The sequence below is a fragment of the Astatotilapia calliptera genome, chromosome 22 (assembly GCF_964374335.1).
Source record: "Astatotilapia calliptera chromosome 22, fAstCal68.1, whole genome shotgun sequence".
In the NCBI taxonomy this organism is placed as follows: Eukaryota; Metazoa; Chordata; class Actinopteri; order Cichliformes; family Cichlidae; genus Astatotilapia; species Astatotilapia calliptera.
Genome location: NC_137442.1, coordinates 1,000,090 through 1,059,427, shown reverse-complemented (window position 1 = coordinate 1,059,427; position 59,338 = coordinate 1,000,090). Strand labels below are relative to the sequence as shown.

The 59,338-nt window shown below is 47.3% G+C and overlaps 1 protein-coding gene and 1 long non-coding RNA gene across 2 annotated transcripts; one reads left to right on the top strand and one right to left on the bottom strand.

Annotated features, from left to right (window-relative positions):
* Positions 1-9,065: 9,065 nt before the first annotated feature.
* LOC145423712 (uncharacterized) lies at positions 9,066-45,986 on the bottom strand. The gene is made up of 13 exons (XM_080296469.1): positions 45,953-45,986; positions 34,950-35,483; positions 32,700-33,239; positions 29,109-29,462; positions 27,844-28,355; positions 25,740-26,385; positions 22,234-25,622; positions 21,051-21,483; positions 20,248-20,486; positions 19,746-19,910; positions 16,183-16,280; positions 11,653-12,731; positions 9,066-9,082 (listed from the first exon to the last, which is right to left on the bottom strand). Exons 1-13 carry the CDS (start codon positions 45,984-45,986, stop codon positions 9,066-9,068), a joined length of 8,040 nt encoding a protein of 2,679 aa, XP_080152595.1.
* A 135-nt stretch (positions 45,987-46,121) lies between these two features.
* Positions 46,122-53,291, top strand: LOC145423619 (uncharacterized). Its single transcript, XR_013904675.1, has 2 exons — positions 46,122-46,974; positions 53,005-53,291. It is a non-coding gene; the product is annotated as an uncharacterized LOC145423619 (long non-coding RNA).
* The last annotated feature ends 6,047 nt before the right edge of the window (positions 53,292-59,338 follow it).

Here is a 59,338-nt window from a genome sequence, read left to right as displayed (position 1 = left end):
ATAAAGATGCCCCAGAGACAATCCAGCACATAACAGCAGGGTGCAAGATGCTAGCAGGCAAGGCATACATGGAACGCCATAACCAAGTGGCCGGCATAGTGTACAGGAACATCTGTGCCGAGTATAACCTGGAAGTCCCGAGGTCAAAATGGGAGATGCCCCCAAGGGTGGTGGAGAATGACCGAGCTAAGATCCTGTGGGACTTCCAGATACAGACGGACAAAATGGTGGTGGCTAACCAACCGGACATAGTGGTGGTAGACAAACAGAAGAAGACGGCCGTAGTGATCGATGTAGCGGTTCCGAATGACAGCAATATCAGGAAGAAGGAACACGAGAAGCTGGAGAAATACCAAGGGCTCAGAGAAGAGCTCGAGAGGATGTGGAGGGTGAAGGTAACGGTGGTCCCCGTGGTAATCGGAGCACTAGGTGCGGTGACTCCCAAGCTAGGCGAGTGGCTCCAGCAGATCCCGGGAACAACATCGGAGATCTCTGTCCAGAAGAGCGCAGTCTTGGGAACAGCTAAGATACTGCGCAGGACCCTCAAGCTCCCAGGCCTCTGGTAGAGGACCCGAGTTTGAAGGATAAACCGCCCGCAGGGGCGTGCTGGGTGTTTTTTATATATATATATATATATATGCGCTCAGGAACTTTTACTCCTGCACCATAGAGAGCATCCTGGCGGGAAACATCTCAACCTGGTTCGGGAACAGCACCATGCAGGACAGACGAGCTCTACAGAGGGTTGTGCGGTCAGCTGAGCGCACCATCCGCTCCGAGCTCCCTGACCTGCACTCAATCTACAGCAGGCGGTGCCGGACCAAGGCCAGGAAGATCGTGAAGGACCTCAGCCATCCCAACAACAGACTGTTCTCTCTGCTGAGGTCAGGAAAGCGATTCCGCTCCCTGAAGACCAACACAGAGAGACTGAGGAGGAGCTTCTTCCCGCAGGCGATACGGTCTCTCAATCACACCACCACACAGTACTGACCCACACATGTGGTTCTTACACACACAGTGGACATTCTGGACATTTGTTTACACCAGTAGCTGCTGCACAACTACACTGCGTGGTCATCTAATCGGATCACTTTATCACAAGTCACTTAAATAAATCACTTTAAGCATATTTGCACTGCACAAGACACTTACACATGTGGATTACACAACCCTGCACATTATGTTTCTTCATACCATTTATTACTCGTACAGCTGCTCTTATTGTTTCTTATATTTCTTCATATATTTCTATATTGTGTATTGTGTATTTTGTTGTACAGGTATTTTATTTTTAACTTTAATTTTTATATGCGATTAATCAGAATGCACAGAAATTTCAGTTCACTGTGACTTTCAACAGTAACAGTTTCACAGCAAAAAAAAAAAACAACAACTAGGGCCCTTAAAATAAAAACAGATATAAAATGCATTGTCCTTAATAATTGAAATTGTCCCTTTGAAAGTATTTGTTAGGTTGCAACCTTATAGTTCAGTTGGTTCCTCAGAGTTTATAGAGGGTCAGTCAAGTCAAAGCACAGATCGGATGAGGGAATGATCTGTAAGGATCTGTCAGTCAGCAAAAAGGTCCAGTGAAGTTTCACACTTAGTGTTTTTATAGTCTTTTTGTCTGTTCACTGTTGCCAGTCGGGGTGACTGGTGGAATCCTACCAGAAACCAGATAAACCATTGGCCGTCTGACTTGTTGTGTAGATCTGGATCCTGGAAATCACACTGGGAGGCTCGCCATCAATTGGAATCACTGGTCTTTTCTCGTGGAGCTCAAAGCTCACTAAAAGACCTGACCTGTATTTAGAAACAGGTTTATAGTCTCTGATCTATCACTTATTTCAGCATTCAAATTAATCATAAACTCAACAACAATAACTGCAATTTGCAATTACTTACACCCTGAAAAATTGTGGTACTCTTCAGTGACTCATGTTACAACTTCTGTCTAACCAACATAGTTGCAATAGACACACACGTAACACAATTATTAGAGAAATGAAATAAAAATGTTAAAGCTTAAGTTTCTTCAGAACATACGTTACACTAAATTCAGCACAAAAGCTGTCAAATTGCATTTGTTGGCATTGCTCAACACAAGATCGCTGATAAATACAATTTTTATCCTTTATCCTTTTTCCTTACCCTGCACCTGTTCTGTTCCTGACAGAAACCTGGATTCGCTCTGGTGAGCTCTCTTCCTTCTCTGAATTCCTTCCTCTCGACTGTTTCAGCTCACCGCGACTTTCAGGGAAGGGTGGAGGCCTAGCCACAGTTTTTAAAAATATATTTAAACTTCGGCGACAGGCTCTCCTTCTGTCATGGTTGGCTGTGTGGCAGGTGGGCAAGCAGGAGTGGTGGATCCAAAATGCAGGACTCAGACACAGAAATTCAACTTAAAGCGCAGCTTTAATGCTGGAAAACCTCTTACTAACTAAACTCACCAAAAGACAAACAAAAACACTGGTGGACTAAAACACTGAAGCACAAAACACTGAACTGGAACTGGAAACAAAACACTGGCAACACGGAGGCAAAACACACACAGCTTGTTGAGGGTACGACGCAACACTGACTCAGAGAAACACAGGGACTAAATACACTGGGAAGTAACGAGGAGAATGAGACACAGAAGGAGAGCACAGCTGGGGGAAATTAGAACTGACGAGACAAGCAAAGCAGGACACATTCACATAAGACACGGACCTTCAAAGTAAAACAGGAAGGATCACACAGAGACGCGAACTTGACACAGTGGAGACAGCAACTAAGAAACACAGAGACATAAACCATAAGGCAGAGGACTCTAAGAACCGAGAGACACAGAGGGGAAATCAAACATGCAGACACAGACTTACACAGAACAGAGGGGACACAGAGAAACATGAAGGGCAAGGGATCGAAACTAGAAACTCACACCAAGTACAATAATACAAAAATCACAAAGAACTAAAACGCTGGGTCAGGAGACCCAGGACCCTGACACCTTCAGTGTTCATGGCAGGATTTTAACTTCAACTGTAACTCAGATGGACTCAATTTGATATACCTAAAAGGGTTTAATTTACCAACCAAGAATCAATAGAGACCATAGAGAGTGACGACAATGACCTTCAGAGTGACCAAGCAGGCAACCACGAAGCACTGAAGTCCTACAGAATCACCCTCACAATAAACAACACATTCATAATAGATGTTTTCATTATGAAAATCACCATAACAAACAACTTTGATTTCTTGGAGCTATAAAGAGATACTCGAACAATCAAAACAAAAGAGTGAATGAAGACAGTCACCACCCTAAAGTATAGAATATTTCTCTGCATTGGGTGTGTTGCTGCTTAAATACATCATCAGACTGTAATAGACTGTGCTGTCAGTCAGCTTGTTGGTATTTACCAGGAGAATAAAAAAGAATCGACATGCTTTTGTTAAACATGTTCCTGGTTCTGATCACTGATGTCAGCAGCTGCTGCACGCAATGAATCAAACAAACAAATTTCCCACGCGTGGGACTAACAAAGGTTATCTTATCTGTTATCTTATCTTAAACATCTCTGCGCAATATTTAGCAAAGACTTCCTACAAAACATTTCATGTAAAAGTAACTTATGTTGACTGAACCTTACTGAACCTCAGTCAGCCAATACGGCAGTTATGTGACCCACACTGTAGTGTTGGGGATGAATGCGTGAAATTAACCAGGATTTGTAGTTTCAGATAGAGATATCAAAAAATATCTTAGGACTGGCTGATTCTATGATTTAAAAAAGAAAGCTTTCCAGTAAAGTGCCATATTTGTCACATGGCAAAAGACAATTAGTCTTTGTTTGTACATAAAAAAAACAATTAATGAAAATAAAAAAGGGATAATTTCATGTTCGTAGTCTTACAATCCCCCAGCAGCGTAAGTCTTGAGCAGTATTGTAGGAATGGGGTCTAAAAGACACGTTGATGGTTTGGAGGAAGTAGTTATTGAAGTTAACTCAGAAAGATCAGTTGGAGAAAAAGACTCTAAATGAATATCAATGTAACTGAAAGTAGCTGTAGATAATGTTACATCTGTGGGATTACAGCCCGTTCGCACTCCCGAGGCATAATATACTGATTTGTCACGTCCCGCGGCGTTCCTAAGGAAAGCGAAAAGTGACCGTTTGCATTCTTATGCTACACGCCGGGTTATGCATGAAATCCAGTAGAATGACGCTCCCACGGTAACACTTGTTCCAGCCATGTATTCCAGCCCTAACCATAACCTTATCCCTAACCTCAACCAGCACTTTAATAATGTTAAATAGTGTTTCCAAAGCGATTTAAGTAAAACAAATATACACGTGTAGATTCATTCCAAACGGTTCTCATGTTTCCTCATTTTTCTGATCTCATCATATAGGGACATGTCGGGTGCCTCGAAGTGTAATATACAGACGATTTGCCAGCTAGCGTAAAATGTTACGCTTTGGGAGTGAGAACGTGTTGGAGATGACTATGAGTAGATTAAGAAGTAAAATTATTAACAAGATGATCGACCTCTGTTAGAGTAGCGTTCAGGTAGCTGCTCTGCTCTGTGTTGGTACAGGGCATTGAAGATGATAACAGTGGGTGGATTATATTCTTAAACTTAGTTACAGCGCTTTCAGAAAGACATCTGTGATCAAGTCTACTCTCCACTGCTGTGTAATCAATTATTATAAATGTAAATGTTATCAGGAAATGATCAGACAGGAGAGGGTTTTCAGGAAACACTGTTATACTGCCTGTATTTATCAGTAATGTACCAGAGGCCTTCAAGATGGCAGAAGGTAAAGAGCCATCTCCAACCTTCCTTTCAAATCAAGGAAATGGAAACGGAAATCAAATCCTTGAAGGAGAAGTTGTCAAACAGCTGACAGATCATCTGCAGAGGAATGGCTTATTGGAAGAGTTTCCGTCAGGTTTCAGAGCTCATCATGTCAAAGAGAGTCAGGATTAAATGAGACAGATATCATTTATGCAGGCTCTCAAATGAGTTATGATCTGATATGGATGAGGACTCAGGTTTCGTTTTAAAGCTGGGAAAACCAAAATGTCCTTTGACTGTGGTCAGAGTGAAAGGATTACTCTCCTGCTGCATATTGAAGGTTTGTGTGAGAACAGTGAGCTGTCTGGAGCACAGAATGTGAAGACCAGCACAACAATGATACAGAGCAATGCCTGTGTGTTTGTACTGCACATCAGAGCCAACGACAGGCTGTCATGTGACTGAGGAGCGGTAAGACACTGCATACAAGACACTGAGTTGAACATGTTTCTCTGTATCCACATTAAAATGCATCTATTTACTCAGAAAAGAGTGTCTTTTTAAAAATCTGGCTGATTTCTGCATGGTTACATAATCCTTCCTTATGAAACCATCCTATCTGATGACTTCATAATGAAATCAACCCAGGCTGGTTCCAGAGAGCAAAGCTGACTGTTGAATAAAGGCAAACATTTGATGCATTTCCACTCACATTGTAGGGACTGACAGTTAACAAAGGAGAGCACAATAGAGGAAATGACACACCTGCTAGTTTGGGAGTTTCTCTCTATAAGTATGTATGTATAATACATCACATTTACAATACAGTATATCTGCCAAGTCATACTCTGAGTTCCTCTGCATGAAAACAAAAAAGAAAGGAAAACAGAATCTAAGGCGTGGATTACCTCCCGGCAGTAATTCCACAACTGCGCGAGATACTGAGACCGTGAGTCCGCAGGATCCATTTGATGGTTGCGTCGTTCTGTCATGGTTGGCTGTGTGGCAGGTGGGCAAGCAGGAGTGGTGGATCCAAAATGCAGGACTCAGACACAGAAATTCAACTTAAAGCGCAGCTTTAATGCTGGAAAACCTCTTACTAACTAAACTCACCAAAAGACAAACAAAAACACTGGTGGACTAAAACACTGAAGCACAAAACACTGAACTGGAACTGGAAACAAAACACTGGCAACACGGAGGCAAAACACACACAGCTTGTTGTTGAGGGTACAACGCAACACTGACTCAGAGAAACACAGGGACTAAATACACTGGGAAGTAACGAGGAGAATGAGACACAGAAGGAGAGCACAGCTGGGGGAAATTAGAACTGACGAGACAAGCAAAGCAGGACACATTCACATAAGACACGGACCTTCAAAGTAAAACAGGAAGGATCACACAGAGACGCGAACTTGACACAGTGGAGACAGCAACTAGAAAACCATAAGGCAGAGGACTCTAAGAACCGAGAGACACAGAGGGGAAATCAAACATGCAGACACAGACTTACACAGAACAGAGGGGACACAGAGAAACATGAAGGGCAAGGGATCGAAACTAGAAACTCACACCAAGTACAATAATACAAAAATCACAAAGAACTAAAACGCTGGGTCAGGAGACCCAGGACCCTGACACCTTCAGTGTTCATGGCAGGATTTTAACTTCAACTGTAACTCAGATGGACTCAATTTGATATACCTAAAAGGGTTTAATTTACCAACCAAGAATCAATAGAGACCATAGAGAGTGACGACAATGACCTTCAGAGTGACCAAGCAGGCAACCACGAAGCACTGAAGTCCTACAGAATCACCCTCACAATAAACAACACATTCATAATAGATGTTTTCATTATGAAAATCACCATAACAAACAACTTTGATTTCTTGGAGCTATAAAGAGATACTCGAACAATCAAAACAAAAGAGTGAATGAAGACAGTCACCACCCTAAAGTATAGAATATTTCTCTGCATTGGGTGTGTTGCTGCTTAAATACATCATCAGACTGTAATAGACTGTGCTGTCAGTCAGCTTGTTGGTATTTACCAGGAGAATAAAAAAGAATCGACATGCTTTTGTTAAACATGTTCCTGGTTCTGATCACTGATGTCAGCAGCTGCTGCACGCAATGAATCAAACAAACAAATTTCCCACGCGTGGGACTAACAAAGGTTATCTTATCTGTTATCTTATCTTAAACATCTCTGCGCAATATTTAGCAAAGACTTCCTACAAAACATTTCATGTAAAAGTAACTTATGTTGACTGAACCTTACTGAACCTCAGTCAGCCAATACGGCAGTTATGTGACCCACACTGTAGTGTTGGGGATGAATGCGTGAAATTAACCAGGATTTGTAGTTTCAGATAGAGATATCAAAAAATATCTTAGGACTGGCTGATTCTATGATTTAAAAAAGAAAGCTTTCCAGTAAAGTGCCATATTTGTCACATGGCAAAAGACAATTAGTCTTTGTTTGTACATAAAAAAAACAATTAATGAAAATAAAAAAGGGATAATTTCATGTTCGTAGTCTTACAATCCCCCAGCAGCGTAAGTCTTGAGCAGTATTGTAGGAATGGGGTCTAAAAGACACGTTGATGGTTTGGAGGAAGTAGTTATTGAAGTTAACTCAGAAAGATCAGTTGGAGAAAAAGACTCTAAATGAATATCAATGTAACTGAAAGTAGCTGTAGATAATGTTACATCTGTGGGATTACAGCCCGTTCGCACTCCCGAGGCATAATATACTGATTTGTCACGTCCCGCGGCGTTCCTAAGGAAAGCGAAAAGTGACCGTTTGCATTCTTATGCTACACGCCGGGTTATGCATGAAATCCAGTAGAATGACGCTCCCACGGTAACACTTGTTCCAGCCATGTATTCCAGCCCTAACCATAACCTTATCCCTAACCTCAACCAGCACTTTAATAATGTTAAATAGTGTTTCCAAAGCGATTTAAGTAAAACAAATATACACGTGTAGATTCATTCCAAACGGTTCTCATGTTTCCTCATTTTTCTGATCTCATCATATAGGGACATGTCGGGTGCCTCGAAGTGTAATATACAGACGATTTGCCAGCTAGCGTAAAATGTTACGCTTTGGGAGTGAGAACGTGTTGGAGATGACTATGAGTAGATTAAGAAGTAAAATTATTAACAAGATGATCGACCTCTGTTAGAGTAGCGTTCAGGTAGCTGCTCTGCTCTGTGTTGGTACAGGGCATTGAAGATGATAACAGTGGGTGGATTATATTCTTAAACTTAGTTACAGCGCTTTCAGAAAGACATCTGTGATCAAGTCTACTCTCCACTGCTGTGTAATCAATTATTATAAATGTAAATGTTATCAGGAAATGATCAGACAGGAGAGGGTTTTCAGGAAACACTGTTATACTGCCTGTATTTATCAGTAATGTACCAGAGGCCTTCAAGATGGCAGAAGGTAAAGAGCCATCTCCAACCTTCCTTTCAAATCAAGGAAATGGAAACGGAAATCAAATCCTTGAAGGAGAAGTTGTCAAACAGCTGACAGATCATCTGCAGAGGAATGGCTTATTGGAAGAGTTTCCGTCAGGTTTCAGAGCTCATCATGTCAAAGAGAGTCAGGATTAAATGAGACAGATATCATTTATGCAGGCTCTCAAATGAGTTATGATCTGATATGGATGAGGACTCAGGTTTCGTTTTAAAGCTGGGAAAACCAAAATGTCCTTTGACTGTGGTCAGAGTGAAAGGATTACTCTCCTGCTGCATATTGAAGGTTTGTGTGAGAACAGTGAGCTGTCTGGAGCACAGAATGTGAAGACCAGCACAACAATGATACAGAGCAATGCCTGTATGTTTGTACTGCACATCAGAGCCAACGACAGGCTGTCATGTGACTGAGGAGCGGTAAGACACTGCATACAAGACACTGAGTTGAACATGTTTCTCTGTATCCACATTAAAATGCATCTATTTACTCAGAAAAGAGTGTCTTTTTAAAAATCTGGCTGATTTCTGCATGGTTACATAATCCTTCCTTATGAAACCATCCTATCTGATGACTTCATAATGAAATCAACCCAGGCTGGTTCCAGAGAGCAAAGCTGACTGTTGAATAAAGGCAAACATTTGATGCATTTCCACTCACATTGTAGGGACTGACAGTTAACAAAGGAGAGCACAATAGAGGAAATGACACACCTGCTAGTTTGGGAGTTTCTCTCTATAAGTATGTATGTATAATACATCACATTTACAATACAGTATATCTGCCAAGTCATACTCTGAGTTCCTCTGCATGAAAACAAAAAAGAAAGGAAAACAGAATCTAAGAATGGCTGGAATCCTTTCATTCACATTAAATAATGTGAAAATAAGTACGATGCATCCCAGTTTACTGAGGTGTGAGAAATACATCCACACACTTATTGGAAAAAAAAAACAGCAGAGAAAAGTGAGTTGGGCCGTTATATGTGAGGAGCAGCACAGCTATGCTAACCTTCATGTTGAGACGTTACATAACTCCCGGTGCAGACGGCTCCCTGTTATAGTGTTTCCTCACTTGGCTCATGCGAGCCCAGCCCAATTTTTACTCTTTAAGTGTGCGCGTGTGTGTGTGTGTGTGTGTGTGTGTGTGTGTGGGGGGGGGGGGGGGGGGGGGGGGGTGGGCTGCTTTTAACTATGTAAAGCACTTTGTGCTACATTTTTTTTTGTATGAAAAGTGCTTTATAAATAAAGATTGATTGATTGATTGATTGATTGATAACTGTGTGACAGCTGAACAAAAAAATCATTGAAGTGAATCCAAAGAAAGAAAAACGGATTTATCAGCCACAAAGGGGGTGACTTTATATTTCAAGTTTACTGGCCTGCATTAAGAGCTATATGTGTACCTGAGTTTAAGAACATGCAGCTTCTGGTCTGAATGAAACCACTGCACCTGTATTTGGAAAAACCAATCTGGGTTGTGCCTCTTATCTGGACCCCTCCCTGTCAGGCTATGTCATCTGTCATCCACCTCTAGTTGGTTGGGGAGACACACCCAGACTGGCAGTATATGTATGCACTCTAACCTGGAACATACTGGCTCAGTTCCCTGAAGCTACTCCACCATCTGCCTACCTTTCTAGCTCCATTCAGAGTAAGGGTCTGCCACATTAATGCCACTCCTAACCAAATAACATCAAACATTTATAAGGGAACTTTTGTTCATATCTTCTCAAGAAGACATCGCAGATGAAGGTCAAATGTACCTGAATGAACTTGTCTATCGATCTCTCAGTCAGGATCACACACTTACTGTCACAATCCTGGGTCTTATGACCCAGCGGTCTCAGTTTCTTGTGTTTTGTCATTTTGTATTATGATTTGAGTCCACCTTGTTAGTTTAGTCCTGGTCCCGAGGTTGTCATGTTTGGCTTTTGGTTGTTAGATATCCCCATGTCTTTGCTCCTTATCTTCCTCTGTGTACCTGTGTTCATATATCTCTGAGTATTTTCAGTTCTGTGTCCTCCCTGTCTTTTTATGCGTAATTGTCCTCATCTGTGCTCCCTGTGTATTCCCATGTCCCTTATTACCTTCTGTGTATTTATGTGATAATCTCCCTCTGTTTCATGTCGCGTCATCCTTCAGTTTTGTGCGTATTTCCCTGTGATTTCCCTGTGCCTCCTGGTGAGTTAGTTTTAGTTCTCCCCAGTGTAATTTTGTATCGCCCTTTGCCTTTCTGTTAATAAAGCTGTGTTTTGAGTTTATCTACACGTGTTGTGAGTCTTGCATTTGGGTCCTCACCTCCCTGCACACACCCAGTCCCTGAAACTAACATAACTCAGTTCATTTAAACATTTCACATTTTCACGTCCTTCAGTTTTTAATCGCTGCACTTACAGGATGTGAGCTGGACAACATTAATAATCTTAATGAGGTACATGTGACATTGGCGACACAGCTACTGAGATGAAGCTCATTTTGCAGCAGAGGTGGTTGTAGTTACAGTAGCTGTAGTTGGAGCAGCTGCGGTTGGAGCAGCTGTGTCTGAGAGCTGCATGAAGCTGTAGTGAAGAGAAACTGTTTGATCAACTGAGCTTTTGGTACCACATATACACTGCAGTCTAAAGTCTTAGACATATGAAGTTACATCATAATTTAATAGAACTTGTTACTTGTAAGCTGTCCATCACAGTGAAAGCAAGTGTGATGTTTTATAAGCCAGCGACATGAGATAACATCAGCATTCATATAAATATGTGCAGGTGAAGTAATGGTAGATATTGTCCTGGTTAAAGGTGTGTGCAGACACAGCTTGAATGCAAGTGTCTCTCTGCTTTTGTCCTCCTGAAACAGCCAACAACACTGACTGTTGCAGTGCTGTTTCACACATGCTCTGTGACATTTTTCTGCTGCTACATTTTACGCTGTGACTGTGAACAGGTTTGTAGAAAAAGTATTATTAAGAGAAACCATTCTCATCATAAAACAGTCAGGGGACACTCATTAATCAATCCAAAGAGATTTTATTTATGATAGTATTGAAAAGTGCAATGATAAGATCAGTGTTGAGATTGTAGACATCACAATATTGTTAATATTAGTCCCCTGATCACATGCTTGGATGATACACATACAAACAACATCTCAGGGAGGAAAACATCAAACATGTCTGTTCTGAACCCCCCCCCCCCTAAAACTACAATAAATAAGAATTCAAATATGCTTTACAACCTGGTTACTTAATAATTTCAAAACTTCACATGTACTTTGGTTTATTACTTCATTTTCAGGATGTGAACTTAAAAATGTTACAAATATGAGCTGAGTACATGTGACATCAGAACCAGAACTAATGTAAGGAAGCTGATGTTGTTCACCATGGCAGAGGAAGTGGTTCTTGCAGTAGTTCTGGTTGTTGTTGGGGTTGTTGTTGGTGTGGTTGCTGAGGTTGTTGTAGTGGTTGTACTTGTTGTTGGGGCAGTTGAGGTTGTTGTTGGGGTCGTTGCTGATGTCGTTGTAGTGGTTGTAGTTGTTGGGGTAGTTGTGCTTGTTGTTGGGGTAGTTGCTGAGGTTTTTGTAGTGGTTGTACTTGTGGTTGGGATACTTGAGGTTGTTGTAGGGGTAGTTGTTGATGTTGTTGTAGTTGCTGTGGTTGTGGTTGTTGTTGGGGTAGTTGCTGATGTCGTTGTAGTGGTTGTAGTTGTTGTTGGGGTAGTTGTGCTTGTTCTTTGGGTAGTTGCTGATGTTTTTGTAGTGGTTGTACTTGTTGTTGGGGTAGTTGAGGTTGTTGTTCGGGTCGTTGCTGATGTCGTTGTAGTGGTTGTAGTTGTTGGGGTAGTTGTGCTTGTTGTTGGGGTAGTTGCTGAGGTTTTTGTAGTGGTTGTACTTGTTGTTGGGATACTTGAGGTTGTTGTAGGGGTAGTTATAGATGTTGTTGTACTGGCTGTGGTTGTTGTTGGGGTAGTTGAGGTTGCTGTTGGAGCAGCTGTGGTTGTTGTTGGGGCAGCTGTTGTAGTTGTGGTTGAGGTTGTTGTCACCACAGCTGTAGTTGTTGTAGTTGGGGCTGCAATTGTAGATGTTGTTGGGGCAGCTGTTGTGGTCCTTGTAGGGGCAGCAGTCGTGGTTGTTGGGGCTGCTGTTGTGGTTGTTGTTGGGGCACCTGTTGTGGTTGTAGTTGGTGCGGCTGTTGTGCTTGTTAAAGCAGCTGTGCTCGTGGCTGCAGTTGTGGTTGTTAATGGGGATGCTGTAGTTGTCGTTGTTGGGGCAGTTGTTGTGGTTGTTGTTGGGGCTGCAGTTGTAGTTGTTGGCACAGCTGTTGTGGTTGTAGTTTGGAAAGTTGTCGTGGTTGTTGTTGGTGTAGCTGTAGTAGTTGTTTTTGGGACTGAAGTTGTTGTGGTTGTTGTTTGGGCACCTGTAGTTGTTGATGTGGGGGTGGTTGTTGTGGTTGTTGTTGGTGCTGCAGATATGGTTGTTGTTGGAGCAGGTGTAGTTGTTGTTGTTGGGCTAGCTGTTGTGGTTGTGGTTGTTTGAGAAGCTGTGGTTGTCACTGTAGTTGTAATTGTTGTTGGTGAAACAGTTGTGGTTGTTGTGGTTGTTGTTGGTGAAGCTGTACTAGTTGTTGTTGGTACAGCAGTTGTTGTGGTTGTTGTTGGGGCAGCAGTAGTTGTTGTTGTTGGGGCAGCTGTTGTGGTTGTTGTTGGGCCTGGTGTTGTAGTTGTTGGTGCAGCAGTTGTGGTTGTTGTTTGGGCAGCTGTAGTTGTTGGCGCAGCAGTTGTCGTTGTTGAGGTTGTTGTTGGTGCAGCTGTAGTAGTTGTTGTTGGGACTGCAGTTGTTGTGGTTGTTGATGGGGCAGCTGTAGTTGTTGTTGTTGTGGTTGGTGGCGCAGCTGTAGTTGTTGTTGTTGGGGCAGCTGTAGTTGTTGTTGTTGGTGCACCTGTAGTAGTTGTTGTTGTGAATGTAGTTGTTGTGCTTGTTGTTGGGGCAGCAGTTGTAGTTGTTGGCACATCAGTTATGGATGTTGTTTGGGCTACTGTAGCAGCAGTTGTTGGGGCAGCTGTTGTGGTTGGGGCAGCTGTAGTTGTTGTTGGGGTGGCTGTTGTGGTTGTTGTTGGGCCTGGCGTTGTAGTTGTTGGCGCAGCAGTTGTGGTTGTTGTTGGGGCAGCTGTAGATGTTGTTGTTGGAGCTGCAGTTGTTGTTGTTGGCGCTGCAGTTGTGGTTGTTGTCGGTGCAGCTGTAATTGTTGTTGTTGTGACTGCAATTGTTGTTGTTGGGGCAGCGGTTGTGGTTGTTGTTGGGGCAGCTGTAGTTGTTGTTGTGTGGGCGCTTGTTGTGGTTTTTGTTGGAGCTGCAGTTGTGGTTGTTGGGGCGGCTGTTGTGGTTGTTGTTGGGGCAGCTGTAGTTGTTGTTGTTGGGGTGACTGTTGTGGTTGTTGTTGGGGCAGCTGTAGTTGTTGTTGTTGGGGCGGCAGTTGTGGTTGTTGTTGGGGCAGCAGTAGTTGTTGTTGTTGGGGCTGCAGTAGTTGTTGTTGGGGCAGCTGTAGTCGTTGTTGGGGCGGCTGTTGTTGTTGTAGGGGCAGTTGTAGCAGTTGTTGGGGCACCTGTAGTTGTTGTTGTTGTTGGGGCTGCAGTTGTTGTTGTTGGGGCAGCTGTAGCAGTTGTGGTTGTTGTTGGGGCAGCTGTAGTTGTTGTTGTTGGGGCGGTAGTTGTGGTTGTTGGGGCAGAAGTAGTTGTTGTTGTTGGAGCTGCAGTTGTGGTTGTTGGAGCAGTTGTTGTGGTTGTTGTTGGTGCAGCAGTAGTTGTTGTTGTTGTTGGGGCGGCTGTTGTGGTTGTTGTTGGGGCAGCTGTAGTTGTTGTTGTCTGGGCTGTTGTTGTGGTTGTTGTTGTGGCGGCTGTAGTCGTTGTTGTTGGGGCGGCAGTTGTGGTTGTTGTTGGCGCAGCAGCTGTAGTCGTTGTTGCGGCAGCTGTAGTTTTTGTTGTTGGGGCAGCTGTAGTTGTTGTTGTTGGAGCAGCTGTAGTTGTTGTTGTTGGAACTGCAGTTGTGGTTGTTGGAGCAGCAGTTGTGGTTGTTGTTGGGGCAGATGTAGTTGTTGTTGTTGGTGGAGCAGTTGTGGTTGTTGGGGCAGCTGTAGCAGTTGTTGTTGGGGCTGCAGTAGTTGTTGTTGTTGGCGCAGCAGTTGTGGTTGTTGTTGGGGCAGCTGTAGTTGTTGTTGTTGGGGCAGCAGTTGTGGTTGTTGTTGGGGCAGCTGTAGTCGTTGTTGTTGGGGCAGCAGTAGCTGTAGTTGTTGTTGTTGGTGATGCAGTTGTGGTTGTTGTCGGTGCAGCTGTAGTAGTTGTTGTTGGGGCAGCTGTAGTTGTTGTTGGCGCAGCAGTTGTGGTTGTTGTTGGCGCAGCAGTTGTGGTTGTTGTTGGGGCAGCAGTTGTGGTTTTTGTTGGGGCAGCTGTACTTGTTGTTGTTGGGGCAGCTGTACTTGTTGTTGTTGGGGCGGCAGTTGTGGTTGTTGTTGGGGCGGCAGTTGTTGTTGTTGTTGGGGCAGCAGTAGCTGTTGTTGTTGGGGCGGCAGTTGTGGTTGTTGTTGGGGCAGCATTAGTTGTTGTTGTTGGAGCTGCAGTTGTTGTTGTTGGCGCAGCAGTTGTGGTTGTTGTTGGGGCAGCTGCAGTTGTTGTTGATGGGGCGGCTGTTGTGGTTGTTGTTGGGGCAGCTGCAGTTGTTGTTGTTGGCGCAGCAGTTGTGGTTGTTGTTGGGGCAGCTGTACTTGTTGTTGTTGGGGCAGCAGTAGCTGTTGTTGTTGGGGCGGCTGTTGTGGTTGTGGTTGGGGCAGCATTAGTTGTTGTTGTTGGAGCTGCAGTTGTTGTTGTTGTTGGGGCAGCAGTAGCTGTTGTTGTTGGGGCAGCTGCAGTTGTTGTTGTTGGGGCGGCTGTTGTGGTTGTTGTTGTTGGAGCTGCAGTTGTTGTTGTTGGCGCAGCAGTTGTGGTTGTTGTTGGGGCAGCTGCAGTTGTTGTTGTTGGGGCGGCTGTTGTGGTTGTTGTTGGGGCAGCTGCAGTTGTTGTTGTTGGCGCAGCAGTTGTGGTTGTTGTTGGGGCAGCTGTACTTGTTGTTGTTTGGGCAGCAGTAGCTGTTGTTGTTGGGGCGGCTGTTGTGGTTGTTGTTGGGGCAGCATTAGTTGTTGTTGTTGGAGCTGCAGTTGTTGTTGTTGGCGCAGCAGTTGTGGTTGTTGTTGGGGCAGCTGCAGTTGTTGTTGTTGGGGCGGCTGTTGTGGTTGTTGTTGGGGCAGCTGTAGTTGTTGTTGTTGGAGAAGCAGTTATGGTTGTTGTTGGGTCAGCTGCAGTTGTTGTGGTTGGGGCGGCTGTAATTGTTGTTGTTGGGGCGGCTGTTGTGGTTGTTGGGGCAGCTGTAGTCGTTGTTGTTGGGGCAGCAGTAGCTGTTGTTGTTGGGGCGGCTGTTGTGGTTGTTGTTGGGGCTGCAGTACTTGTTGTTGTTGGGGCAGCAGTAGCTGTTGTTGTTGGGGCGGCTGTTGTGGTTGTTGTTGGGGCTGTAGTTGTTGTTGTTGGGGCGGCTGTTGTGGTTGTTGGGGCAGCTGTACTTGTTGTTGTTGGGGCAGCAGTAGCTGTTGTTGTTGGGGCGGCTGTTGTGGTTGTTGGGGCAGCTGTACTTGTTGTTGTTGGGGCAGCAGTAGCTGTTGTTGTTGGGGCGGCTGTTGTGGTTGTTGTTGGGGCAGCTGTAGTTGTTGTTGTTGGAACTGCAGTTGTGGTTGTTGGAGCAGAAGTTGTGGTTGTTGTTGGGGCAGATGTAGTTGTTGTTGTTGGGGGAGCAGTTGTGGTTGTTGTTGGGGCTGCAGTTGTTGTTGTTGGAGCTGCAGTTGTGGTTGTTGGAGCAGCAGTTGTGGTTGTTGTTGGGGCTGCAGTTGTTGCTGTTGGGGCGGCTGTAGTTGTTGTTGGGGCGGCTGTTGTGGTTGTTGTTGGGGCTGCAGTTGTTGTTGTTGTTGTCGGTGCAGCTGTAGTAGTTGTTGTTGGGGCAGCTGTTGTGGTTGTTGGGGCAGCTGTACTTGTTGTTGTTGGGGCAGCAGTAGCTGTTGTTGTTGGGGCGGCTGTTGTGGTTGTTGTTGGGGCAGCATTAGTTGTTGTTGTTGGGGCTGCAGTTGTTGTTGTTGGCGCAGCAGTTGTGGTTGTTGTCGGTGCAGCTGTAGTAGTTGTTGGGACTGCAGTTGTTGTGGTTGTTGTTGGGGCAGCTGTTGTTGTTGTTGGGGCAGCAGTAGCTGTTGTTGTTGGGGCGGCTGTTGTTGTTGTTGTTGGGGCAGCTGTAGTTGTTGTTGTTGGAACTGCAGTTGTGGTTGTTGGAGCAGCAGTTGTGGTTGTTGTTGGGGCAGATGTAGTTGTTGTTGTTGGGGGAGCAGTTGTGGTTGTTGTTGGGGCTGCAGTTGTTGTTGTTGGAGCTGCAGTTGTGGTTGTTGGAGCAGCAGTTGTGGTTGTTGTTGGGGCAGCTGTAGTTGTTGTTGGGGCGGCTGTTGTGGTTGTTGTTGGGGCTGCAGTTGTTGTTGTTGTTGTCGGTGCAGCTGTAGTAGTTGTTGTTGGGGCAGCTGTTGTGGTTGTTGGGGCAGCTGTACTTGTTGTTGTTGGGGCAGCAGTAGCTGTTGTTGTTGGGGCGGCTGTTGTGGTTGTTGTTGGGGCAGCATTAGTTGTTGTTGTTGGAGCTGCAGTTGTTGTTGTTGGCGCAGCAGTTGTGGTTGTTGTCGGTGCAGCTGTAGTAGTTGTTGTTGGGACTGCAGTTGTTGTGGTTGTTGTTGGGGCAGCTGTTGTTGTTGTTGGGGCAGCAGTAGCTGTTGTTGTTGGGGCGGCTGTTGTTGTTGTTGTTGGGGCAGCTGTAGTTGTTGTTGTTGGAACTGCAGTTGTGGTTGTTGGAGCAGCAGTTGTGGTTGTTGTTGGGGCAGATGTAGTTGTTGTTGTTGGGGGAGCAGTTGTGGTTGTTGTTGGGGCTGCAGTTGTTGTTGTTGGAGCTGCAGTTGTGGTTGTTGGAGCAGCAGTTGTGGTTGTTGTTGGGGCTGCAGTTGTTGTTGTTGGGGCAGCTGTAGTTGTTGTTGGGGCGGCTGTTGTGGTTGTTGTTGGGGCTGCAGTTGTTGTTGTTGTTGTCGGTGCAGCTGTAGCAGTTGTTGTTGGGGCAGCTGTTGTGGTTGTTGGGGCAGCTGTACTTGTTGTTGTTGGGGCAGCAGTAGCTGTTGTTGTTGGGGCGGCTGTTGTGGTTGTTGTTGGGGCAGCATTAGTTGTTGTTGTTGGAGCTGCAGTTGTTGTTGTTGGCGCAGCAGTTGTGGTTGTTGTCGGTGCAGCTGTAGTAGTTGTTGTTGGGACTGCAGTTGTTGTGGTTGTTGTTGGGGCAGCTGTTGTTGTTGTTGGGGCAGCAGTAGCTGTTGTTGTTGGGGCGGCTGTTGTGGTTGTTGTCGGTGCAGCTGTAGTAGTTGTTGTTGGGGCAGCTGTTGTGGTTGTTGGGGCAGCTGTACTTGTTGTTGTTGGGGCAGCAGTAGCTGTGGTTGTTGGGGCGGCTGTTGTGGTTGTTGTTGTGGCAGCATTAGTGGTTGTTGTTGGAACTGCAGTTGTGGTTGTTGGAGCAGCAGTTATGGTTGTTGTTGGGGCAGATGTAGTTGTTGTTGTTGGGGGAGCAGTTGTGGTTGTTGTTGGGGCTGCAGTTGTGGTTGTTGTTGGGGCTGCAGTTGTTGTTGTTGTTGTCGGTGCAGCTGTAGTGGTTGTTGTTGGGGCAGCTGTTGTGGTTGTTGGGGCAGCTGTACTTGTTGTTGTTGGGGCAGCAGTAGCTGTGGTTGTTGGGGCGGCTGTTGTGGTTGTTGTTGGGGCAGCATTAGTTGTTGTTGTTGGGACTGCAGTTGTTGTGGTTGTTGTTGGGGCAGCTGTTGTTGTTGTTGGGGCAGCAGTTGTGGTTGTTGTTGGGGCAGCAGTAGCTGTTGTTGTTGGGGCAGCTGTAGTTGTTGTTGTTGGAACTGCAGTTGTGGTTGTTGGAGCAGCAGTTGTGGTTGTTGTTGGGGCAGATGTAGTTGTTGTTGTTGGGGGAGCAGTTGTGGTTGTTGTTGGGGCTGCAGTTGTTGTTGTTGGGGCAGCTGTAGTTGTTGTTGGGGCAGCTGTAGTTGTTGTTGGGACTGCAGTTGTTGTGGTTGTTGTTGGGGCTGCAGTTGTTGTTGGCGCTGCAGTTGTGGTTGTTGGAGCAGCAGTTGTGGTTGTTGTTGGGGCAGATGCAGTTGTGGTTGTTGGGGCAGCAGTTGTGGTTGTTGTTGGGGCAGATGTAGTTGTTGTTGTTGGAGCAGCAGTTGTGGTTGTTGTTGGGGCTGCAGTTGTTGTTGTTGTTGTCGGTGCAGCTGTAGCTGTTGTTGTTGGGGCGGCTGTTGTGGTTGTTGTTGGGGCAGCATTAGTTGTTGTTGTTGGGGCAGCTGTTGTTGTTGTTGGGGCAGCAGTAGCTGTTGTTGTTGGGGCGGCTGTTGTGGTTGTTGTTGGGGCAGCTGTAGTTGTTGTTGTTGGAACTGCAGTTGTGGTTGTTGGAGCAGCAGTTGTGGTTGTTGTTGGGGCAGATGTAGTTGTTGTTGTTGGGGGAGCAGTTGTGGTTGTTGTTGGGGCTGCAGTTGTTGTTGTTGGGGCAGCTGTAGTTGTTGTTGGGGCAGCTGTAGTTGTTGTTGGCGCAGCAGTTGTGGTTGTTGTGGGTGCAGCTGTAGTAGTTGTTGTTGGGGCTGCAGTTGTTGTTGGAGCTGCAGTTGTGGTTGTTGGAGCAGCAGTTGTGGTTGTTGTTGGGGCAGCTGCAGTTGTGGTTGTTGGAGCAGCAGTTGTGGTTGTTGTTGGGGCAGATGTAGTTGTTGTTGTTGGGGGAGCAGCAGTTGTGGTTGTTGTTGGGGCAGCATTAGTTGTTGTTGTTGGAACTGCAGTTGTGGTTGTTGGAGCAGCAGTTGTGGTTGTTGTTGGGGCGGCAGTTGTTGTTGTTGTTGGGGCTGCAGTTGTTGTTGTTGTTGTCGGTGCAGCTGTAGCAGTTGTTGTTGGGGCAGCTGTAGTAGTTGTTGTTGGGACTGCAGTTGTTGTGGTTGTTGTTGGGGCAGCTGTTGTTGTTGTTGGGGCAGCAGTAGCTGTTGTTGTTGGGGCGGCTGTTGTGGTTGTTGTTGGGGCAGCTGTAGTTGTTGTTGTTGGAACTGCAGTTGTGGTTGTTGGAGCAGCAGTTGTGGTTGTTGTTGGGGCAGATGTAGTTGTTGTTGTTGGGGGAGCAGTTGTGGTTGTTGTTGGGGCTGCAGTTGTTGTTGGGGCAGCTGCAGTTGTTGTTGTTGGGGCAGCAGTTGTGGTTGTCGTTGGGGCAGCTGTAGTCGTTGTTGGGGCAGCTGTAGTTGTTGTTGTTGTTGTCGGTGCAGCTGTAGTAGTTGTTGTTGGGGCAGCTGTTGTGGTTGTTGGGGCAGCTGTACTTGTTGTTGTTGGGGCAGCAGTAGCTGTTGTTGTTGGGGCGGCTGTTGTGGTTGTTGTTGGGGCAGCAGTAGTTGTTGTTGGAGCTGCAGTTGTTGTTGTCGGTGCAGCTGTAGTAGTTGTTGTTGGGACTGCAGTTGTTGTGGTTGTTGTTGGGGCAGCTGTTGTTGTTGTTGTTGGGGGAGCAGTTGTGGTTGTTGTTGGGGCTGCAGTTGTTGTTGTTGGAGCTTCAGTTGTGGTTGTTGGAGCAGCAGTTGTGGTTGTTGTTGGGGCAGATGTAGTTGTTGTTGTTGGGGGAGCAGTTGTGGTTGTTGGGGCAGCTGTAGTTGTTGTTGTTGGAGCTGCAGTTGTGGTTGTTGGAGCAGCAGTTGTGGTTGTTGTTGGAGCAGCAGTTGTGGTTGTTGTTGGGCCAGATGTAGTTGTTATTGTTGGGGGAGCAGTTGTGGTTGTTGGAGCTGCAGTTGTGGTTTTTAAAGCAGCAGTTGTGGTTGTTGTTGGGGCTGCAGTTGTTGTTGTTGGGGTAGCTGTAGTTGTTGTCAGGACTGCAGTTGTTATGGTTGTTGTTGGGGCTGCAGTTGTTGTTGTTGGGGCAGCTGTAGTTGTTGTTGTTGGCGCAGCAGTTGTGGTTGTTGTTGGGGCAGCAGTTGTGGTTGTTGTTGGGGCAGCTGTAGTTGTTGTTGTTGGAACTGCAGTTGTGGTTGTTGGAGCAGCAGTTGTGGTTGTTGTTGGGGCAGATGTAGTTGTTGTTGTTGGGGGAGCAGTTGTGGTTGTTGTTGGGGCTGCAGTTGTTGTTGTTGGAGCTGCAGTTGTGGTTGTTGGAGCTGCAGTTGTGGTTGTTAAAGCAGCAGTTGTGGTTGTTGTTGGGGCTGCAGTTGTTGTTGTTGGGGCAGCTGTAGTTGTTGTTGGGGCGGCTGTTGTGGTTGTTGTTTGGGCTGCAGTTGTTGTTGTTGGAGCAGCTGTAGTTGTTGTTGTTGGAACTGCAGTTGTGGTTGTTGGAGCTGCAGTTGTTGTTGTTGGCGCAGCAGTTGTGGTTGTTGTCAGTGCAGCTGTAGTAGTTGTTGTTGGGACTGCAGTTGTTGTGGTTGTTGTTGGGGCGGCTGTTGTGGTTGTTGTTGGGGCAGCTGTAGTTGTTGTTGGGGCGGCTGTTGTGGTTGTTGTTGGGGCTGCAGTTGTTGTTGTTGGTGCAGCTGTAGTTGTTGTTGTTGGAACTGCAGTTGTGGTTGTTGGAGCAGCAGTTGTGGTTGTTGTTGGGGCAGCTGTAGTTGTTGTTGTTGGAACTGCAGTTGTGGTTGTTGGAGCAGCAGTTGTGGTTGTTGTTGGGGCAGATGTAGTTGTTGTTGTTGGGGGAGCAGTTGTGGTTGTTGGGGCAGCTGTAGCAGTTGTTGTTGGGGCTGCAGTAGTTGTTGTTGTTAGGGCAGCAGTTGTGGTTGTTGTTGGGGCAGCTGCAGTTGTTGTTGTTGGGGCGGCTGTTGTGGTTGTTGTTGGGGCAGCTGCAGTTGTTGTTGTTGGGGCAGCAGTTGTGGTTGTTGTTGGGGCAGCTGTAGTCGTTGTTGGGGCAGCTGTAGTTGTTGTTGTTGGGGCGGCAGTTGTGGTTGTTGTTGGGGCGGCTGTTGTGGTTGTTGTTGGGGCTGCAGTTGTTGTTGTTGTTGTCGGTGCAGCTGTAGTAGTTGTTGTTGGGGCTGCTGTTGTGGTTGTTGGGGCAGCTGTACTTGTTGTTGTTGGGGCAGCAGTAGCTTTTGTTGTTGGGGCGGCTGTTGTGGTTGTTGTTGGGGCAGCATTAGTTGTTGTTGTTGGAGCTGCAGTTGTTGTTGTTGGCGCAGCAGTTGTGGTTGTTGTCGGTGCAGCTGTAGTAGTTGTTGTTGGGACTGCAGTTGTTGTGGTTGTTGTTGGGGCAGCTGTTGTTGTTGTTGAGGCAGCAGTAGCTGTTGTTGTTGGGGCGGCTGTTGTGGCTGTTGTTGGGGCAGCTGTAGTTGTTGTTGTTGGAACTGCAGTTGTGGTTGTTGGAGCAGCAGTTGTGGTTGTTGTTGGGGCAGATGTAGTTGTTGTTGTTGTTGGGGGAGCAGTTGTGGTTGTTGTTGGGGCTGCAGTTGTGGTTGTTGTTGGGGCTGCAGTTGTTGTTGTTGTTGTTGGGGCAGCATTAGTTGTTGTTGTTGGAACTGCAGTTGTGGTTGTTGTTGGGGCAGCTGTAGTTGTTGTTGTTGGAGCTGCAGTTGTGGTTGTTGGAGGAGCAGCAGTTGTGGTTGTTGTTGGGCCAGATGTAGTTGTTATTGTTGGGGGAGCAGTTGTGGTTGTTGGAGCTGCAGTTGTGGTTTTTAAAGCAGCAGTTGTGGTTGTTGTTGGGGCTGCAGTTGTTGTTGTTGGGGTAGCTGTAGTTGTTGTTGGGACTGCAGTTGTTGTGGTTGTTGTTGGGGCTGCAGTTGTTGTTGTTGGGGCAGCTGTAGTTGTTGTTGTTGGCGCAGCAGTTGTGGTTGTTGTTGGGGCAGCAGTTGTGGTTGTTGTTGGGGCAGCTGTAGTTGTTGTTGTTGGAACTGCAGTTGTGGTTGTTGGAGCAGCAGTTGTGGTTGTTGTTGGGGCAGATGTAGTTGTTGTTGTTGGGGGAGCAGTTGTGGTTGTTGTTGGGGCTGCAGTTGTTGTTGTTGGAGCTGCAGTTGTGGTTGTTGGAGCTGCAGTTGTGGTTGTTAAAGCAGCAGTTGTGGTTGTTAAAGCAGCAGTTGTGGTTGTTGTTGGGGCTGCAGTTGTTGTTGTTGGGGCAGCTGTAGTTGTTGTTGGGGCGGCTGTTGTGGTTGTTGTTTGGGCTGCAGTTGTTGTTGTTGGAGCAGCTGTAGTTGTTGTTGTTGGAACTGCAGTTGTGGTTGTTGGAGCTGCAGTTGTTGTTGTTGGTGCAGCAGTTGTGGTTGTTGTCGGTGCAGCTGTAGTAGTTGTTGTTGGGACTGCAGTTGTTGTGGTTGTTGTTGGGGCGGCTGTTGTGGTTGTTGTTGGGGCAGCTGTAGTTGTTGTTGGGGCGGCTGTTGTGGTTGTTGTTGGGGCTGCAGTTGTTGTTGTTGGTGCAGCTGTAGTTGTTGTTGTTGGAACTGCAGTTGTGGTTGTTGGAGCAGCAGTTGTGGTTGTTGTTGGGGCAGCTGTAGTTGTTGTTGTTGGAACTGCAGTTGTGGTTGTTGGAGCAGCAGTTGTGGTTGTTGTTGGGGCAGATGTAGTTGTTGTTGTTGGGGGAGCAGTTGTGGTTGTTGGGGCAGCTGTAGCAGTTGTTGTTGGGGCTGCAGTAGTTGTTGCTGTTAGGGCAGCAGTTGTGGTTGTTGTTGGGGCAGCTGCAGTTGTTGTTGTTGGGGCAGCTGCAGTTGTTGTTGTTGGGGCAGCAGTTGTGGTTGTTGTTGGGGCAGCTGTAGTCGTTGTTGGGGCAGCTGTAGTTGTTGTTGTTGGGGCGGCAGTTGTGGTTGTTGTTGGGGCGGCTGTTGTGGTTGTTGTTGGGGCTGCAGTTGTGGTTGTTGTTGTCGGTGCAGCTGTAGTAGTTGTTGTTGGGGCTGCTGTTGTGGTTGTTGGGGCAGCTGTACTTGTTGTTGGGGCAGCAGTAGCTGTTGTTGTTGGGGCGGCTGTTGTGGTTGTTGTTGGGGCAGCATTAGTTGTTGTTGTTGGAGCTGCAGTTGTTGTTGTTGGCGCAGCAGTTGTGGTTGTTGTCGGTGCAGCTGTAGTAGTTGTTGTTGGGACTGCAGTTGTTGTGGTTGTTGTTGGGGCAGCTGTTGTTGTTGTTGAGGCAGCAGTAGCTGTTGTTGTTGGGGCGGCTGTTGTGGCTGTTGTTGGGGCAGCTGTAGTTGTTGTTGTTGGAACTGCAGTTGTGGTTGTTGGAGCAGCAGTTGTGGTTGTTGTTGGGGCAGATGTAGTTGTTGTTGTTGTTGGGGGAGCAGTTGTGGTTGTTGTTGGGGCTGCAGTTGTGGTTGTTGTTGGGGCTGCAGTTGTTGTTGTTGTTGTTGGGGCAGCATTAGTTGTTGTTGTTGGAACTGCAGTTGTGGTTGTTGTTGGGGCAGCTGTAGTTGTTGTTGTTGGAACTGCAGTTGTGGTTGTTGGAGCAGCAGTTGTGGTTGTTGTTGGGGCAAATGTAGTTGTTGTTGTTGGGGGAGCAGTTGTGGTTGTTGTTGGGGCTGCAGTTGTTGTTGTTGGAGCTTCAGTTGTGGTTGTTGGAGCAGCAGTTGTGGTTGTTGTTGGGACTTCAGTTGTTGTTGTTGGGGCAGCTGTAGTTGTTGTTGGGGCGGCTGTTGTGGTTGTTGTTGGGGCTGCAGTTGTTGTTGTTGTTGTCGGTGCAGCTGTAGTAGTTGTTGTTGGGGCAGCTGTTGTGGTTGTTGGGGCAGCTGTACTTGTTGTTGTTGGGGCAGCAGTAGCTGTTGTTGTTGGGGCGGCTGTTGTGGTTGTTGTTGGGGCAGCATTAGTTGTTGTTGTTGGAGCTGCAGTTGTTGTTGTTGGCGCAGCAGTTGTGGTTGTTGTCGGTGCAGCTGTAGTAGTTGTTGTTGGGACTGCAGTTGTTGTGGTTGTTGTTGGGGGAGCAGTTGTGGTTGTTGTTGGGGCTGCAGTTGTTGTTGTTGGAGCTGCAGTTGTGGTTGTTGGAGCAGCAGTTGTGGTTTTTGTTGGGGCTGCAGTTGTTGTTGTTGGGGCAGCTGTAGTTGTTGTTGGGACTGCAGTTGTTGTTGTTGGAGCAGCTGTAGTTGTTGTTGTTGGAAATGCAGTTGTTGTTGTTGGAACTGCAGTTGTGGTTGTTGGAACTGCAGTTGTGGTTGTTGGAGCAGCAGTTGTGGTTGTTGTTGGGGGAGCAGTTGTGGTTGTTGGAGCTGCAGCAGTTGTGGTTGTTAAAGCAGCAGTTGTGGTTGTTGTTGGGGCTGCAGTTGTTGTTGTTGGGGCAGCTGTAGTTGTTGTTGGGACTGCAGTTGTTGTGGTTGTTGTTGGGGCTGCAGTTGTTGTTGTTGGGGCAGCTGTAGTTGTTGTTGTTGGAGCTGCAGTTGTGGTTGTTAAAGCAGCAGTTGTGGTTGTTGTTGGGGCTGCAGTTGTTGTTGTTGGGGCAGCTGTAGTTGTTTTTGGGACTGCAGTTGTTGTTGTTGGAGCAGCTGTAGTTGTTGTTGTTGGAACTGCAGTTGTTGTTGTTGGAACTGCAGTTGTGGTTGTTAAAGCAGCAGTTGTGGTTGTTGTTGGGGCAGATGTAGTTGTTGTTGTTGGAGCAGCAGTTGTGGTTGTTGTTGGGGCGGCTGTTGTGGTTGTTGTTGTTGGGGGAGCAGTTGTGGTTGTTGTTGGGGCTGCAGTTGTTGTTGTTGGGGCAGCTGTAGTTGTGGTTGTTGGAGCAGCAGTTGTGGTTGTTGGAGCAGCAGTTGTGGTTGTTGTTGGGGCTGCAGTTGTTTTTGTTGTTGGGGCAGCAGTTGTGGTTGTTGGAGCAGCTGTAGTTGTTGTTGTTGGAACTGCAGTTGTGGTTGTTGGAGCAGCAGTTGTGGTTGTTAAAGCAGCAGTTGTGGTTGTTGTTGGGGCTGCAGTTGTTGTTGTTGGAGCTGCAGTTGTGGTTGTTGGAGCTTCAGTTGTGGTTGTTAAAGCAGCAGTTGTGGTTGTTGTTGGGGCTGCAGTTGTTGTTGTTGGTGCAGCTGTAGTTGTTGTTGGGGCGGCTGTTGTGGTTGTTGTTAGAGCTGCAGTTGTGGTTGTTGGAGCAGCAGTTGTGGTTGTTGTTGGAGCAGCAGTTGTGGTTGTTGTTGGGCCAGATGTAGTTGTTGTTGTTGGAGCTGCAGTTGTGGTTGTTGGAGCTTCAGTTGTGGTTGTTAAAGCAGCAGTTGTGGTTGTTGTTGGGGCTGCAGTTGTTGTTGTTGGGGCAGCTGTAGTTGTTGTTGGGGCGGCTGTTGTGGTTGTTGTTGGGGCTGCAGTTGTTGTTGTTGGAGCAGCTGTAGTTGTTGTTGGAACTGCAATTGTTGTTGTTGGAACTGCAGTTGTGGTTGTTGGAGCAGCAGTTGTGGTTGTTGTTGGGGGAGCAGTTGTGGTTGTTGGAGCTGCAGCAGTTGTGGTTGTTAAAGCAGCAGTTGTGGTTGTTGTTGGGGCTGCAGTTGTTGTTGTTGGGGCAGCTGTAGTTGTTGTTGGGACTGCAGTTGTTGTGGTTGTTGTTGGGGCTGCTGTAGTTGTTGTTGTTGGAGCTGCAGTTGTGGTTGTTAAAGCAGCAGTTGTGGTTGTTGTTGGGGCTGCAGTTGTTGTTGTTGGGGCAGCTGTAGTTGTTGTTGGGGCTGCAGTTGTGGTTGTTGTTGGGGCTGCAGTTGTTGTTGTTGTTGTTGGGGCAGCATTAGTTGTTGTTGTTGGAACTGCAGTTGTGGTTGTTGTTGGGGCAGCTGTAGTTGTTGTTGTTGGAACTGCAGTTGTGGTTGTTGGAGCAGCAGTTGTGGTTGTTGTTGGGGCAGATGTAGTTGTTGTTGTTGGAGCAGCAGTTGTGGTTGTTGTTGGGGCAGATGTAGTTGTTGTTGTTGGGGGAGCAGTTGTGGTTGTTGTTGGGGCTGCAGTTGTTGTTGTTGGGGCAGCTGTAGTTGTGGTTGTTGGAGCAGCAGTTGTGGTTGTTGTTGGGGCTGCAGTTGTTGTTGTTGTTGGGGCAGCAGTTGTGGTTGTTAAAGCAGCAGTTGTGGTTGTTGTTGGGGCTGCAGTTGTTGTTGTTGGAGCTGCAGTTGTGGTTGTTGGAGCTTCAGTTGTGGTTGTTAAAGCAGCAGTTGTGGTTGTTGTTGGGGCTGCAGTTGTTGTTGTTGGTGCAGCTGTAGTTGTTGTTGGGGCGGCTGTTGTGGTTGTTGTTGGGGCTGCAGTTGTTGTTGTTGGTGCAGCTGTAGTTGTTGTTGTTGGAACTGCAGTTGTGGTTGTTGGAGCAGCAGTTGTGGTTGTTGTTGGGGCAGCTGTAGTTGTTGTTGTTGGAACTGCAGTTGTGGTTGTTGGAGCAGCAGTTGTGGTTGTTGTTGGGGCAGATGTAGTTGTTGTTGTTGGGGGAGCAGTTGTGGTTGTTGGGGCAGCTGTAGCAGTTGTTGTTGGGGCTGCAGTAGTTGTTGTTGTTGGGGCAGCAGTTGTGGTTGTTGTTGGGGCAGCTGCAGTTGTTGTTGTTGGGGAGGCTGTTGTGGTTGTTGTTGGGGCAGCTGCAGTTGTTGTTGTTGGGGCAGCAGTTGTGGTTGTTGTTGGGGCAGCTGTAGTCGTTGTTGGGGCAGCTGTAGTTGTTGTTGTTGGGGCGGCAGTTGTGGTTGTTGTTGGGGCGGCTGTTGTGGTTGTTGTTGGGGCTGCAGTTGTTGTTGTTGTTGTCGGTGCAGCTGTAGTAGTTGTTGTTGGAGCAGCAGTTGTGGTTGTTGGGGCAGCTGTACTTGTTGTTGTTGGGGCAGCAGTAGCTGTTGTTGTTGGGGCGGCTGTTGTGGTTGTTGTTGGGGCAGCATTAGTTGTGGTTGTTGGAGCTGCAGTTGTTGTTGTTGGCGCAGCAGTTGTGGTTGTTGTCGGTGCAGCTGTAGTAGTTGTTGTTGGGACTGCAGTTGTTGTGGTTGTTGTTGGGGCAGCTGTCGTTGTTGTTGAGGCAGCAGTAGCTGTTGTTGTTGTTGGGGCGGCTGTTGTGGTAGTTGTTGGGGCAGCTGCAGTTGTTGTTGTTGGGGCAGCTGTTGTGGTCGTTGTTGGGGCAGCTGTAGTTGTTGTTGTTGTGGCGGCAGTTGTGGTTGTTGTTGGGGCGGCAGTTGTTGTTGTTGTGGCAGCTGTAGTTGTTGTTGTTGGGGCAGCAGTTGTGGTTGTTGTTGGGGCAGCAGTTGTGGTTGTTGTTGGGGCAGCTGTAGTTGTTGTTGTTGGAACTGCAGTTGTGGTTGTTGGAGCAGCAGTTGTTGTGGTTGTTGTTGGGGCTGCAGTTGTTGTTGTTGGGGCAGCTGTAGTTGTTGTTGGGGCGGCTGTTGTGGTTGTTGTTGGGGCTGCAGTTGTTGTTGTTGGAGCAGCTGTAGTTGTTGTTGTTGGAACTGCAATTGTTGTTGTTGGAACTGCAGTTGTGGTTGTTGGAGCAGCAGTTGTGGTTGTTGTTGGGGGAGCAGTTGTGGTTGTTGGAGCTGCAGCAGTTGTGGTTGTTAAAGCAGCAGTTGTGGTTGTTGTTGGGGCTGCAGTTGTTGTTGTTGGGGCAGCTGTAGTTGTTGTTGGGACTGCAGTTGTTGTGGTTGTTGTTGGGGCTGCTGTAGTTGTTGTTGTTGGAGCTGCAGTTGTGGTTGTTAAAGCAGCAGTTGTGGTTGTTGTTGGGGCTGCAGTTGTTGTTGTTGGGGCAGCTGTAGTTGTTGTTGGGGCTGCAGTTGTGGTTGTTGTTGGGGCTGCAGTTGTTGTTGTTGTTGTTGGGGCAGCATTAGTTGTTGTTGTTGGAACTGCAGTTGTGGTTGTTGTTGGGGCAGCTGTAGTTGTTGTTGTTGGAACTGCAGTTGTGGTTGTTGGAGCAGCAGTTGTGGTTGTTGTTGGGGCAGATGTAGTTGTTGTTGTTGGAGCAGCAGTTGTGGTTGTTGTTGGGGCAGATGTAGTTGTTGTTGTTGGGGGAGCAGTTGTGGTTGTTGTTGGGGCTGCAGTTGTTGTTGTTGGGGCAGCTGTAGTTGTGGTTGTTGGAGCAGCAGTTGTGGTTGTTGTTGGGGCTGCAGTTGTTGTTGTTGTTGGGGCAGCAGTTGTGGTTGTTAAAGCAGCAGTTGTGGTTGTTGTTGGGGCTGCAGTTGTTGTTGTTGGAGCTGCAGTTGTGGTTGTTGGAGCTTCAGTTGTGGTTGTTAAAGCAGCAGTTGTGGTTGTTGTTGGGGCTGCAGTTGTTGTTGTTGGTGCAGCTGTAGTTGTTGTTGGGGCGGCAGTTGTTGTTGTTGTGGCAGCTGTAGTTGTTGTTGTTGGGGCAGCAGTTGTGGTTGTTGTTGGGGCAGCAGTTGTGGTTGTTGTTGGGGCAGCTGTAGTTGTTGTTGTTGGAACTGCAGTTGTGGTTGTTGGAGCAGCAGTTGTTGTGGTTGTTGTTGGGGCTGCAGTTGTTGTTGTTGGGGCAGCTGTAGTTGTTGTTGGGGCGGCTGTTGTGGTTGTTGTTGGGGCTGCAGTTGTTGTTGTTGGAGCAGCTGTAGTTGTTGTTGTTGGAACTGCAGTTGTGGTTGTTGGAGCAGCAGTTGTGGTTGTTGTTGTGGGAGCAGTTGTGGTTGTTGGAGCTGCAGCAGTTGTGGTTGTTAAAGCAGCAGTTGTGGTTGTTGTTGGGGCTGCAGTTGTTGTTGTTGGGGCAGCTGTAGTTGTTGTTGGGACTGCAGTTGTTGTGGTTGTTGTTGGGGCTGCTGTAGTTGTTGTTGTTGGAGCTGCAGTTGTGGTTGTTAAAGCAGCAGTTGTGGTTGTTGTTGGGGCTGCAGTTGTGGTTGTTGTTGGGGCTGCAGTTGTTGTTGTTGTTGTTGGGGCAGCATTAGTTGTTGTTGTTGGAACTGCAGTTGTGGTTGTTGTTGGGGCAGCTGTAGTTGTTGTTGTTGGAACTGCAGTTGTGGTTGTTGGAGCAGCAGTTGTGGTTGTTGTTGGGGCAGATGTAGTTGTTGTTGTTGGAGCAGCAGTTGTGGTTGTTGTTGGGGCTGATGTAGTTGTTGTTGTTGGGGGAGCAGTTGTGGTTGTTGTTGGGGCTGCAGTTGTTGTTGTTGGGGCAGCTGTAGTTGTGGTTGTTGGAGCAGCAGTTGTGGTTGTTGTTGGGGCTGCAGTTGTTGTTGTTGTTGGGGCAGCAGTTGTGGTTGTTAAAGCAGCAGTTGTGGTTGTTGTTGGGGCTGCAGTTGTTGTTGTTGGAGCTGCAGTTGTGGTTGTTGGAGCTTCAGTTGTGGTTGTTAAAGCAGCAGTTGTGGTTGTTGTTGGGGCTGCAGTTGTTGTTGTTGGTGCAGCTGTAGTTGTTGTTGGGGCGGCTGTTGTGGTTGTTGTTGGGGCTGCAGTTGTTGTTGTTGGTGCAGCTGTAGTTGTTGTTGTTGGAACTGCAGTTGTGGTTGTTGGAGCAGCAGTTGTGGTTGTTGTTGGGGCAGCTGTAGTTGTTGTTGTTGGAACTGCAGTTGTGGTTGTTGGAGCAGCAGTTGTGGTTGTTGTTGGGGCAGATGTAGTTGTTGTTGTTGGGGGAGCAGTTGTGGTTGTTGGGGCAGCTGTAGCAGTTGTTGTTGGGGCTGCAGTAGTTGTTGTTGTTGGGGCAGCAGTTGTGGTTGTTGTTGGGGCAGCTGCAGTTGTTGTTGTTGGGGAGGCTGTTGTGGTTGTTGTTGGGGCAGCTGCAGTTGTTGTTGTTGGGGCAGCAGTTGTGGTTGTTGTTGGGGCAGCTGTAGTCGTTGTTGGGGCAGCTGTAGTTGTTGTTGTTGGGGCGGCAGTTGTGGTTGTTGTTGGGGCGGCTGTTGTGGTTGTTGTTGGGGCTGCAGTTGTTGTTGTTGTTGTCGGTGCAGCTGTAGTAGTTGTTGTTGGAGCAGCAGTTGTGGTTGTTGGGGCAGCTGTACTTGTTGTTGTTGGGGCAGCAGTAGCTGTTGTTGTTGGGGCGGCTGTTGTGGTTGTTGTTGGGGCAGCATTAGTTGTGGTTGTTGGAGCTGCAGTTGTTGTTGTTGGCGCAGCAGTTGTGGTTGTTGTCGGTGCAGCTGTAGTAGTTGTTGTTGGGACTGCAGTTGTTGTGGTTGTTGTTGGGGCAGCTGTCGTTGTTGTTGAGGCAGCAGTAGCTGTTGTTGTTGGGGCGGCTGTTGTGGTAGTTGTTGGGGCAGCTGCAGTTGTTGTTGTTGGGGCAGCTGTTGTGGTCGTTGTTGGGGCAGCTGTAGTTGTTGTTGTTGTGGCGGCAGTTGTGGTTGTTGTTGGGGCGGCAGTTGTTGTTGTTGTGGCAGCTGTAGTTGTTGTTGTTGGGGCAGCAGTTGTGGTTGTTGTTGGGGCAGCAGTTGTGGTTGTTGTTGGGGCAGCTGTAGTTGTTGTTGTTGGAACTGCAGTTGTGGTTGTTGGAGAAGCAGTTGTGGTGGTTGTTGGGGCAGATGTAGTTGTTGTTGTTGGGGGAGCAGTTGTGGTTGTTGTTGGGGCTGCAGTTGTTGTTGTTGGAACTGCAGTTGTGGTTGTTGGAGCAGCAGTTGTGGTTGTTGTTGGGGCAGCTGTAGTTGTTGTTGTTGGAACTGCAGTTGTGGTTGTTGGAGCAGCAGTTGTGGTTGTTGTTGGGGCAGATGTAGTTGTTGTTGTTGGGGGAGCAGTTGTGGTTGTTGGGGCAGCTGTAGCAGTTGTTGTTGGGGCAGCTGCAGTTGTTGTTGTTGGGGCAGCAGTTGTGGTTGTTTTTGGGGCAGCTGTAGTCGTTGTTGGGGCAGCTGTAGTTGTTGTTGTTGGGGCGGCAGTTGTGGTTGTTGTTGGGGCGGCAGTTGTTGTTGTTGTGGCAGCTGTAGTTGTTGTTGTTGGGGCAGCTGTAGTTGTTGTTGTTGGGGCAGCTGTAGCAGTTGTGGTTGTTGTTGGGGCAGCAGTAGTTGTTGTTGTTGGAGCAGCAGTTATGGTTGTTGTTGGGTCAGCTGCAGTTGTTGTTGTTGGGGCGGCTGTTGTGGTTGTTGTTGGGGCAGCTGTAGTTGTTGTTGTTGGAGCAGCTGTAGTTGTTGTTGTTGGAACTGCAGTTGTGGTTGTTGGAGCAGCAGTTGTGGTTGTTGTTGGGGCAGATGTAGTTGTTGTTGTTGGGGGAGCAGTTGTGGTTGTTGGGGCAGCTGTAGCAGTTGTTGTTGGGGCTGCAGTAGTTGTTGTTGTTAGGGCAGCAGTTGTGGTTGTTGTTGGGGCAGCTGCAGTTGTTGTTGTTGGGGCGGCTGTTGTGGTTGTTGTTGGGGCAGCTGCAGTTGTTGTTGTTGGGGCAGCAGTTGTGGTTGTTGTTGGGGCAGCTGTAGTCGTTGTTGGGGCAGCTGTAGTTGTTGTTGTTGGGTCGGCTGTTGTGGTTGTTGTTGGGGCGGCTGTAGTCGTTGTTGGGGCAGCTGTAGTTGTTGTTGTTGGGGCAGCTGTAGCAGTTGTGGTTGTTGTTGGGGCAGCTGTAGTTGTTGTTGTTGGAGCAGCTGTAGTTGTTGTTGTTGGACCTGCAGTTGTGGTTGTTGGAGCAGCAGTTGTGGTTGTTGTTGGGGCAGATGTAGTTGTTGTTGTTGGGGGAGCAGTTGTGGTTGTTGGGGCAGCTGTAGCAGTTGTTGTTGGGGCTGCAGTAGTTGTTGTTGTTAGGGCAGCAGTTGTGGTTGTTGTTGGGGCAGCTGCAGTTGTTGTTGTTGGGGCAGCAGTTGTGGTTGTTGTTGGGGCAGCTGTAGTCGTTGTTGGGGCAGCTGTAGTTGTTGTTGTTGGGTCGGCTGTTGTGGTTGTTGTTGGGGCGGCTGTAGTTGTTGTTGGGGCAGCTGTAGTTGTTGTTGTTGGGGCAGCTGTAGCAGTTGTGGTTGTTGTTGGGGCAGCTGTAGTTGTTGTTGTTGGAGCTGCAGTTGTGGTTGTTGGAGCAGCAGTTATGGTTGTTGTTGGGTCAGCTGCAGTTGTTGTTGTTGGAACTGCAGTTGTGGTTGTTGGAGCAGCAGTTGTGGTTGTTGTTGGGGCAGATGTAGTTGTTGTTGTTGGGGGAGCAGTTGTGGTTGTTGTTGGGGCTGCAGTTGTTGTTGTTGGAACTGCAGTTGTGGTTGTTGGAGCAGCAGTTGTGGTTGTTGTTGGGGCAGCTGTAGTTGTTGTTGTTGGAACTGCAGTTGTGGTTGTTGGAGCAGCAGTTGTTGTGGTTGTTGTTGGGGCTGCAGTTGTTGTTGTTGGGGCAGCTGTAGTTGTTGTTGGGGCGGCTGTTGTGGTTGTTGTTGGGGCTGCAGTTGTTGTTGTTGGAGCAGCTGTAGTTGTTGTTGTTGGAACTGCAATTGTTGTTGTTGGAACTGCAGTTGTGGTTGTTGGAGCAGCAGTTGTGGTTGTTGTTGGGGGAGCAGTTGTGGTTGTTGGAGCTGCAGCAGTTGTGGTTGTTAAAGCAGCAGTTGTGGTTGTTGTTGGGGCTGCAGTTGTTGTTGTTGGGGCAGCTGTAGTTGTTGTTGGGACTGCAGTTGTTGTGGTTGTTGTTGGGGCTGCTGTAGTTGTTGTTGTTGGAGCTGCAGTTGTGGTTGTTAAAGCAGCAGTTGTGGTTGTTGTTGGGGCTGCAGTTGTTGTTGTTGGGGCAGCTGTAGTTGTTGTTGGGGCTGCAGTTGTGGTTGTTGTTGGGGCTGCAGTTGTTGTTGTTGTTGTTGGGGCAGCATTAGTTGTTGTTGTTGGAACTGCAGTTGTGGTTGTTGTTGGGGCAGCTGTAGTTGTTGTTGTTGGAACTGCAGTTGTGGTTGTTGGAGCAGCAGTTGTGGTTGTTGTTGGGGCAGATGTAGTTGTTGTTGTTGGAGCAGCAGTTGTGGTTGTTGTTGGGGCAGATGTAGTTGTTGTTGTTGGGGGAGCAGTTGTGGTTGTTGTTGGGGCTGCAGTTGTTGTTGTTGGGGCAGCTGTAGTTGTGGTTGTTGGAGCAGCAGTTGTGGTTGTTGTTGGGGCTGCAGTTGTTGTTGTTGTTGGGGCAGCAGTTGTGGTTGTTAAAGCAGCAGTTGTGGTTGTTGTTGGGGCTGCAGTTGTTGTTGTTGGAGCTGCAGTTGTGGTTGTTGGAGCTTCAGTTGTGGTTGTTAAAGCAGCAGTTGTGGTTGTTGTTGGGGCTGCAGTTGTTGTTGTTGGTGCAGCTGTAGTTGTTGTTGGGGCGGCAGTTGTTGTTGTTGTGGCAGCTGTAGTGGTTGTTGTTGGGGCAGCAGTTGTGGTTGTTGTTGGGGCAGCAGTTGTGGTTGTTGTTGGGGCAGCTGTAGTTGTTGTTGTTGGAACTGCAGTTGTGGTTGTTGGAGCAGCAGGTTTTGTGGTTGTTGTTGGGGCTGCAGTTGTTGTTGTTGGGGCAGCTGTAGTTGTTGTTGGGGCGGCTGTTGTGGTTGTTGTTGGGGCTGCAGTTGTTGTTGTTGGAGCAGCTGTAGTTGTTGTTGTTGGAACTGCAGTTGTGGTTGTTGGAGCAGCAGTTGTGGTTGTTGTTGGGGGAGCAGTTGTGGTTGTTGGAGCTGCAGCAGTTGTGGTTGTTAAAGCAGCAGTTGTGGTTGTTGTTGGGGCTGCAGTTGTTGTTGTTGGGGCAGCTGTAGTTGTTGTTGGGACTGCAGTTGTTGTGGTTGTTGTTGGGGCTGCTGTAGTTGTTGTTGTTGGAGCTGCAGTTGTGGTTGTTAAAGCAGCAGTTGTGGTTGTTGTTGGGGCTGCAGTTGTTGTTGTTGGGGCAGCTGTAGTTGTTGTTGGGGCTGCAGTTGTGGTTGTTGTTGGGGCTGCAGTTGTTGTTGTTGTTGTTGGGGCAGCATTAGTTGTTGTTGTTGGAACTGCAGTTGTGGTTGTTGTTGGGGCAGCTGTAGTTGTTGTTGTTGGAACTGCAGTTGTGGTTGTTGGAGCAGCAGTTGTGGTTGTTGTTGGGGCAGATGTAGTTGTTGTTGTTGGAGCAGCAGTTGTGGTTGTTGTTGGGGCTGATGTAGTTGTTGTTGTTGGGGGAGCAGTTGTGGTTGTTGTTGGGGCTGCAGTTGTTGTTGTTGGGGCAGCTGTAGTTGTGGTTGTTGGAGCAGCAGTTGTGGTTGTTGTTGGGGCTGCAGTTGTTGTTGTTGTTGGGGCAGCAGTTGTGGTTGTTAAAGCAGCAGTTGTGGTTGTTGTTGGGGCTGCAGTTGTTGTTGTTGGAGCTGCAGTTGTGGTTGTTGGAGCTTCAGTTGTGGTTGTTAAAGCAGCAGTTGTGGTTGTTGTTGGGGCTGCAGTTGTTGTTGTTGGTGCAGCTGTAGTTGTTGTTGGGGCGGCTGTTGTGGTTGTTGTTGGGGCTGCAGTTGTTGTTGTTGGTGCAGCTGTAGTTGTTGTTGTTGGAACTGCAGTTGTGGTTGTTGGAGCAGCAGTTGTGGTTGTTGTTGGGGCAGCTGTAGTTGTTGTTGTTGGAACTGCAGTTGTGGTTGTTGGAGCAGCAGTTGTGGTTGTTGTTGGGGCAGATGTAGTTGTTGTTGTTGGGGGAGCAGTTGTGGTTGTTGGGGCAGCTGTAGCAGTTGTTGTTGGGGCTGCAGTAGTTGTTGTTGTTGGGGCAGCAGTTGTGGTTGTTGTTGGGGCAGCTGCAGTTGTTGTTGTTGGGGAGGCTGTTGTGGTTGTTGTTGGGGCAGCTGCAGTTGTTGTTGTTGGGGCAGCAGTTGTGGTTGTTGTTGGGGCAGCTGTAGTCGTTGTTGGGGCAGCTGTAGTTGTTGTTGTTGGGGCGGCAGTTGTGGTTGTTGTTGGGGCGGCTGTTGTGGTTGTTGTTGGGGCTGCAGTTGTTGTTGTTGTTGTCGGTGCAGCTGTAGTAGTTGTTGTTGGAGCAGCAGTTGTGGTTGTTGGGGCAGCTGTACTTGTTGTTGTTGGGGCAGCAGTAGCTGTTGTTGTTGGGGCGGCTGTTGTGGTTGTTGTTGGGGCAGCATTAGTTGTGGTTGTTGGAGCTGCAGTTGTTGTTGTTGGCGCAGCAGTTGTGGTTGTTGTCGGTGCAGCTGTAGTAGTTGTTGTTGGGACTGCAGTTGTTGTGGTTGTTGTTGGGGCAGCTGTCGTTGTTGTTGAGGCAGCAGTAGCTGTTGTTGTTGGGGCGGCTGTTGTGGTAGTTGTTGGGGCAGCTGCAGTTGTTGTTGTTGGGGCAGCTGTTGTGGTCGTTGTTGGGGCAGCTGTAGTTGTTGTTGTTGTGGCGGCAGTTGTGGTTGTTGTTGGGGCAGCAGTTGTTGTTGTTGGGGCAGCTGTAGTTGTTGTTGTTGGGGCAGCAGTTGTGGTTGTTGTTGGGGCAGCAGTTGTGGTTGTTGTTGGGGCAGCTGTAGTTGTTGTTGTTGGAACTGCAGTTGTGGTTGTTGGAGCAGCAGTTGTGGTTGTTGTTGGGGCAGATGTAGTTGTTGTTGTTGGGGGAGCAGTTGTGGTTGTTGTTGGGGCTGCAGTTGTTGTTGTTGGAACTGCAGTTGTGGTTGTTGGAGCAGCAGTTGTGGTTGTTGTTGGGGCAGATGTAGTTGTTGTTGTTGGAACTGCAGTTGTGGTTGTTGGAGCAGCAGTTGTGGTTGTTGTTGGGGCAGATGTAGTTGTTGTTGTTGGGGGAGCAGTTGTGGTTGTTGGGGCAGCTGTAGCAGTTGTTGTTGGGGCAGCTGCAGTTGTTGTTGTTGGGGCAGCAGTTGTGGTTGTTTTTGGGGCAGCTGTAGTCGTTGTTGGGGCAGCTGTAGTTGTTGTTGTTGGGGCGGCAGTTGTGGTTGTTGTTGGGGCGGCAGTTGTTGTTGTTGTGGCAGCTGTAGTTGTTGTTGTTGGGGCAGCTGTAGTTGTTGTTGTTGGGGCAGCTGTAGCAGTTGTGGTTGTTGTTGGGGCAGCAGTAGTTGTTGTTGTTGGAGCAGCAGTTATGGTTGTTGTTGGGTCAGCTGCAGTTGTTGTTGTTGGGGCGGCTGTTGTGGTTGTTGTTGGGGCAGCTGTAGTTGTTGTTGTTGGAGCAGCTGTAGTTGTTGTTGTTGGAACTGCAGTTGTGGTTGTTGGAGCAGCAGTTGTGGTTGTTGTTGGGGCAGATGTAGTTGTTGTTGTTGGGGGAGCAGTTGTGGTTGTTGGGGCAGCTGTAGCAGTTGTTGTTGGGGCTGCAGTAGTTGTTGTTGTTAGGGCAGCAGTTGTGGTTGTTGTTGGGGCAGCTGCAGTTGTTGTTGTTGGGGCGGCTGTTGTGGTTGTTGTTGGGGCAGCTGCAGTTGTTGTTGTTGGGGCAGCAGTTGTGGTTGTTGTTGGGGCAGCTGTAGTCGTTGTTGGGGCAGCTGTAGTTGTTGTTGTTGGGTCGGCTGTTGTGGTTGTTGTTGGGGCGGCTGTAGTCGTTGTTGGGGCAGCTGTAGTTGTTGTTGTTGGGGCAGCTGTAGCAGTTGTGGTTGTTGTTGGGGCAGCTGTAGTTGTTGTTGTTGGAGCAGCTGTAGTTGTTGTTGTTGGAACTGCAGTTGTGGTTGTTGGAGCAGCAGTTGTGGTTGTTGTTGGGGCAGATGTAGTTGTTGTTGTTGGGGGAGCAGTTGTGGTTGTTGGGGCAGCTGTAGCAGTTGTTGTTGGGGCTGCAGTAGTTGTTGTTGTTAGGGCAGCAGTTGTGGTTGTTGTTGGGGCAGCTGCAGTTGTTGTTGTTGGGGCAGCAGTTGTGGTTGTTGTTGGGGCAGCTGTAGTCGTTGTTGGGGCAGCTGTAGTTGTTGTTGTTGGGTCGGCTGTTGTGGTTGTTGTTGGGGCGGCTGTAGTTGTTGTTGGGGCAGCTGTAGTTGTTGTTGTTGGGGCAGCTGTAGCAGTTGTGGTTGTTGTTGGGGCAGCTGTAGTTGTTGTTGTTGGAGCTGCAGTTGTGGTTGTTGGAGCAGCAGTTATGGTTGTTGTTGGGTCAGCTGCAGTTGTTGTTGTTGGAACTGCAGTTGTGGTTGTTGGAGCAGCAGTTGTGGTTGTTGTTGGGGCAGATGTAGTTGTTGTTGTTGGGGGAGCAGTTGTGGTTGTTGTTGGGGCTGCAGTTGTTGTTGTTGGAACTGCAGTTGTGGTTGTTGGAGCAGCAGTTGTGGTTGTTGTTGGGGCAGCTGTAGTTGTTGTTGTTGGAACTGCAGTTGTGGTTGTTGGAGCAGCAGTTGTGGTTGTTGTTGGGGCAGATGTAGTTGTTGTTGGTTGGGGAGCAGTTGTGGTTGTTGGGGCAGCTGTAGCAGTTGTTGTTGGGGCAGCTGCAGTTGTTGTTGTTGGGGCAGCAGTTGTGGTTGTTGTTGGGGCAGCTGTAGTCGTTGTTGGGGCAGCTGTAGTTGTTGTTGTTGGGGCGGCAGTTGTTGTTGTTGTGGCAGCTGTAGTTGTTGTTGTTGGGGCAGCTGTAGTTGTTGTTGTTGGGGCAGCTGTAGCAGTTGTGGTTGTTGTTGGGGCAGCTGTAGTTGTTGTTGTTGGAGCTGCAGTTGTGGTTGTTGGAGCAGCAGTTATGGTTGTTGTTGGGTCAGCTGCAGTTGTTGTTGTTGGGGCGGCTGTTGTGGTTGTTGTTGGGGCAGCTGTAGTTGTTGTTGTTGGAGCAGCTGTAGTTGTTGTTGTTGGAACTGCAGTTGTGGTTGTTGGAGCAGCAGTTGTGGTTGTTGTTGGGGCAGATGTAGTTGTTGTTGTTGGGGGAGCAGTTGTGGTTGTTGGGGCAGCTGTAGCAGTTGTTGTTGGGGCTGCAGTAGTTGTTGTTGTTAGGGCAGCAGTTGTGGTTGTTGTTGGGGCAGCTGCAGTTGTTGTTGTTGGGGCGGCTGTTGTGGTTGTTGTTGGGGCAGCTGCAGTTGTTGTTGTTGGGGCAGCAGTTGTGGTTGTTGTTGGGGCAGCTGTAGTCGTTGTTGGGGCAGCTGTAGTTGTTGTTGTTGGGTCGGCTGTTGTGGTTGTTGTTGGGGCGGCTGTAGTCGTTGTTGGGGCAGCTGTAGTTGTTGTTGTTGGGGCAGCTGTAGCAGTTGTGGTTGTTGTTGGGGCAGCTGTAGTTGTTGTTGTTGGAGCAGCTGTAGTTGTTGTTGTTGGAACTGCAGTTGTGGTTGTTGGAGCAGCAGTTGTGGTTGTTGTTGGGGCAGATGTAGTTGTTGTTGTTGGGGGAGCAGTTGTGGTTGTTGGGGCAGCTGTAGCAGTTGTTGTTGGGGCTGCAGTAGTTGTTGTTGTTATGGCAGCAGTTGTGGTTGTTGTTGGGGCAGCTGCAGTTGTTGTTGTTGGGGCAGCAGTTGTGGTTGTTGTTGGGGCAGCTGTAGTCGTTGTTGGGGCAGCTGTAGTTGTTGTTGTTGGGTCGGCTGTTGTGGTTGTTGTTGGGGCGGCTGTAGTCGTTGTTGGGGCAGCTGTAGTTGTTGTTGTTGGGGCAGCTGTAGCAGTTGTGGTGGTTGTTGGGGCAGCTGTAGTTGTTGTTGTTGGAGCTGCAGTTGTGGTTGTTGGAGCAGCAGTTATGGTTGTTGTTGGGTCAGCTGCAGTTGTTGTTGTTGGGGCGGCTGTTGTGGTTGTTGTTGGGGCAGCTGTAGTTGTTGTTGTTGGAGCAGCTGTAGTTGTTGTTGTTGGAACTGCAGTTGTGGTTGTTGTTGGGGCAGCTGCAGTTGTTGTTGTTGGGGCAGCTGTTGTGGTCGTTGTTGGGGCAGCTGTAGTTGTTGTTGTTGTGGCGGCAGTTGTGGTTGTTGTTGGGGCGGCAGTTGTTGTTGTTGTGGCAGCTGTAGTTGTTGTTGTTGGGGCAGCAGTTGTGGTTGTTGTTGGGGCAGCAGTTGTGGTTGTTGTTGGGGCAGCTGCAGTTGTTGTTGTTGGAGCAGCTGTAGTTGTTTTTGTTGGAACTGCAGTTGTGGTTGTTGGAGCAGCAGTTGTGGTTGTTGTTGGGGCAGATGTAGTTGTTGTTGTTGGGGGAGCAGTTGTGGTTGTTGTTGGGGCTGCAGTTGTTGTTGTTGGAACTGCAGTTGTGGTTGTTGGAGCAGCAGTTGTGGTTGTTGTTGGGGCAGCTGTAGTTGTTGTTGTTGGCACTGCAGTTGTGGTTGTTGGAGCAGCAGTTGTGGTTGTTGTTGGGGCAGATGTAGTTGTTGTTGTTGGGGGAGCAGTTGTGGTTGTTGGGGCAGCTGTAGCAGTTGTTGTTGGGGCAGCTGCAGTTGTTGTTGTTGGGGCAGCAGTTGTGGTTGTTGTTGGGGCAGCTGTAGTCGTTGTTGGGGCAGCTGTAGTTGTTGTTGTTGGGGCGGCAGTTGTGGTTGTTGTTGGGGCGGCAGTTGTTGTTGTTGTGGCAGCTGTAGTTGTTGTTGTTGGGGCAGCTGTAGTTGTTGTTGTTGGGGCAGCTGTAGCAGTTGTGGTTGTTGTTGGGGCAGCTGTAGTTGTTGTTGTTGGAGCTGCAGTTGTGGTTGTTGGAGCAGCAGTTATGGTTGTTGTTGGGTCAGCTGCAGTTGTTGTTGTTGGGGCGGCTGTTGTGGTTGTTGTTGGGGCAGCTGTAGTTGTTGTTGTTGGAGCAGCTGTAGTTGTTGTTGTTGGAACTGCAGTTGTGGTTGTTGGAGCAGCAGTTGTGGTTGTTGTTGGGGCAGATGTAGTTGTTGTTGTTGGGGGAGCAGTTGTGGTTGTTGGGGCAGCTGTAGCAGTTGTTGTTGGGGCTGCAGTAGTTGTTGTTGTTAGGGCAGCAGTTGTGGTTGTTGTTGGGGCAGCTGCAGTTGTTGTTGTTGGGGCGGCTGTTGTGGTTGTTGTTGGGGCAGCTGCAGTTGTTGTTGTTGGGGCAGCAGTTGTGGTTGTTGTTGGGGCAGCTGTAGTCGTTGTTGGGGCAGCTGTAGTTGTTGTTGTTGGGTCGGCTGTTGTGGTTGTTGTTGGGGCGGCTGTAGTCGTTGTTGGGGCAGCTGTAGTTGTTGTTGTTGGGGCAGCTGTAGCAGTTGTGGTTGTTGTTGGGGCAGCTGTAGTTGTTGTTGTTGGAGCAGCTGTAGTTGTTGTTGTTGGAACTGCAGTTGTGGTTGTTGGAGCAGCAGTTGTGGTTGTTGTTGGGGCAGATGTAGTTGTTGTTGTTAGGGCAGCAGTTGTGGTTGTTGTTGGGGCAGCTGCAGTTGTTGTTGTTGGGGCAGCAGTTGTGGTTGTTGTTGGGGCAGCTGTAGTCGTTGTTGGGGCAGCTGTAGTTGTTGTTGTTGGGTCGGCTGTTGTGGTTGTTGTTGGGGCGGCTGTAGTCGTTGTTGGGGCAGCTGTAGTTGTTGTTGTTGGGGCAGCTGTAGCAGCTGTGGTTGTTGTTGGGGCAGCTGTAGTTGTTGTTGTTGGAGCTGCAGTTGTGGTTGTTGGAGCAGCAGTTATGGTTGTTGTTGGGTCAGCTGCAGTTGTTGTTGTTGGGGCGGCTGTTGTGGTTGTTGTTGGGGCAGCTGTAGTTGTTGTTGTTGGAGCAGCTGTAGTAGTTGTTGTTGGAACTGCAGTTGTGGTTGTTGGAGCAGCAGTTGTGGTTGTTGTTGGGGCAGCTGTAGTTGTTGTTGTTGGGGGAGCAGTTGTGGTTGTTGGGGCAGCTGTAGCAGTTGTTGTTGGGGCTGCAGTAGTTGTTGTTGTTGGGGCAGCTGCAGTTGTTGTTGTTGGGGCGGCTGTTGTGGTTGTTGTTGGGGCAGCTGTAGTTGTTGTTGGGGCGATTGTTGTGGTTGTTGTTTGGGCAGCTGTAGCAGTTGTTGTTAGGGCAGCAATTGTTGTTGTTGGGGCAGCAGTAATTGTTGTTGTTGGGGCAGCTGTTGTGGTTGTTGTTGGGGCTGTACTTGTGGTTGTTGGCGCAGCAGTTGTGGTTGTTGTGGTTGTTGTTGGTGCAGCTGTGGTTGTTGTAGGAGCAGCTGTGGTTGTTGTCTGCGCGTTGCAGCAGGCTGTAAGGAATTTTTGTGTCAGTTTCATATTTTTGCCACACACAATTGTCGACAATGTCAAACTCTTTGAAATGTAAAGGTTTTACTTACCAACAAAGAGAAAGAAGATTAGATACATATTTGGAATCATGGCCATTTTTCTCTTCACTGATCTCTGAAAAGTTTGTTCATCATGGTTATTATCAGCTATAGAAAAGATTAAATGCAGAATTTCTCCACGTTTGTGTTAATAAAGATTTATTAACTTACTGTTAATTTATTATGAGGTTTGAGTTTCACAATGGAAATACATCTTTTTTAAAAGTACATATATTAACAACTTTGATATTCTACTGTGGTCATTCCTGGTCCCTACTTCAATATTAATTGTATTGTAAGTTTTATTTTACTAGTTTTAATCATAAATATCTTTGGTACTACCATTTTGTTAATATGCTTCTCTTGCAGTTTTTTAGTTTACGTAATTGGTATTGCTCTGCAATCATTTCACTTTTCTCAATAAGGTGGTGGTTAAGGTTGAGTTTCAAATAAAATTTAGAAAATAAATTAACAAAAATGATCATTTTAATGTAACTGATTGTAAATAAATGTACAAGTCAAAAGTTCATTCATATGTTCTTTGACACACTTCGTCCCATATGTAATATATTCCTCTTTATAAATGAATATGATTTTCATTATTCTCAGTTGTTTATCCACTTTTTTCATAAAAAATGATTCAAGATTGTTACTAATGATTTCTAAACATTTTTCATTTTTGACAAGCAGAAATAGAACAATTAAAACATTTAGAAATATATGTACAAATTTAAATTGCTGCCTAAATTGCTAAATTTGTTGCCAAAAGATCATATCCAGAAATACATATACCAATTCAACTTAAAAGTCACATGTAGATCTCAGATATATATTTAATATTAGGGTTACTTACATAGTATTTCTTTGCTTGTAAGTCGTCCACTGTAGTGAAAGAAAGTGATGTTCTCTGACTTCATCTCCTCTTTTTATAATCAGCCAACATGAACCTGAGGACAAATATGTGCAGGTGGAGTAATGGTAGTTATCGTCATGGTTTAAGGTGTGTGCACTAACCTTTTATTTACCTGCATCTCTCTCCTATTGTCCTCCTGAAACAGTCATCACTTGAGATTTGACAGTCAATAGGCTGTTATACGCATACATATTTCTGGCCTTTTTTTTCTTTCTAACTTGAGCTTCTACATTTTCTCTGTGTGACTAAGTTTATTCTTGTGCTGGATGTGATTGTATCTTCATGGCTACGTTAGGACTCTATGTGGCCCAATAAAATGACCATTTTGGGACAATAAAATCTGACAGACTAAACAAATATTCCGTGATTAGTTTTGGACTAAATAAAGCTCACAACTGGCTGATAATATTTAGACCAAGAATCAACATTTACAGGTTGGTGGTGCTTGCTGGGCAGTCAGTGTCAACATCAAAACAACAATGGTTTCTTTTTTTTTCTTTCTTTTTTTTGTCTTTTCTTTTACACACATTCTAAATCTTACTGCTTCATTTAATGAAATTGAAGAAATTTTCACCAATTTAGGTAACTTTGAAAAGCAGCAGTTTCTGACTCTTGGTAAAGAAAAAAAGGCTGAAAACTTTTACATTTTCAGCACTTTTCTTTCATGGATTTGATTTGAATCCAGTAGAAATGGTGCAATCTACCTGCACTACAAGTCAGAGTGATACTGCACTATCAGTGTAGGAGCAGAATCTCACAATGCCAGCATTACATTCAACCCAGAGCCCAGGAGTGGTGGCTTGTTTCTTCTGCGCTCTGATGACCGAGAGAGGGAAAATGACCGTGTGAGTGAGCATGAGAGACAGGCTGGAAAACTGCTGGAAGAGGAATATGCTTACTCACTGCTTTTTAGTGTGAAACAGTGGGGTCTTTTACAAGCATACATGATGTTTTGAGAGTGAGACACCCATCTCATTATTGTCTGAACCTGGAGTGCTTACACAATGATGCCAAAGGACACCTTCTTCATAATTTAGAAACACCGGTGAATGAGTCACTTTTAAAAGTGTTCTTGAGAGTTGGGAGTTTGCTTCTTATTTGATTTTATTTTCTTCTAGGTTATTGCAACACTTAATGCAGGAAGTCATTCCTCAGTTATCAGAGACAGGTGAGACCTGACTAAAATACACTTACACACTTGTGCTGTAATAAATTAAAAATATCGAGCCAGTAAAAAGTAAGTAGTAAATTTATTTATATAGCACTTTTTAGGCAAGGCAAGTTTATTTGTATAGCACAATTCAACAACAAGGTGATTCAAAGTGCTTTACAGAGACATTAGAAACAAAAACAAATAAAAAGCAGGATTTAAAATTGATTAAAACAAGCAAACAAACAAACTAATTAACAAACAAACAAAACAGTAGGGATGGGTATCGTTTAGGTTTTATCCGATACCGGTGCCAAATCGGTACTTTTGAAACGGTGCCGGTGCTTAAACGGTGCTCAAACCGGTGCTTAAAGAATGGAGAACACAAACTTTGTCCAAAAACCTCTCATGTTCAGCTGGTTTTTTTTGTAAAAAGATAACAATGTTAGCCTTTTCTGCAGCTATGGGGCATATATGGTATCACTCTTGGCTGGAAGCAGTGCTTAATCAATGGGAAAAACACAAACTTTGTCCAAAAACCTCTCATGTTTAACTGTTTTCCACTTTTTCTTTGGTCATTTTAGCCTTTTTGGCCAGGGTGAAGGGAGCATCTGCCATCAAACAAGAAGACAGCCTCATGTAGCTATGATGATGTTTGCTAGTTCACCTTACATGCATTAATGTAATAACGTGGTTAGTCTACTCAACGTAAATTACACACGAACAACATGAAGCTACTCACGCAGAGAAGAACAGCTGCTGCTGCATCATCATCCTCATCATTTCTGCTACACTGGCAGGGCTAGGGGCCAGGACTCTCCTCTTCGGGTTCTTGGGGGATGTTGCTCCGGGTCCGATAACTGGCAACCCACCCGACGTGCACGGTGTGAGGTCTCGCAGCAAGCTATCAAATACGGCGCATTTCTGGGCTTTTAAAAAAAACGCTATGCGTCGCCAGGTGTTTCATCAGATTCTTGGTGTTACCTCCTTTGACAGTATCACAGTATCAGCTTAAAGCACTTTGCTGAGTTTGCATCTTTTGCTGTGAAGTACAGCCAGACTTTGACCGCTTCGCCTTGGGCATTTTTAATCTGTAGCTCTGCTCTAACAGAACGTACGTACCTGGCCCCGCCTACTATCCTCGGAAACGTAAAATGATTGGCTAGAAGTGTATCACAGCTCAGGAAAAAAAAGCGCCGAAATAAAGCACCGAAATGTGCGCTGCTTTTCGGTCTGGTTACTACCGTTTATGTCAGAACCGGTGCCATTATGGCACCGGACACCGGTACCCATCCCTACAAAACAGTATATAAAATCAAAACAGATAAAATCAGAACAGTAGATAAAATCAGTAGTTAAATGTAAGTTTTGAAATTTAAGCTTAAAGTGTGGATTTGGTGCTTTATTCAAATGCAGCTGAGAACAGGTGAGTCTTCAACCTGGATCTAAATAAACTGAGTGTTTCAGCTGATCTGAGGCTTTCTGGGAGTTTGTTCCAGATATAAGGAGCATAAAAGCTGAAACCAGAGGGGAGAAGAGACGGTGAGAAAGGGGGGAAGAAAAAAAGAACAACAAACAAAACGCCTGGGTCACCTGTGTGGAGAAAAAAAAACAGAAGAGAAAACAAACAAAAAAGAGCAACATAATAAAAAAACAGCACCATCACAATAAACTAGCTAGCAGTAGATAACAGTAGATACTAAATATTACATGTTATTGTGTAGCACACAAGATCGACAGCGCACAATTTGCTTTGAGGCAGCAGCCAAGAAAGGTGTAGTTTGCGTCGATGAACACCCGTGTGTACACCTGTATGTACACCTGTGTTCACACCTGTGTGGATCAGCACGCTTGTATTCAGAAGGTTTCTCCACGTAACGATCTGCTAGGGAGTGTGGGGAGCCATAGCCCCGTCCCCCACCCCAGGGCATGAAGCAGGTATGGAGGAGATACAGGCTTCAGACATCCATAGGCTCCAGAATACGAGGACCCAAGGAGGCCTCTGGGCCTGAGGGCACCCCACCCCCTGGAAGGGGCCCAGCCGGGCCACAGGTGCCAGGCCCCGCCAATCGGCCACCAGTGAGTCAGTACATACTTGAGCGCCCAGCCCCAGACACCAACAACCGCCAACACACCAACGTCTGAGGGCATCGGCCACCAGCAGGGAGTGTGGTGAGGGGAGATAGGCCTCCGTACCTCGGAGAGCCTGAGATGTTCCCAGAGAGGTGGAGTCTAAGACCCAAGCTGACATATAGACACAGATGAACAGGTGCACGCGGACACAAACTTGCATTCCCACCCTCATATACACAAACAAGCTGTTTTTTAAAAGAAGTCATCGAGTCAATGGTGCGTAGCAGGGGAGGTAAACTGTTCCACAGTATTGGACCTAGGGTTTGAAAAGTGCGATCCCCCTTTGTTTTCAGACGGGTCATGTGTGGCAGGATGAATGTTATCCCTCGGTCCAACCCACTTTCAGCCTGGCCCATTAGGGGGCGCTGGTATAAATAGTGGCCATTTGAGTGTCTCTGCATTGCTTGCCTGTGATCTCCTTTTTGGTCACCTGACTTCCTCGGTGTGGTGGAGATCGTTTGTGGGTTACTCCTCTAAAGTCTCCATCGCGGCTGGTTGTAGCTATAGAAGCCTCCTCTGAGCTATTCTGCTTACGTTCTGTGACACGGCTTACTTGGTACGTAATCAACTTTTGTTACGCGCTCTGCCTTCTATTGTTCTTTTATAGTAATTATTTATTATGTTTCGCAGGAAGTGTGGGCCTTTTGCGCCAAGCTACGTGAACTGAAGTGCTGCTGTTTTGCCTTGCTGTGCTTTTACCGTCTGTTCCCGTTGTGAGAATTCTTCCCTGCTGCTGTCAGCTTTTACAGTGGACGTCGGCGTGGACAACGGCCATATGCATGCCGGTTATCGGAGTCAGCTGGCGTGCATATTAATTGACTGTTAACTTATCGTCGTGTGGACGGCAAGTTGGAGCAGTACGGCGATTCCGTTTGCTCCAGATTTTAGAGTTTTATCCAGATTGTATGTTGTTTTATTGCTTTTGATTTGTACTTTGGATTTTTGTTACACCACTGGTGGGAGGCCCTTTTTCTAGCTGTAGATCACCAGTGTGGTCCTGCAGTTGGGTTATCCCCCGGTGCTACACATTAGTTTGTTGTAATATATTAAAATTTTCTTTGTTTCTTTTTATTCAGATGCGGAGTGCCGACGTGGAGGAGACTAGGGTGCCTTGGTGGTGGGATCCCTTGAGTGTACACACCTGCCTTGTTTAGTTTATTAGTGTGTGTGTGATAGTCTGTTGCACTTGTGTTTTGGGTGTGTTTTCTTTCTTTAGTTTGTGTGTGGCATCCCTGCCCCTCCACTGGTAAGCCTCAGCTCTGAATACCTTTTTAAGCATATTTGTATTTGAATATTTATGATTGTGCTTTTATATGGTGTTTTAAATAATTATTAATAAATTGTGAATTTGTTGATCATTGAACCTCGTCTCTGGACTGAGTATAGCGAACCTAAGTGCCTTTCTGGTGATTTAGTGTTACTTTCAGTATTCTCTGGGTGAAATTCCCAGGGTGGCGTTGTCTTTTTAAAACTGCAAAGAGTATTTACTTTATACCCCATCCTCGTCTCGCCACAAACTTGGCGTTGTTGTCGACAGGATATACTCTTTAAAACAGAGACGTGTGTTCTTCTTTTTTTGTTTGGTGTAACGTAAATTGTTTTTTTTATATTATTTTGTACAGAATAAAGGCAAAGCAGCAGCTACTTTGGTGTGGGATTTCACAGCTGTGTTACAGAGATGGAGGAAGAGTTACAGGAACTCAGGGACTTGATCGCGCAGCTGAAAGCAGACAATGAGAGGCTGCGTCAGGAGAGGGCTGTTGGGTCAGGTACTAGTGCTACACCTTCTACTTCAACTGCATCATCTGTTAACCCCCCAACGGCTGGTGTCTCTGTAGCAGAGAGACTAGTTTTTGTGCCCCGTGACAGAAAGTGCCCTATGTTTAGAGGAAAATCAGGTATAGGGTTGAATGAATGGTTGGAGGAAATAGAAGGTTGTGCTAGAGCACGTCATTTGTCTTTGGCTGATAAAGCATTTTTCCTGTTTGACCACCTAGAAGGAGAAGCACGTGAGGAGATTAAATATCGCTCTAGTGCAGAGAGGACTGATCCTGCTAAGATAATTACTATATTGCAAGAACTTTATGGCTGTTCAGAATCCTATGTAGCATTGCAGGAAGCTTTCTTCTCTAGAAAACAGCAGGAAAGTGAGACACTGCAAGAGTTTTCCCTCGCTCTCTTGGGTCTTATGGAAAAAGTTAAATCGAGTGCCCCCAATGGCATGCCCAATGCTGACGTTTTATTAAGAGATCAATTTGTTGAACAGGTCTTAGATAGTACCTTGCGGCGGGAGTTAAAGCAGCTAGTAAGGAGGCAGCCAACACTGACATTGCTGGAGATTAGAGGGGAAGCTATTAGGTGGGAACGTGAAGGGTTGCCTAGTGGCGTTAGGCATAGAAGCAGTTCTGTCCCTTCCGTTTATGGCATTCAGTATGGGGTCCATAGCGGTCCTTCAGGAATAGCCCAGTCTACCCAATTGTCTGAGATGAGCGAGATGAAGGAATTGTTAAAGTGCCAGCAGGAGCAACTTAATCAGCTCACTCAGAGCATTGCTCGATTGCAGGGCCCCCATCGAATGCCTCGCTCAGGACGGGGCGACTCCATTATATGCCGTCGTTGTCAGCAACCTGGACATTTTGCTCGGGAGTGTGATGGGGAACGCGTCCCTCGTTCCCGGCCTCCTTCGCAGGCCCCTCTGCATAATCGCAGGCACTCCTTTAAATACGGCTTCGGAAAACTAGCACCCTCCGTATTGCCGAGCCACAGTTCGGGTGGGGTGTCTATTGGCTCAAGGGTTGTTTCTAATGGTCCAGAGGCAGTCTCGAAATTAATTTCATCCTGTCCTCATATAGATGTGGACATGGGCGGTATAAAAGTACCTTGTTTGGTTGATACGGGGTCCATGGTCTCCACCATTACTGAAAGTTTTTTCCGCCAGCATTTTGAGTCCTGGGGTCAAGAGCGTCTCCAAGCTTGTCATTGGTTGCAGCTTAAAGCGGCTAATGGGTTGTCCATTCCTTACCTTGGCTATATCGAGCTAAGTGTAGAGCTCTGTGACAAGTTTCTTCCACAGTGTGGCGTGTTGGTCGTTAAAGATCCTCCAGGTGCAGGACCTTCCACGGTTCCGGGTGTATTGGGGATGAATGTCATTCGGAAGTGTTACCACGAGCTTTTTGGGCAACACGGTGAAGCATTGTTTAGTTTGGGCTTTGTCACAGAGGCCCCTAAACCCCTTGTGCAGGCGCTGCAAAAGTGCCATGACGTTAGTATAAGAGCCCCACTGGATTTGTCTGGCCATGTGAGAGTGAGGGGTAAGCGAGCATGTTGCATTCCGGGTGGTGTAATGAAAGTAGTGGCCGCCACCTGTTCTGAGCACTATTCAGGTGCCACTGTGTTATTTGAACCTACTGATGTTAACTTGCCTGCTGGACTTTTAGCGTCGCCTGCATTGGTTCGAGTGGTTAGAGGTACTGCATACATACCAGTTGTTAATGTAGGGACTACGGCGGTCTTGCTTTACCCTAGGACCGTTATAGGGACCCTGGAAGATGTTCATGTGGTCAGTTTGCCCGCTGGTGTGACAGAAATACCCCCTAACGTAGCCACAATGGCATCTCACACCGCCACTCCTACTGTGCAGGATCAGATGGAAGGGATTGATTTGTCTAAACTGTCAGCAGAGGAACAGGGACAGGTGAGGTCTCTCCTTAAGAAATACAGCTCTGTCTTTTCTGCTCATGACACTGATTTGGGTTGCACTAACTTGATCTCCCATGACATTCCAGTCTTAGACGATATCCCCGTGCGGCAGCGTTATAGGCGCATCCCCCCTTCAGAGTACGAGGTTGTGAAAGAGCATATTAACCAGTTGTTAGGGGCCGAGGTGATTAGAGAGAGTAGCAGCCCCTATGCTTCTCCCATTGTGCTCGTTAAGAAGAAGGATGGCAGCCCGCGCATGTGTGTTGATTATCGGCAACTGAACAACAAGACAAGGAAAGATGCATTCCCCCTGCCGCGCATTGAAGAATCCTTAGATGCGCTGACTGGTGCCCGTTGGTTTTCCACCATGGATTTAGCAAGTGGCTATAATCAGGTCCCAGTTACGGAAGAGGATAGGCCCAAGACTGCCTTCTGTACTCCTTTCGGCCTATTTGAATGGAACCGAATGCCATTTGGGCTCTGTAATGCCCCTAGCACCTTCCAGAGACTAATGCAACGCCTTTTCGGTGATCAACAGTGCCAGTCTCTGCTTCTCTATCTTGATGACATTGTAATCTTTTCATCAACAGTATCGCAACATCTTGAGCGGCTGGATGTGGTGCTAGGTCGGCTTCAGCAGGAAGGTTTAAAAGCCAAGCTTGCCAAATGTGCCTTTTTCCAGCGGGAGGTTCGCTACCTAGGCCATGTCATCTCCGATCAAGGTGTCTCTACGGACCCTAGCAAGGTGGAAGTGGTGGCTAACTGGCAGCCTCCTAAGACTGTTTCGGAACTACGCTCCTTCCTTGGGTTTGCCAGCTATTATCGCCGTTTTGTGGAGGGTTTTGCCAAGTTGGCGGCACCTCTGCATAGACTGGTGGCAGAGTGGGGAGGCAGAAAATCAAAGAAGAGGTCAGAGCATGGTGTCGTGGAGAACTGGACTGCAGAGTGTGCTCAAAGTTTTGAGGCATTAAAGACTAAGCTGACGACAGTACCAGTGCTGGCTTATGCAGATTTCTCTTTGCCTTTTATTTTAGAAGTGGATGCCAGCCATGCCGGCCTAGGGGCAGTGCTTTCCCAGGAGCAGGGAGGTAAAGTGAGGCCAATAGCCTATGCCAGTCGGGGTTTGAGGCCCCCTGAGCGCAATATGCTAAATTATAGCTCCATGAAGCTGGAGTTTTTGGCACTTAAGTGGGCCATGACTGAGAAATTTAGAGAGTACTTGTTGGGCCACAAGTGTATTGTTTACACCGACAACAATCCTCTTAGTCACTTGTCTTCTGCTAAACTTGGGGCTACTGAACAGCGCTGGGCAGCTCAGCTCGCTTCGTTTGACTTTGACTTAAAGTACAGGTCAGGAAGGAGTAATAAGAACGCAGACGCTTTATCTCGCCAGCATCCACCTGATCCTCAGGAGATTAAAGCCATGGTTCCTGGTACAGCCTTGCCTGGACCTCTTCAACAAGCCTTGCGGCTGGGACCAGCTGAGGTATCACAAGCTGCCATTACGGTTTTGCCCCATCTCACTACTCCTGATCTTCATGCCCTCCAACAGGTCGACCCAGTGATAAAGGAGATCTTGGTGTTCTGGAGACGGAAGCAGCGACCCAGCTTTGAGGAGCGGCAGCAGCTTGCTCCACTTGCTCTGGTGCTGCTACGACAATGGGATCGTCTGATTGAAAGGGAAGGAGTTCTGTATCGTCAGGTTCATCGCCCTGACGGTGCCGAGGTGGTACTTCAGCTTTTGCTGCCTAGTGCACTGATTGAGCAGGTGTTGATTCATGTTCATCAGGACCATGGCCATCAAGGGGTGGAAAGGACCCTAGCGCTTCTCCGCTCACGGTGCTACTGGCCCGGTATGTCTGCTGAGGTAGCTCGTTGGTGTCAGAGATGCGAACGTTGCCAAGTTGCAAAAGACACCCAACCAGCAGCTCAAAGTTTCATGGGACATTTGTTGGCTTCTCGACCAAATGAAATCTTGGCCATTGATTACACCTTGCTCGAACCTTCCCGGAATGGGCTGGAGAACGTTTTGGTGATGACTGATGTTTTCAGCAAGTATACATTGGCTGTCCCCACTCGTGACCAATGTGCTGCTACAGTGGCCCAGGTTCTCGTGACTGAGTGGTTTTCGAAGTTTGGTGTACCAGCGCGTATCCATTCCGATCAGGGTCGTAACTTTGAAAGCTCCCTGATCCAGCAGCTCTGCAGGTTTTATGGTATCGAGAAGTCCCACACTACTCCTTATCATCCGGCTGGAAATGGTCAGTGTGAACGTTTTAATAGGACTTTGCACAATTTGTTGCGGACCCTGCCAGTATCCAGAAAAAGAGACTGGAATGTATGTTTGCCCCAGTTACTCTACTGTTATAATACCACTCCCCATCAGTCTACTGGGGAAACCCCATTCTTATTGATGTTTGGGCAAGAACCCAGGTTGCCAGTGGACTTTCTGTTGGGCAGAGTACCGGACCCCATCAGTGGAGATGTGCACGAGTGGATTCAGGAGCATCAAGCCCGGCTACAGGTTGTACATGAAGGAGCCAAGGAACGATTGCAATTGGCTGCCGACCGCAGAAAGAGGCACCATGATAAAAAGGTGAAAGAGGCACCATTGAACAATGGCCAGTTGGTGTTCCTGCGCGATCTGAGTGGAAGAGGGAGATGTAAAATCCAAGATCGATGGAAACCCGTGGTATATAGAATCCTGAAGGCACCTAAAGGAGGTGGGGCAGTATATACCATTGCACCTGCAGATGATCCCAGCAGTGTGAAGCATGTTCATCGTACCTTGTTGAAGGCTGTGATAACGGCAGCCACACCATCAGAAGGGCCTGCTCCAAGCAGTAGCCCACGTGGCCCAGAAATATCCTCCCCAGAACCAGGACATGACTCATCACGTGACAGTGACCTGTTATTCCTGAGCATAGGAGCTCCTCAAGTAAATGTTTCACCATCTTACAGCCCAGTGGCTGTGATTCCAAGTAGCCCTGAGTTGTTGCTTCCACCAGAAGACTGAACTTCCGATGTTCCAGCCACTTGTACAGTTACTCCGAGTGTAGCACCAGTTCCATCTAGCTCTCTTCCTGCTCCCTCTACGAGTTCTGATACAAGAAATGTGGTGGTGCGAAAAACAACCCGGTCCACAGCTGGCCAGCATTCAAACATCCATCATCTCCCAAGACCAACAGGGGAGGTGGCACAAGGGGCTGCTAACTCTATTTCTGAGCCTAGGGTACATGCTGTCTCTGCATTTTTTAGGCCTTGGGACTAATCTGGGTGTCTTTGTAATTCATCGTCGGGGCGACGATGCAAGAAGGAGGGGTAGAATGTGGCAGGATGAATGTTATCCCTCGGTCCAACCCACTTTCAGCCTGGCCCATTAGGGGGCGCTGGTATAAATAGTGGCCATTTGAGTGTCTCTGCATTGCTTGCCTGTGATCTCCTTTTTGGTCACCTGACTTCCTCGGTGTGGTGGAGATCGTTTGTGGGTTACTCCTCTAAAGTCTCCATCGCGGCTGGTTGTAGCTATAGAAGCCTCCTCTGAGCTATTCTGCTTACGTTCTGTGACACGGCTTACTTGGTACGTAATCAACTTTTGTTACGCGCTCTGCCTTCTATTGTTCTTTTATAGTAATTATTTATTATGTTTCGCAGGAAGTGTGGGCCTTTTGCGCCAAGCTACGTGAACTGAAGTGCTGCTGTTTTGCCTTGCTGTGCTTTTACCGTCTGTTCCCGTTGTGAGAATTCTTCCCTGCTGCTGTCAGCTTTTACAGTGGACGTCGGCGTGGACAACGGCCATATGCATGCCGGTTATCGGAGTCAGCTGGCGTGCATATTAATTGACTGTTAACTTATCGTCGTGTGGACGGCAAGTTGGAGCAGTACGGCGATTCCGTTTGCTCCAGATTTTAGAGTTTTATCCAGATTGTATGTTGTTTTATTGCTTTTGATTTGTACTTTGGATTTTTGTTACACCACTGGTGGGAGGCCCTTTTTCTAGCTGTAGATCACCAGTGTGGTCCTGCAGTTGGGTTATCCCCCGGTGCTACACATTAGTTTGTTGTAATATATTAAAATTTTCTTTGTTTCTTTTTATTCAGATGCGGAGTGCCGACGTGGAGGAGACTAGGGTGCCTTGGTGGTGGGATCCCTTGAGTGTACACACCTGCCTTGTTTAGTTTATTAGTGTGTGTGTGATAGTCTGTTGCACTTGTGTTTTGGGTGTGTTTTCTTTCTTTAGTTTGTGTGTGGCATCCCTGCCCCTCCACTGGTAAGCCTCAGCTCTGAATACCTTTTTAAGCATATTTGTATTTGAATATTTATGATTGTGCTTTTATATGGTGTTTTAAATAATTATTAATAAATTGTGAATTTGTTGATCATTGAACCTCGTCTCTGGACTGAGTATAGCGAACCTAAGTGCCTTTCTGGTGATTTAGTGTTACTTTCAGTATTCTCTGGGTGAAATTCCCAGGGTGGCGTTGTCTTTTTAAAACTGCAAAGAGTATTTACTTTATACCCCATCCTCGTCTCGCCACACATGGAATAGTCAGGAGACCACTATCAGTGGATCTAGGGTTGGAGAAGCTCGGTGATATAGGTCGGGGCCTCACCTTGTTAAGACATAAATGTAAAAGTGAGGACTCGAAGCCAGTGCAGGGATTTTAACATGGGAGTGAAATGAGAGAAATTTATTTGTGTGGGTAAAAAGCCTTGCTGCAGCATTTGAGGTGATTTATGGAAGCCTTAGACCAGGGGTGGGCAATCTCAGTCCACGAGGGCCGGTGTCCCTGCAGGTTTTAGATGTGTCCTCGAACCAACACAGCTGATTTAAATGGCTAAATTAGCTCCTCAACATGTCCTGAAGTTCTCCAGAGGCCTGGTAACGAACTAATCATGTGATTCAGGTGTGTTGACCCAAGGTGAGATCTAAAACCTGCAGGGACACCGGCCCTCGTGGACTGAGATTGCCCACCCCTGCCTTAGACAGACAGGAAAAGAGTGCATTACAATAGTCTAACCGGGAGGAGATGAAGGCATGGACAAGCATATCCAGTTCAGCTTTGGAGTGTCCCGATTTCCAAATATTGAGTATAAGAACAAACCAACACTGGCCCAGAAGAGTTCAGTTCAATAAAAACGATGATTTTATTGAACACACGTGTGGGGACATGTATACTGTAACACAATCAGCATAGATCCCTGCCCAAAAGCTCAATTCAAAATGGTTTTAATATGTCAGGGTTCAACCCCTTCATGCGTCAGCACAGAGTATGATATGCATCAGTTACAGTAAATGATCAACTGAAAAGCTAAAAACAGTTAAACAAGATAAGATAAGATAAAACTTTATTAATCCCTCGGGTGGGTCCTCTGGGAAATTCGGTTTCCAAAAAGCACAGCACCGACAGAAGTTACAGTTACAGAATATTATATATATATATATACACACACACACACACACACACACACACACACACACACACACACACACACACATATATAAATACAGAGACAAATATAAATAAAATATACAAAGGGGATAAATAGAATAAATAGGAATAAAAAAATAAAAATACAAGTGAATTGCACATTTCAAGTATTGAGTCTATTGCACTGTTGACTATTTACAAAAGTATTGCACAAGGTATTGTACAGTGAGGTGAAGAGGCACTACAGCTTAGTTGTTCCCCCCTCCTTTGTCCTCCTGTCTCCCCTCCCTCTCCCCTCCAGAGAGGAGTTAAACAGTCTGATGGCGTGTGGGACAAAGGAGTTTTTAAGTCTGTTAGTTCTTGTCTTGGGGAGAAGCAACCTGTCACTGAACAGACTCTTCTGGTTGTTTATGGCCGTGTGCAGAGGATGCCCAGCATTGTTCATAATGTCCATCAGTTTTTTTAGTGTCCTTTTCTCTGCCACTGTCACCAGAGTGTCCAGCTTCATGCCGACCACAGAGCTAGCCCTCCTGATCAGTTTCTCCAGCCTGGATGAGTCCCTCTTTGCTGTGCTGCTCCCCCAGCACACCACAGCATAGAAAAGTACTCCAGCAACCACTGACTGGTAAAACATCCTCAGGAGCTTCCTGCAGATGTTAAAAGACCTCAGCCTCCTGAGGAAGTACAGTCGGCTTTGGGCTTTTTTATACAGGTGCTCTGTGTTGCATGAGTCCAGTTTATTGTCCACCCACAGCCCGAGGTACTTGTACTTGTTGACCACCTCCACCTCCTCCCCCTCTATCTGAACCGGCAGTGGACCTGCTCTAGACCTCCCGAAGTCCACAACCAGTTCCTTAGTCTTTGAGGTGTTGAGTTGCAGGTGGTTTGTGTGACTCCATGCGACAAAGTTCCTCACCAGACTTCTGTACTCCTCTTCCTGATCATCCCAGATACACCCCATGATGGCCGTGTCATCTGCAAACTTCTGAATGTGGCATAATTCAGAGTTGTAGCAGAAGTCAGAGGTGTACAGGGTGAAGAGAAGAGGGGACAGCACAGTTCCCTGTGGTGCTCCTGTGCTGCTGACCACAGTGTCAGACGTGATGTCCTTCAGCCTGACGTACTGTGGTCTGTCGGTGAGGTAGTCGGAGATCCAAGCCACCAGGCAGGGGTCCACCTCCATCCTGTTCAGTTTTTCCTGAAGCATACAGGGCCGGATGGTATTAAAGGCACTGGAAAAGTCAAGAAACAGGATCCTGACCGTGCCTTTTCCCCCATCCAGGTGTGAGTGGGCTCTGTGTAGGAGGTACAGGATGGCATCCTCCACTCCGACACCCGCCTTGTAGGCAAACTATAGTGGGTCCTGGGCATGTTGTACCTGTGGTCGGAGGAGGTTGAGGAAGAGCCGCTCTAGAGTCTTCATAAGATGTGACGTCAGTGCCACCGGTCGGAAGGCATTCAGCTCATTGGGCCGGTTCTTTTTGGGGACCGGGACGATGCAGGATGTCTTCCATAGGGCGGGCACTCTCCCCAGTCGCAGACTGAGGTTGAAGACTCGTTGTAGCGGCTCCCCAAGTTCAGCAGCACACGCCTTAAGCATCCTAGGACACACCTTGTCTGGGCCTGCTGCCTTTCTGGGGCGAAGCTTCCTCAGTTGTCTCCTGACCTGATCCACTGTGACACTGGGAGATGTTTGGGAGGAGGGGGGGGGATGTCTTGCTGCTGAGAGAGGGATTGGAGGAGGGGGGTGTCATGGTGTCAGGAAGGGGGGGAAGCGAGGGAGGCAGGAGAGTGGGGAGAGGACTCTGTAGTAAAGGTGAGGGTGAGGGTGGGGGGGTTGTGGGCTGGTCAAACCTGTTGAAGAAGTTGTTGAGTTCGTTTGCCTTCTCCACAGTGCTTTTCTTGGTGTTGTGGCCTGTGATGGTTTTCACACCATTCCAGACCTCCCTCATATTGTTCCTCTCCAACTTCTGCTCCACCTTCCTCCTGTAGGTGTCCTTTGCTTCCCTCAGGCAGCGTTTCACCTCCCGCTGTGCTGCTTTCATCTCCTCCTTCACTTTGCTCCTGAAAGCCTTCTTCTTCATGTTGAGGACAGCTTTGACTTCCTGTGTTACCCACGGTTTGTTATTAGGATAACACCGTACCGTCTTAGCAGGGGCGACTGTGTCCACACAAAAGTTGAGGTAGTCTGTAAGACAGTGTGTCGCCCCCTCTATGTCCTCACCATGTGGGCTCAGGAGCACATCCCAGTTTGTGGTGTCATAACAGTCCCTCAGAGCATCCTCCTTTTCTGGGGTCCATCTCCGGATGGAGCGCGTTGTGACCGGCTGCCTTTGGACGAGGGGTGTGTATTGTGGCTGTAGGTAAACCAGGTTGTGGTCTGACTTCCCTGGTGGGGGGAGGGGGGTGGCTCTGTATGCATCTCTCACATTAGCATACAGTAGGTCAATTGTCCTGTTGCTCCTTGTGGGACAATTCACAAACTGGTGAAAAGCAGCCAGAGTAGAGTCCAGTGTGGCATGGTTAAAGTCTCCAGATATAATAATGAAAGCCTCGGGGTTTTGTGTCTGAAGTCTTGCTGTGACTGTGTGTATTTTCTCACAGGCAGCTGTTGCGTCGGCCCTCGGAGGGATGTAAACACACACACAGATCACATGACTGAACTCCCGAGGTAGATAATATGGCCTCAAGCTAACAGCTAGCAGCTCCAGGTCCGGACGGCATACCGAAACTTTAACGGAGACGTGTCCAGGGTTACAGTATCTGTTGTTAACGTAGACAATGAGTCCCCCACCTCTGCTTTTTCCGCTGGCCTGCGTGTCCCTATCGGCTCTCACGGATGTGAAACCGCATAGGTCTACGTTAGCCTGCGGCGTTAGCTCGGTTAGCCACGTCTCCGTGAAGATAAACAAGCTGCACTCACGGTATAGTCTGTGGTTGTTCAGAGCGCACAGTTCGTCAATCTTATTCTGTAACGAGTTCACGTTGCCCATGATCACTGTCGGGATTGATGGTTTGAATCGCCTCCGGTGATCCGCTCTCCTCGCTCCAGCTTTGCAGCCTCTGTAGCTCCTCTTTAGCTCGGCCGGGATGTTGTGTCGCATGCCGGTCTGTCCCTTTGTTCTTAGTGCCAGCAGCTCCGCTCTCGAATAGATGAAGGAGCTGGTTCCAGAAGTTTTGAAAAGTGCATTATCCATCTTATATCGCTATATCTAAGAGGTATAAGTAGAGGAAGGTGAAATAAAGTTTGAAAAGCCTAGTCTAAAAAAGTTAAAGTTAAGAAAAAGGTGCGGTGTTGCAGAGCTACTTGGAAAGGCTGCCGTCACTCCAGCGCCATCTTAAGAAAGTTCCCCTTTATCGAAACATTTTACCATATATGGCAGTCTGTTTCAACCTTCTCGCCTTCCAGATGTTTCCTGTTGACTTACAATTTTCTTAACTCCTCTTCCATCACTGGTTGCTAGGCAGGCACAAATGCATAGGGCAAAACTCCATTTCTGGACTATCTTTTATAATATTTGTATTTGTAAGCGTGTATGCATTAACTTTCTATTACTCAAAGTCACTTACATCATGTATCGTCGGGACCATCACGCTAGATGAAGCTTACGACCTTAAATTGACTGAGCATCAACTCTTTTATAGGCACAAATTCCAATGTGTATATCAAATCGCTACAGCCACACTTGTAATAGAGGTTTTAATAAAATGCTCATGATGGAAGCCATGTTTAGCAATGATATATTTTCCTTTATTCCCACAGAAGACAATAGTCCTGAGTTTGGCAATATTTCTTAGATGAAAAAAGCGAAGCAGGTCACAGATTTAATGTGAGCATCAAAAGACAGAGATCTCATCTCAAGATTCTGAGCAGTGGCTTTTATCGAGGATGACAAAAGACCCAAATGTTGACTAATTTGGGGCTTGATACTCTCTGGAGCAAGAATTAAGCACTCAGTCTTGTCTGGGTTCAGCTGCAGAAAATTATTTGTCATCCCTTAAAACAGTCCATTAGAGTGGATAATTTGTCTAATTCCCAAGATTTAAAAGAGATGCATAGTCCATCAATTGATCTGATAAATACATACTATACAATCAGACTTGCAGTCAGAAGCCGCCCTCTGCTGGCCATGAGTAAAATTGCACATTTTATGCATTTCAGCATTGGCTCCACTTTTACATGGAAAGTACATGCTACAAAAATTACAGGGTAAGTCCCCTGTACTGGTTGTTGTTGGGGCAGGATGGGCTCAGAGTTGAGCTGCTGCTCCACATCGAAAGGAGCCAATTGAGGTGGTTCAGGCATCTGACAAGGATGCCTCCTGGGCGCCTCCTGAGTGAGGTGTTCTGGGCATGTCACAGCCCCGGGGCAGATCAAGGACACCCTGAAGAGATTATATCTCTCAGCTGGCCTGGGAACATCTTGGTGTTTGCTTTGACAAGCTGGAGGAGGTGGCTGAGGAGAGGGAGGTCTGGGATTCTCTGCTTGGGCTACTTCCCCCACAACCTGGCCCCAGATAAAAAAAATGAATGGATGGATGGATGGTGTGATGTAGACTGTTGTTAAGAGTTATTAGAGGTCTATTCACTCATCGTGGATATGCTAGTTAGCATGATAATTAGTTCCACTGCTAAGCAGACTTTGCCATTTCGGTTGGTGTGTTGCTGTTTTAATATGATTAGCACTTTAGTGTTTAATGTAGAATAAGCTGTGATTCATCTTATGTATGACGATATGACCAAAAATATTTATCAGGATATACATTTGAAAATTTGAAACAATGATATAATTGACACTAGACAAAATACTTTACAACTCCACAATTTTATTAGTGCAAAAAAAAAAACCCCATCAATGGGAAAAAAAAAACATCAATGTATTTCCACTTAAACAAGCAGCTGTTTTTATCTGCATTAAAGTTATATAAAAATGTAACAGTGCAAATGCAAACTCCTCGCTGACAGTTTAACCAAAAGGCATTTCCAGTAGAAACTGGCCGAC

Excerpts from the sequence above, each read along its gene's own strand:
- LOC145423712 (XM_080296469.1), bottom strand. The coding sequence starts at position 45,986 with ATGCATATGGCCGTTGTCCACGCCGACGTCCACT. Across the intron at positions 33,240-34,949 it reads AGCTGCACCGACAACAACAA|CTCCAACAACAACAACTGCA; the intron begins CAACAACTGCAG and ends CCACAACTGCAG. Across the intron at positions 25,623-25,739 it reads AGCCCCAACAACAACCACAA|TTCCAACAACAACTACAGCT; the intron begins CTGCTGCTTTAA and ends CAACAATTGCAG.